At 34.8% G+C, this 72,089-nt stretch overlaps 1 long non-coding RNA gene across 1 annotated transcript; it reads right to left on the bottom strand.

The window, feature by feature from the left end:
• Nucleotides 1-13,757: 13,757 nt before the first annotated feature.
• On the bottom strand, nt 13,758-44,321 carry LOC103892347 (uncharacterized). Its single transcript, XR_656579.4, has 3 exons — nt 44,169-44,321; nt 27,200-27,296; nt 13,758-14,328 (listed from the first exon to the last, which is right to left on the bottom strand). It is a non-coding gene; the product is annotated as an uncharacterized LOC103892347 (long non-coding RNA).
• Nucleotides 44,322-72,089: the final 27,768 nt, after the last annotated feature.

Here is a 72,089-nt window from a genome sequence, read left to right as displayed (position 1 = left end):
TTTTTTCCAATTCTGTGAAGAAAGTCATTGGTAGCTTGATGGGGATGGCATTGAATCTGTAAATTACCTTGGGCAGTATGGCCATTTTCACGATATTGATTCTTCCTACCCATGAGCATGGAATGTTCTTCCATTTGTTTGTATCCTCTTTTATTTCACTAAGCAGTGGTTTGTAGTTCTCCTTGAAGAGGTCCTTCACATCCCTTGTAAGTTGGATTCCTAGGTATTTTATTCTCTTTGAAGCAATTGTGAATGGGAGTTCACTTATGATTTGGCTCTCTGTTTGTCTGTTATTGGTGTATAAGAATGCTTGTGATTTTTGTACATTGATTTTGTATCCTGAGACTTTGCTGAAGTTGCTTATCAGCTTAAGGAGATTTTGGGCTGAGACAATGGGGTTTTCTAGATATACAATCATGTCATCTACAAACAGGGACAATTTGACTTCCTCTTTTCCTAATTGAATACCCTTTATTTCCTTCTCCTGCCTAATTGCCCTGGCCAGAACTTCCAACACTATGTTGAATAGAAGTGGTGAGAGAGGGCATCCCTGTCTTGTGCCACTTTTCAAAGGGAATGCTTCCAGTTTTTTCCCATTCAGTATGATATTGGCTGTGGGTTTGTCATAGATAGCTCTTATTATTTTGAGATACATCCCATCAATACCTAATTGATTGAGAGTTCTTAACATGAAGGGTTGTTGAATTTTGTCAAAGGCCTTTTCTGCATCTATTGAGATAATCATGTGGTTTTTGTCTTTGGTTCTGTTTATATGCTGGATTACATTTATTGATTTGCGTATATTGAACCAGCCTTGCATCCCAGGGATGAAGCCCACTTGATCATGGTGGATAAGCTTTTTGATGTGCTGCTGGATTCTGTTTGCCAGTATTTTATTGAGGATTTTTGCATCAATGTTCATCTAGGATATTGCTCTAAAATTCTCTTTTTTGGTTGTGTCTCTGCCAGGCTTTGGTATCAGGATGATGCTGGCCTCATAAAATGAGTTAGGGAGGATTCCCTCTTTTTCTATTGATTGGAATAGTTTCAGAAAGAATGGTACCAGTTCCTCCTTGTACCTCTGGTAGAATTCGGCTGTGAACCCATCTGGTCCTGGCCTTTTTTTGGTTGGTAAGCTCTTGATTATTGCCACAATTTCAGAGCCTGTTATTGGTCTATTCAGAGATTCAACTTCTTCCTGGTTTAGTCTTGGGAGGGTGTATGTGTTGAGGAATTTATCCATTTCTTCTAGATTTTCTAGTTTATTTGTGTAGAGGTGTTTGTAGTATTCTCTGATGGTAGTTTGTATTTCTGTGGGATCGGTGGTGATATCCCCTTTATCATTTTTTATTGCATCTATTTGATTCTTCTTTCTTTTTTTCTTTATTAATCTTGCTAGTGGTCTATCAATTTTGTTGATCCTTTAAAAAAACGAGCTCCTGGATTCATTAATTTTTTGAAGGGTTTTTTGTGTCTCTATTTCCTTCAGTTCTGCTCTGATTTTAGTTATTTCTTGTCTTCTGCTAGCTTTTGAATGTGTTTGCTCTTGCTTTTCTAGTTCTTTTAATTGTGATGTTAGAGTGTCAATTTTGGATCTTTCCTGCTTTCTCTTATGGCCATTTAGTGCTATAAATTTCCCTCTACACACTGCTTTGAATGCATCCCAGAGATTCTGGTATGTTGTGTCTTGGTTCTCGTTGGTTTCAAAGAACATCTTTATTTCTGCCTTCATTTCTTTATGTACCCAGTAGTCATTCAGGAGCAGGTTGTTCAGTTTCCATGTAGTTGAGCAGTTTTGAGTGAGATTCTTAATCCTGAGTTCTAGCTTGATTGCACTGTGATCTGAGAGATAGTTTGTTATAATTTCTGTTCTTTTACATTTACTGAGGAGAGCTTTACTTCCAACTATGTGGTCAATTTTGGAATAGGTGTGGTGTGGTGCTGAAAACAATGTATATTCTGTTGATTTCGGGTGGACAGTTCTGTAGATGTCTATTAGGTCCGCTTGGTGCAGAGCTGAGTTCAATTCCTGGGTATCCTTGTTGACTTTCTGTCTTGTTGATCTGTCTAATGTTGACAGTGGGGTGTTAAAGTCTCCCATTATTATTGTGTGGGAGTCTAAGTCTCTTTGTATGTTACTCAGGACTTGCTTTATGAATCTGGGTGCTCCTGTATTGGGTGCATATATATTTAGGATAGTTAGCTCTTCTTGTTGAATTAATCCCTTTACCATTATGTAATGGCCTTCTTTGTCTCTTTTGATCTTTGTTGGTTTAAAGTCTGTTTTATCAGAGACTAGGATTGCAACCCCTGCCTTTTTTTGTTTTCCATTTGCTTGGTAGATCTTCCTCCATCCCTTCATTTTGAGCCTATGTGTGTCTCTGCACGTGAGATGGGTTTCCTGAATACAGCACACTGATGGGTCTTGACTCTTTATCCAATTTGCCAGTCTGTGTCTTTTAATTGGAGCATTTAGTCCATTTACATTTAAGGTTAATATTGTTATGTGTGAATTTGATCCTGTCATTATGATGTTAGCTGGTTATTTTGCTCATTAGTTGATGCAGTCTCTTCCTAGTCTCGATGGTCTTTACATTTTGGCATGATTTTGCAGTGGCTGGTACCGGTTGTGCCTTTCCATGTTTAGCGCTTCCTTCAGGAACTCTTTTAGGGCAGGTCTGGTGGTGACAAAATCTCTCAGCATTTGCTTGTCTGTAAAGGATTTTATTTCTCCTTCACTTATGAAGCTTAATTTAGCGGGATATGAAATTCTGGGTTGAAAATTCTTTTCTTTAAGAATGTTGAATATTGGCCCCCACTCTCTTCTGGCTTGTAGGGTTTCTGCCGAGAGATCCGCTGTTAGTCTGATGGGCTTCCCTTTGAGGGTAACCCGACCTTTCTCTCTGGCTGCCCTTAACATTTTTTCCTTCATTTCAACTTTGGTGAATCTGACAATTATGTGTCTTGGAGTTGCTCTTCTCGAGGAGTATCTTTGTGGCATTCTCTGTATTTCCTGCATCTGAATGTTGGCCTGCCATGCTAGATTGGGGAAGTTCTCTTGGATAATATCCTGCAGAGTGTTTTCCAACTTGGTTCCATTCTCCCCGTCACTTTCAGGTACACCAATCAGACGTAGATTTGGTCTTTTCACATAGTCCCACATTTCTTGGAGGCTTTGCTCATTTCTTTTTATTCTTTTTTCTCTAAACTTCCCTTCTTGCTTCATTTCATTCATTTCATCTTCCATGGCTGATACCCTTTCTTCCATTTGATTGCATCGGCTCCTGAGGCTTCTGCATTCTTCACGTAGTTCTCAAGCCTTGGTTTTCAGCTCCATCAGCTCCTTTAAGCATTTCTCTGTATTGGTTATTCTAGTTATGCATTCTTCTAAATTTTTTTCAAAGTTTTCCACTTCTTTGCCTTTGGTTTGAATATCCTCCTGTAGCTCGGAGTAATTTGATCGTCTGAAGCCTTCTTCTCTCAGCTCGTCAAAGTCATTCTCCAACCAGCTTTGTTCCATTGCTGGCGAGGAACTGCGTTCCTTTGGAGGAGGAGAGGTGCTCTGCTTTTTAGAGTTTCCAGTTTTTCTGCTCTGTTTTTTCCCCATCTTTGTGGTTTTATCTACTTTTGGTCTTTGATGATGGTGATGTACAGATGGGTTTTTGGTGTGGATGTCTTTTCTGTTTGTTAGTTTTCCTTCTAACAGACAGGACCCTCAGCTGCAGTTCTGTTGGAGTACCCAGCCGGCCGTGTGAGGTGTCAGTCTGCCCCTGCTGGGGGGTGCCTCCCAGTTAGGCTGCTCGGGGGTCAGGGGTCAGGGACCCACTTGAGGAGGCAGTCTGCCCATTCTCAGATCTCCAGCTGCATGCTGGGAGAACCACTGCTCTCCTCAAAGCTGTCAGACAGGGACATTTAAGTCTGCAGAGGTTACTGCTGTCTTTTTGTTTGTCTGTGCCCTGCCCCCAGAAGTGGAGCCTACAGAGGCAGGCAGGCCTCCTTGAGCTGTGGTGGGCTCCACCCAGTTCAAGCTTCCAGGCTGCTTTGTTTACCTAAGGGAGCCTGGGCAATGGTGGGCGCCCCTCCCCCAGCCTCGCTGCCACCTTGCTGTTTGATCTCAGACTGCTGTGCTAACAATCAGGGAGACTCCGTGTGCGTAGGACCCTCTGAGCCAGGTGCGGGCTATAATCTCCTGGTGCACCATTTCCTAAACCCGTCGGAAAAGCACAATATTCGGGTGGGAGTGGCCCGATTTTCCAGGTGCCATCTGTCACCCCTGGAAAGGGAACTCCCTGACCCCTTGCGCTTCCCGAGTGAGGCAATGCCTTGCCCCTGCTTCGGCTGGGGCACGGGGCACTCACCCACTGACCTGCGCCCACTGTCTGGCACTCCCTAGTGAGATGAACATGGTACCTGAGATGGAAATGCAGAAATCACCTGTCTTCTGCGTCGCTCATGCTGGGAGCTGTAGACCGGAGCTGTTCCTATTCCATAATTGTTTTCCTTATTGTTATATATGACATAACCATTTTTCTTTTATTTTATGCAAACAGTCAGGGTGACAGTTAATTTTGACTTCTCAACCTAGCCATTATTTGTGTTAATGAATATCTTAGAAAAATGATGACTGAACTATAAGAGATACTGACATTACCAAGATTGGTAATATTACATGTATATATAAATATATATTCAGCAACTGCAGACTACTGCAGAAATATATATCTATATCTATATCTATATATAGTTTTTTTTTTTCCTGAGGATATCTTGTAACCTGTTAGGTGGAATCATGACCTTTTGATTGTTATTGTATTATGTATAAAGGTTAAAAATGGGAATGGATATATATATATATTGCATTATGTTTACATATATGTGTGTGTGTGTGTGTGTCTGTGTGTATATCTCCAATATATGTTTAAATTGGATAGAAGTATAGATATGAACGCAAGTAGCCGAAGGTATTAATTGTGCTTTTGTACTGGTCCTTTTGCACTCTGAACTGCTATGGCTGTGAGCCTGAAAGTTACATTTCCCAGACTCCCTTAAACACTTGCTTTCTGTTATGATCAGACAATGTAAGTTCCTGAAAGGTAATTTGTTTTTGTTTTTTCTTTTAAATTTTAAAAGAATTTTAAATCTTTTGTTTTTCTCTTTTAAATTTTCATAATGCTAATTAAAAAGAAAATAATTAAAAACGCCTTTCTTGTCAGTATTAGAGTAGCTTTAATTCTTAAAATGAGATCTAGAAGAGAGAAATCAGCGTGTTCATGGTTGTTTCCTCTATAGAAAGCAGTAATATTTATGGCCAAAAAGTGACAGGGAAGTTTAGTCCACATAATTTTGTGTTGTTTGCACATTTGAAGACTGAGAATTTATTCATGTGTTACTTCAGTAAAAAAGTAAAACCCAAAGGACTGCATGAATTGCATTTTAGAAAAAGGTCTCCTAGTCTTCACATAACTGGCTGCAGTTATTACTAGAAATGGGAATAAATGGGGAAAGGGAGTGTTAGTATTTCACTTTTGTCTGCATGTTTTTGTATATATGCCAATTATTTGAATAATTTAAAATTTTAATGCGAAAGAGCAGTAATTTGTGTAAGATTTTGGATGGGACCAAAATGGTGGAGGGGACCCCATAAACTCAAAAACAGGCATTTCATAAAATTTTCTGCTTGATTTTCTTTTTCTTTTCTTTTTTTTTTTTTATTTTTGAGACAAGATTGTGCTCTGTTGCCCAGACATGAAGTGCGATCACAGCTCACTGCAGCTTCACTTCCAAAATGCGATTTTCCTGCCTCAGCCTTCTGAGTAGCTGGGATTACAGGCATGCCACGCCCAGCTAATTGTTTTATTTTTTATTTGTAGAGATGACATCTCGCTATGTTGCTCAGGCTGGTCTTGAACCTCTAGGCTCAAGCAATCCTCCTGCCTTAGCCTCCCAAAGTGTTGGGATTACAAGCATGAGTGACCCTGCCAGCTCTTATGCATGATTTTTAATGGCTATAAATAATTTCATCCTGTGAATGTGCTATAATTTGTTTAACAAATCCCCAAAGGCATATTTAGTCTACTTCCCCAGTTTTTCACTATTATAAACAACATATTGATAAATGCCTTGCCCTTTATCCATAATTACTTAATTTAAGATATATTATTAGAAAAGATGATGCACCCATTTACGAGTTTTGATATTCACTAGCAGAAAGTTTGTAAGGAGACACCCTAATTTTGCACATCTGGTTGACAAAGGTGAACACATTTGAAAACATAGCTGGTTTCTAAATGTGAAAAACTGGGCATCTTGGACACATCAATGGATTGGTATTAATTTGGTAATACCAAGCACAACAATTTTGGTCAGGCTTCTCTGAGACTTCTTCTCAACCAAGCCTTGACCTTGGCCTGTGATAAAGTTTGGATCTGTGTCCCCACCCAAATTGCATGTTGAACTATAATCCCCAGTGTTGGAGGTGGGGCCTAGTGGGTGGTGATTAGATTATGGGGGGTGGTTTCTCATGAATGGTTTAGTATCATCCTGTTGGTACTGTCCTTGTGATAGTGAGATCTGCTTGTTTAAAAGTGTGTGGCACCTCTCTCCTCTCTCTTGCTCTTGCTTTCACCATGCTGCCTCTTGCCTCTGGAAGGTAATTTGAAGGCTGTTAGAACTGAGAAGCTCTTAGTATAGACAGCAGTGGCAATTGCTGGTAGCTGCTGGAAATTGCTGATGTTGCTATAGCTCAGATGAGATTAGGTGAATGAGAATTCCAACAATTCCATCAGTGGCTAAACTTCCTTAGTGTTTGTTTGGTAAGCAAGTACTGGCATAGCTCTGGTATCCATTTTTAGCAGTTTCAGCCTCTGAACAGCTGCCCTACTGCAGACCAGCAGTAGGCACTAGGTACTAGATTCTAGTCCAGCGGCATTTGTAGTTTTCTGGAAAACACACTTATTCTCTGTGTCCTGCTAACAATTCTCCCTTTTGCTACACCAGTCCTTCTAACACTTTTAAATCAATTCCCTGTTTGATATCGCCTTTGAAAAGTTAGCATATTTCTATTTTCTTTATTTTTATTTTTTGATTTTATCATTATTATACTTTAAGTTTTAGGGTACATGTGCACAATGTGCAGGTTAGTTACATATGTATACATGTGCCATGCTGGTGTGCTGCACCCATTAACTCGTCATGTAGCGTTAGGTATATCTCCTAATGCTATCCCTTCCCCCTCCCCCCACCCCACAACAGTCCCCAGAGTGTGATGTTCCCCTTCCTATGTCCATGTATTCTCATTGTTCAAGTCCCACCTATGAGTGAGAACATGCGGTGTTTGGTTTTTTGTTCTTGCGATAGTTTACTGAGAATGATGATTTCCAATTTCATCCATGTCCCTACAAAGGACATGAACTCATCATTTTTTATGGCTGCATAGTATTCCATGGTGTATATGTACCACATTTTCTTAATCCAGTCTATCATTGTTGGACATTTGGGTTGGTTCCAAGTCTTTGCTATTGTGAATAGAGCCGCAATAAACATACGTGTGCATGTGTCTTTATAGCAGCATGATTTATAGTCCTTTGGGTATATACCCAGTAATGGGATGGTTGGGTCAAATGGTATTTCTAGTTCTAGATCCCTGAGGAATGGCCACACTGACTTCCACAATGGTTGAACTAGTTTACAGTCCCACCAACAGTGTAAAAGTGTTCCTATTTCTCCACATCCTCTCCAGCACCTGTTGTTTCCTGACTTTTTAATGATTGCCATTCTAACTGGTGTGAGATGGTATCTCATTGTGGTTTTGATTTGCATTTCTCTGATGGCCAGTGATGGTGAGCATTTTTTCATGTGTTTTTTGGCCACATAAATGTCTTCTTCTGAGAAGTGTCTGTTCATGTCCTTCGCCCACTTTTGGATGGGGTTGTTTGTTTTTTTCTTGTAAATTTGTTGGAGTTCATTGTAGATTCTGGATATTAGCCCTTTGCTTGTGAAAATTTTCTCCCATTTTATAGGTTGCCTGTTCACTCTGATGGTAGTTTCTTTTGCTGTGCAGAAGCTCTTTAGTTTAATTAGATCCCATTTGTCAATTTTGGCTTTTGTTGCCATTGCTTTTGGTGTTTTAGACATGAAGTCCTTGCCCATGCCTATGTCCTGAATGGTAATGCCTAGGTTTTCTTCTAGGGTTTTTATGGTTTTAGGTCCAACATTTAAATCTTTAATCCATCTTGAATTAATTTTTGTATAAGGTGTAAGGAAGGGATCCAGTTTCAGCTTTCTACATAGGGCTAGCCAGTTTTCCCAGCACCATTTATTAAATAGGGAATCCTTTCCCCATCACTTGTTTTTCTCAGGTTTGTCAAAGATTAGATAGTTGTAGATACGCAGTGTTACTTCTGAGGGCTCAGTTCTGTTCCATTGATCTATATCTCTGTTTTGGTACCAGTACCATGCTGTTTTGCTTACTGTGGTCTTGTAGTATAGTTTGAAGTCAGGTAGTGTGATGCCTCCAGCTTTGTTCTTTTGGCTTAGGATTGACTTGGCAATGCGGGCTCTTTTTTGGTTCCATATGAACTTTAAAGTAGTTTTTTCCAATTCTGTGAAGAAAGTTATTGGTAGCTTGATGGGGATGGCATTGAATCTATAAATTACCTTGGGCAGTATGGCCATTTTCACGATATTGATTCTTCCTACCCATGAGCATGGAATGTTCTTTCATTTCTTTGTATCCTCTTTTATTTCACTAAGCAGTGATTTGTAGTTCTCCTTGAAGAGGTCCTTCACATCCCTTGTAAGTTGGATTCCTAGGTATTTTATTCTCTTTGAAGCAATTGTGAATGGGAGTTCACTTATGATTTGGCTCTCTGTTTGTCTGTTATTGGTGTATAAGAATGTTTGTGATTTTTGTACATTGATTTTGTATCCTGAGACTTTGCTGAAGTTGCTTATCAGCTTAAGGAGATTTTGGGCTGAGACAGTGGGGTTTTCTAGATACACAATCATGTCATCTGCAAACAGGGACAATTTGACTTCCTCTTTTCCTAATTGAATACCCTTTATTTCCTTCTCCTGCCTAATTGCCCTGGCCAGAACTTCCAACACTATGTTGAATAGGAGTGGTGACAGAGGGCATCCCTGTCTTGTGCCAGTTTTCAAAGCAAATGTTTTCAGTTTTTGCCCATTCAGTATGATATTGGCTGTGGGTTTGTCATACATAGCTCTTAGTATTTTGAGATACGTCCCATCAATAGCTAATTTATTGAGAGTTTTTAGCATGAAGGGTTGTTGAATTTTGTCAAAGGCCTTTTCTGCATCTATTGAGATAATCGTGTGGTTTTTGTCTTTGGTTCTGTTTATATGCTGGATTACATTTATTGATTTGTGTATATTGAACCAGCCTTGCATCCCAGGGATGAAGCCCACTTGATCATGGTGAATAAGCTTTTTGATGAGCTGCTGGATTCTGTTTGCCAGTATTTTATTGAGGATTTTTGCATCAGTGTTCATCAGGGATATTGGTCTAAAATTCTCTTTTTTCGTTGTGTCTCTGCCCGGCTTTTGTATCAGGATGATGCTGGCCTCATAAAATGAGTTAGGGAGGGTTCCCTCTTTTTCTATTTTTTGGAATACTTTCAGAAGGAATGGTACCAGTTCCTCCTTGTACCTCTGGTAGAATTCAGCTGTGAATCCATCTGATCCTGGACTCTTTTTGGTTGGTAAGCTATTGATTACTGCCACAATTTCAGAGCCTGTTATTGGTCTATTCAGAGATTCAACTTCTTCCTGGTTTAGTCTTGGGAGGGTGTATGTGTGAAGGAATTTATCCATTTCTTCTACATTTTCTAGTTTATTTGCATAGAGGTGTTTGTAGTATTCACTGGTGGTAGTTTGTATTTCTGTGGGATCGGTGGTGATATCACCTTTATCATTTTTTATTGTGTCTATTTGATTCTGCTCTGTTTTCGTCTTTATTAGTCTTGCCAGTGGTCTCTTTATTAGTCTTGCCAGCGGTCTATCTAATTTTTTGAAGGGTTTTTTGTGTCTCTATTTCCTTCAGTTCTGCTCTGATTTTAGTTATTTCTTGTCTTCTGCTAGCTTTTGAATGTGTTTGCTCTTGCTTTTCTAGTTCTTTTAATTGTGATGTTAGGGTGTCAATTTTGGATCTTTCCTGCTGTCTCTTGTGGGCATTTAGTGCTATAAATTTCCCTCTACACACTGCTTTGAATGTGTCCCAGAGATTCTAGTATGTTGTGTCTTTGTTCCCCTTGGTTTCAAAGAACATCTTTATTTCTGCCTTCATTTCATTATGTACCCAGTAGTCATTCAGGAGCAGGTTGTTCAGTTTCCATGTAGTTGAGCGGCTTTGAGTGAGTGTCATAATCCTGAGTTCTAGTTTGATTGCACTGCGGTCTGAGAGACAGTTTGTTATAATTTCTGTGCTTTTACATTTGCTGAGAGCTTTACTTCCAACTATGTGGTCAGTTTTGGAATAGGTGTGGTGTGGTGCTGAAAAGAATGTGTATTCTGTTGATTTGGGGTGGAGAGTTCTGTAGATGTCTATTAGGTCCACTTGGTGCAGAGCTGAGTTCAATTCCTGGGTATCCTTGTCAACTTTCTGTCTCATTGATCTGTCTAATGTTGACAGTGGGGTGTTAAAGTTTCCCATTATTATTGTGTGGGAGTCTAAGTCTCTTTGTATGTCACTCAGGACTTGCTTTATGAATCTGGGTGCTCCTGTATTGGGTGCATATATATTTAGGATAGTTAGTTCTTCTTGTTGAATTGATCCCTTTACCATTATGTAATGGCCTTCTTTGTCTTTTGATCTTTGTTGGTTTAAGGTCTGTTTTATCAGAGACTAGGATTGCAACCCCTGCCTTTTTTTGTTTTCCATTTGCTTGGTAGCTCTTCCTCCATCCTTTTATTTTGAGCCTATGTGTGTCTCTGCACGTGAGATGGGTTTCCTGAATACAGCACACTGATGGGTCTTGACTCTTTATCCAATTTTCCAGTCTGTGTCTTTTAATTGGAGCATTTAGTCCATTTACATTTAAGGTTAATATTGTCATGTGTGAATTTGATCCTGTCATTATGATGTTAGCTGGTTATTTTGCTTTTTAGTTGATGCAGTTTCTTCCTAGCCTCGATGGTCTTTACAATTTGGCATGCTTTTGCAGTGGCTGGTACCAGTTGTTCCTTTCCATGTTTAGTGCTTCCTTCAGGAGCTCTTTTAGGGCAGGTCTGGTGGTGACAAAAATCTCTCAGCATTTGCTTGTCTGTAAAGGATTTTATTTCTCCTTCACTTATGAAGCTTAGTTTGGCTGGATATGAAATTCTGGGTTGAAAATTCTTTTCTTTAAGAATGTTGAATATTGGCCCCCACTCTCTTCTGGCTTGTAGAGTTTCTGCCGAGAGATCCGCTGTTAGTCTGATGGGCTTCCCCTTGTGGGTAATCCGACCTTTCTCTCTGGCTGCCCTTAACATTTTTTCCTGTATTTCAACTTTGGTGAATCTGACAATTATGTGTCTTGGAGTTGCTCTTCTCGAGGAGTATCTTTGTGGCATTTTCTGTATTTCCTGAATCTGAATGTTTGCCTGCCTTGCTAGGTTGGGAAAGTTCTCCTGGATAATATCCTGCAGAGTGTTTTCCAACTTGGTTCCATTCTCCCCGTCACTTTCAGGTACACCAATGAGACGCAGATTTGGTCTTTTCACATAGTCCTATATTTCTTGGAGGCTTTGTTCATTTCTTTTCTTTTTTCCCTAAACTTCCCTTCTCGCTTCATTTCATTCATTTCATCTTCCATCAATCACTGATACCCTTTCTTCCAGTTGATTAGATCGGCTTCTGAGGCTTCTGTATTCTTCACGTAGTTCTCCAGCCTTGGCTTTCAGCTCCATCAGCCCCTTTAAGCACTTCTCTGTATTGGTTATTCTAGTTATACATTTGTCTAAATTTTTTTCAAAGTTTTTAACTTCTTTGTCTTTGGTTTGAATTTCCTCCTGTAGCTCAGAGTAGTTTGATCATCTGAAGCCTTCTTCTCTCAACTTGTCAAAGTCATTCTCCATCCAGCTTTGTTCCGTTGCTGGTGAGGAACTGCGTTCCTTTGGAGGAGGAGAGGCGCTCTGCTTTTTAGAGTTTCCAGTTTTTCTGCTCTGTTTTTTCCCCATCTTTGTGGTTTTATCTACTTTTGGTCTTTGGTGATGGTGATGTACAGATGGGTTTTTGGTGTGGATGACCTTTCTGTTTGTTAGTTTTCCTTCTAACAGACAGGACCCTCAGCTGCAGGTCTGTTGGAGTTTGCTAGAGGTCCACTCCAGACCCTGTTTGCCTGGGTATCAGCAGCGGTGGCTGCAGAACAGTGGATTTTTGTGAACCGCGAATGCTGCTGTCTGATCGTTCCTCTGGAACTTTTGTCTCAGAGGAGTACCCGGCCATGTGAGGTGTCAGGCTGCCCCTACTCGGGGGTGCCTCCCAGTTAGGCTGCTCAGGGGTCAGGGACCCACTTGAGGAGGCAGTCTGCCCATTCTCAGATCTCCAGCTGCTTGCTGGGAGAACCATTGCTCTCTTCAAAGCTGTCAGACAGGGACATTTAAGTCTGCAGAGGTTACTGCTGTCTTTTTGTTTGTCTGTGCCCTGCCGCTAGAGGTGGAGCCTACAGAGGCAGGCAGGCCTCCTTGAGCTGTGATGGGCTCCACCCAGTTCGAGCTTCCCTGCTGCTTTGTTTACCTAAACAAGCCTGGGCAATGGTGGGTGCCCCTCCCCCAGCCTCGCTGCCACCTTGCAGTTTGATCTCAGACTGCTGTGCTAGCAATCAGTGAGACTCCGTGGGTGTAGGACCCTCTGAACCAGGTGCAGGATATAATCTCCTGGAGCGCCGTTTTTTAAGCCCATTGGAAAAGCGCAGTATTAGGGTGGGAGTGACCCGATTTTCCAGGTGCTGTCTGTCACCCCTTTCTTTGACTAGGAAAGGGAACTCCCTGATCCCTTGTGCTTCCCAAGTGAGGCGATGCCTCGCCCTGCTTTGGCTCATGCATGGTGCGCTGCACCCACTGTCTGGCACTCCCTAGTGAGATGAACCCAGTACCTCAGTTGGAAATGCAGAAATCACCCCTCTTTTGTGTCACTCATGCTGGGAGCTGTAGACCGGAGCTGTTCCTATTCAGCCATCTTGGCTGCTCTCCCAGCATATTTCTGTTTTCTAGGCTGTATCCTGAAGATACAATTTCTCAACCATAAAGCCATGTTTATTTCTATGAAAGAAAAGAACACTTTTATAATCAGTACACTTGTAGTTGACAAAATCAACACATTTTGTAATTTTAAGAATGCCAAAAAATACCCACAGAAAGTAAATTTATAATTTTTTCTATAGGCACAGGCAATATAAAGTTTTTTCTCACATACATGGGTTTAAAGAGAGTATTAGAATTCTCTATAGCAATGTTATAGACCTCAAAATGGGGTCTGTGAACCAGTGCCAGCCTACAGACTGTTACCAGTCTTTTAGGTGATAGAGAGCTTATTCTAGAATGGAAATAAATACACTGTATCTTTCATAGAAAATGTCTTTCTACAAAAAAAAACATAATTAATTTACATATTTTTGTGAGCGCCTTACGTCCCATACCAGTTACAATCAATCAGTTCACAAACTCATGTATAAACCACTATATAAAAAGGGATTATAGATTATAAGAATTAGACTAAAAGTAATTCCTCTGAAATATCAAAATGTAGCACATTAGGCAGGTTTTCTTTTAGATGAAATTTCTTTTAGGTCAATATGTATTTTATTTTTGGAAAAAAATATGTTCACAATGATATATGAAATAACAATCACATGAAAGTAAACTAATACCTAAAAGTTATAATGCTGATGTAAAGGGACCAATCAATACACTACGAACAGTCACATTCACTATTCTATAAGGAACAGAAATGACTTGGTAAAGAAGTTAGATTTTAAGGAAAGATTGAGAAAAATGGCATCTCCTTTTAAGGATAATGAAATACTGATTCCAAAGGAAAGGAAGCAAAAATATACAGAGCATTAAAAACAGAGAACAGGGCTATACACTTCCCCTTTCTGTGCTCAACACAGAATGTTGTAAATAAAATAATAAGTAGGAAAAAGAATGAAACACCTAATTTATGTGAGAGAAAAGTGGGAAAAAAAGTAGAAAATTTTAAATATTAGGGTGAGAGCAAATCTTTATAGTGGCCTGTGAAGCAATCAAAAGAAATCAGAATGATGTAAACAGATGATCATTTTTTCATCCATTAGAGTGGAAGTCTTCTTTTCCAACATCCTATTGAACTACCTGATGAAAAATGATAAAGGTTTATATTAGTTTCACATATGCTAATAATAATTTCAATATTATAGTACTCAATTTCAACCAATATTCTTGAGCTCGTATTGGAATAATTTTTTGGAAAAAAGTACAAATATTATACTTCATATAAGTTAAGTTCTTGGAAATTTAATATCAAGGTAGTGAATAAGCCAAATGTATCATCATATTTGATGTCTGTGTTGTCCCTTTGTACTCATGACTTCTTTTTCTCAAAATCTGTACCAGCTGCTGAGTACAGAAGAAGCCTGTGATTTTTAAATAATTGCAGCACATTCTATAGCTCAAACAAATAAAGCTTTGATTTAAGATTGTTTAATCTCAAAGAGATCAGTATAGAAAACAGATTAGAAACATAGATGAAGTGGAATTCAAAAAGAATCTCTATTCAGCTCCAAAGCTAAGCAATAGCATTTCTCAAAAGATGGCTTCATGATGTGAACTGGAATCAAATAAATTACTACATTCCTTTGAATTTCAGTGAGCTTTTAAATCAGAGGGTGAGTGTATCAATAATTGTTCTTTGTGAAAGATTGAATATGAGCCAATGCTAATTTTATATCTCTACCCTCTCAGAAAACTTACTAATGTTTAGAGTAAAAAGAAAATGAAACTTTCCTTATATTTTTAAATCCAGATCTATACTGGCAAAAATGTTTTATTGTTAAACCTATGTTTCACCACCAAGCCATCTTCATTCACAAGAATAACAACTACAATAATCACAGCAACAATTGTCAACATTTACTGGGTGCATACCATGTGCCAGGTACTCTTTTTAACTATTTTGCATATATTAATTTAATCCTCAAAACAACACTGAACAGTTATCTCCATTTTACACAAAAGAGATAGAGCAATGGACATTTATCCTAGAAATTTCTGAGCTATAATCTTTTGGTAAGTTACTGCCAAAAATTCCATTCTTCAGAATTAGAATGTTATGATATGTAACACATAATTCAATATGCCTCTAAAAGCCTTTCACACAATGGGGATGTTAAACAATAAAAAAATCTAAATCATAAAAAGAAGTATATACATTTTGGAAGTAATACCAGAAAATATTTTCTTCATATAATCTGGCCTTCCACAGATAAATAGATTTGTTATGTGCATGAAAATATAAAAAAGGCTTTCAATGACACTGTTAGACTAGAAATAGAAATTTAATATACATTATAAATAGTAATTTAACTTATTCCCAGTGCAAAACCATTAAGTGGTGAAAATTACTTAAAAAACACAAAGAAACATTCAAAGTCCCTGAAAATTGCCACAAGGGAATAGAGCAAACCAAGAAACATTTAGTCATGGAAATTTACTAAATCTCTGTAAGAACAGCTAGTCTGTCAGACTTGAGTTACAGCCTAATCCTTCTGCCCCCACCCCTCCACCTCAGCATGATAGACTTTCCACTAGGCAGGTGTGGACAAGAAGACAGGAATTCTTTTTGTCCAAGCTCCCCATCAATGGCTACTATATCTCACCAGAAAATGCAGATTGCCATCATTTTTCATCTCTTTGAGCTCCATTTTGCAGAGGCTAAATTCCAAATGAGTTTAGCCAAGATATCTCAAGCCCCAATCTTCCACCTGGCACCCATCCTTAGAGCAGAGGCTCTAACTCCAGGCATCACAGACCAAGAACACCAATACTGCAATAGCCATTGACCCAACTCTGTCATAATATGGAGGTTCCACAGAGGAGAGGCAAGCTGGGAATATGAGAGGATTATGCTCAAAACTCTGCTCATAAAACAGGTATGTAACTCCAAGAGGATCTGGTCATTGTCTTGATCATAACTCTGAAGCAATAAATCAGAATTTTTCCTTGGGGAAGGAATACAGGAACAGAATGCACTGCAGCTCACCCCAAAGGAACTGACTTTATTTAGGACAGAGAATGAGGAAGTTCAACCCTAAGTGTATGCTCCAACAAAATGGGATGCAGGGCTGGTTCAACATATGCAATCAATAAATGTAATCCATCACATAAACAGAACCAATCACAAAAACCACATGATTATCTCAATAGATGGAGAAAAGCCCTTTGACAAAATTCAACACCCCTTCATGCTAACAATTCTCAATAAACTAGGTATTGATGGAACATATCTTAAAATAATAAGAGTTATTTATGACAAACCCACAGCCAATATCATACTGAATGGGCAAAAGCTGGAAGCATTCCCTTGGAAAACCGGCACAAGACAAGGATGCCCTCTCTCACCACTCGTATTCAACATAGTATTGGAAGTTCTGGCCAGGGCAATCAGGCAAGAGAAATAAATAAAAGGTATTCAAATAGGAAGAGAGGAAGTCAAATTGTCTCTGCAGATGACATGATTGTGTATTTAGAAAATCACATCATCTCAGCCCAAAATCTCCTTAAGCTGATAAGCAACTTCAGTAGAGTCTCAGGATACAAAATCAACGTGCAGAAATCACAAGCATTCCTATACACTAATAATAGACAGAGAGCCAAATCATGAGTGAACTCCCATTCACAATTGCTACTAAGAGAATAAAATACCTAGGAATACAACTTACAAAGGATGTGAAGGACCTCTACAAGGAGAACTACAAACCACTGCTCAAAGAAATAAGAGAGGAAACAAACAAATGGAAAAATATTCCATGCTCATGGATAGGAAGAATCAATATCTTGAAAATGGCCATACTGCTCAAAGTAATTCATAGATTCAATATAATCCCCATCAAGCTACCAATGACTTTCTTCACAGAATTGGAAAAACTACTTTAAACTTCATATGGAACCAAAAAAGAGCCCGCATAGCCAAGACAATCCTGGGCAAGAAGAACAAAGCTGGAGGCATCACGCTACCTGACTTCAAACTATACTACAAGGCTACAGAAACAAAACAGCACGCTACTAGTACCAAAACAGATATATAGACCAGTGGAACCAAGCAGAGGCCTCAGAAATAACACCACACATCTACAACCATCTGATCTTTGACAAACCTGACACAAAAAAGCAATGGGGAAAAGATTCCCTATTTAATAAATGTTGGGTAAACTGGCTAGCCATATGCAGAAAACTGAAACTGGACACCTTCCTTACACCTTATGCAAAAATCAACTCAAGATGGATCAAAGACTTAAACGTAAGACCTAGGACCATAAAAATCCTAGAAGAAAACCTGGGCCATACCATTCAGTTTGTAGGCCTAGGCAAAGACTTCATTTCTAAAGTACCAATTTTGGCAACAAAAGCCAAAATTGACAAATGGGGTCTAATTATACTAAAGAACTTCTGCACAGCAAAATAAACTATCAGCAGAGTGAAAAGGCAACCTACAGAATTGGAGAAAATGTTTGCAATCTATCACCTGACAAAGGGCTAATATCCAGAATCTACAAAGAACTTAAACAAATTTATACGAAAAAAACCATCAAAAATTGGGCAAAGGATATGAACAGACACTTCTCAAAAGTAGACATTTATGCAGCCAACAGACATATGAAAAAATGCTCATCATCACTGGTCATTAGAGAAATGCAAATCGAAACCACAATGAGATACCATCTCATGCCAGTTAGAATGGCCATCATTCAAAAGTCAGGAAACAACAGATGCTGGAGATGATGTGGAGAAATAGGAATGCTTTTACACCGTTGGTAGGAGTGTAAACTAGTTCAACCATTGTGGAAGACAGTGTGGCGATTCCTCAAGGATCTAGAACTAGAAATACCATTTGATCCAGCAATCCCATTACTGGGTATATACCCAAAGGATTATAAATAATTCTACTATAAAGACACATGCACATGTGTGTATACTGCAGCACTATTCACAATAGCAAAGACTTGCAACCTACCCAAACGTCCATCAATAATAGACTGGATAAAGAAAATGTGGCACATATACACAATGAAATACTATGTAGCCATAAAAAAGAATGAGTTCATGACTTTTGCAGGGACATGGATGAAGCTATAAACCATATTTCTCAGCAAACTTTCACAAGAACAGAAAACCAAACACCACATGTTTCTCACTCATAAGTAGAAGTTGATCAGTGAGAACACATAGACATTGGGAGGGGAACATCACACACCAGGGCCTGTCGGGGGGTGGGGGGCTAGGGGAGGGATAACATTAGGAGAAATACCTAATGTAGGTTATGGGTTGATGGGTGCAACAAAGCACTGTAGCACATATATACCTATGTAACAAAACTCCACGTTCTGCACATGTACTCTACCCCAGAACTTAAAATATCATAAAAAAAAGAAGCAATAAAAACAATCTAAATATCTAAAAAAAGAAAAAGAATGAGGAGCAAATATGAATATATGGAAAGAATTTTGTGTAAGAGAACTTAATTTTTTTTAGATTTAAGATTTAAATACAGAAAATTGAAAACTAAAAACCACGATTTGGCAGTAATCCACAGCTGCTAGCATTGAGCACCATTGGTGGTGGATACCACACTGCTTAGGCCAGCCACTGTGAGTGCATATTTGCTCCGTTATTCTTTCCTCCACTCAGGCCAGATTCAGCATCCCAACTCCCATGCTTATGCCCTAGGTGTCATATGGTGGGAACAGGGCATAAGTGGCTCCTCTCAGTGGATGTACTTGGAGTCATGTCCTAAACTATGACTCACAGATATAGAAAGCAGGGGTGGATGCTGAGTAGGCAAATATGGGACAAACATCCATGGCAGAGTGAAATGGTTAGATGGTAACATGCCTTACCTGGCTGAAATCGTGATTGAGAGATAATGTACAGCACCATCAATTCCTTCAATATTTAACTAATGGGAGAATTTACTGTGAGTTTGAATCCAAACAAAAACTATCTCCAGCCTAGGATCATTTAAAGTCACCATAAAAACAGAATATTTGTATTTGAAGATGTATTTGATTATGAAAATGAAGTTCACAAATTAGAGAGAAAGATCAAGAGAGAGGAGCTGAAAGGTTTTACAGCCGTTCTTGCGCTATCAGTGAAAGCAGATAGTATTTTGAATATTATGCTGGATGGGACAGTCTGCTTAACAAGACAGTACTAAGATTCTAATTAAAAGTACAGGCTGGGGATAAAGATATGTTGGCAAATGTGAGCACTGGGTCAAAACCTGTGAGACAAAGGATAGGAATAACTAAAGTGGAAGAAGAGGAATCTACAGTGAACCAAGAAAGATACTAGTTTCTAAATATCTTTATTGGACTAAATAATGTTACCTGCTACTTACTGACAAATAATTGAAAGTTCATTTTTCTAATACCTCATGTAGTCTTTATGTTTTATTATGTAAAATTTAGTATTAAAGTTTATAGAAAATAAAAATAAGCGGAGCAAGCAGTATTTTAGATCTTAAATTAATTTATTTGACATCCTCATCTATCTCTACCTGTTGTAGACATCCTCATCTACCTGTACCTATTGCCCTGCCCTGGTGCCAATCTTAACTAGATAATATCAAAATGGGCATGGAGGATTCCAAGAACAGCGGGCTAGTGGCCTGCTTCTTCTGGCCTTGCCTGAGGGAGACAGCAGGATGCTAAGAGGAGGCTGCATCCACATGGGTGTCCTACTCATTACTGAGGGAGGAGGATAGCACTACATTGGCAGAAGGAACGTCCCAGTTAGATTAACCCAAGAAAGACTCCCATGAGTAGTGAGTTATCTAGATTGTGTCCAAAAATTCATGTGTGCCTTGTCAGTGCTGCAAAGAAGATGAAATCATAGCAACTGGGTTTCAGTGATATGTAGGTACTTTTTAACCGAATAAAAGGACCAAGACTACAGTGTTGTGTGCCAGTACAGTGATTCAAAAGGGCAACTGAGTCTGTTCACACCCCCGGGTATTGGGTATTATCAATTGGATGACTGAACAACATATGTTACTGCCATAAAAATCACCTATATGCTCAGACAAATTTTTGGAAAGGAATGAAGAAGTGAAGGAAAGCTGAAGGGCAAGGATGTAAAAAAGAACATGACTAAGAAGTATCTAAAAAGCCATTTAAATTAGATTATTTATACCCAAGACTCTGATACCAGTAATTGGCAAATTTAAAATATTTTTCTCTTATTTGTCCTAGTAATTAAAATGGAATATTTGAAGGAAAAGTTTAGTTCCATCATAGGAAATAAAAGAAAGTATATTTTATTTGTACTTACGAGTATAGATGCCATAAATTTGCCATGTCATTACATTTAAATGTTTTGTATTCCTTAGTCAGATTAAAAGATAATAAATCCTATGGTAGCTTTAGAAGGAATCAGATAAACCCTGTGGTTATTTCCAGATACCTGGACTGGGGATATCCTCTCTGATTATTGAAACCCCTAGCAGTGCTGAGCTGAATTTTCATACTTGCCAAGTCAAATTGTTTCTTTCTCCCATTCTCAAGAATCTTTTTTTTCAACCTCACAATATCCAGTACCTACAATAGCCTGATAATTCTCAGAGAAAAGATCCATTCATAAGGAGCATCAGAATTCCAGATCTACCAAATTTATTGCATTTACATAAATGCTTGCCTTCCTCTCAAATACTAAAATGGCAACACCTTTATCCTAACATTATACATATAATCATATTGAATCTCATTCACTTGGAATCTCATTACATCAAATTTCTCTTATTTCCTCTCACAAAAATGACCTTGTCATTAAGTTTCTCACGAATGTTTTAACATACTCAAGTATCTGTCATCTGCAATGTAAAACCGCTTCCAAAAATTTAAATAAACAAAAAAATAACATTTATACTATAATGACTATCTTCTCCCTTCACAGTAAAATTCTTTAAAAAAAATCCTCCAGAAACAAAAAACAGTAAAACTGATTATATTTTCTCTCATTCACCTCATTTACCCCTCAACAATGATAATCAATTTTCTGTTCTCACCACGATAGCTGAAATTGCTTTCATCCAAACCATTGACAGCTTACGTGTTCTTAAATAAAATAGAAACTTTGACCTCTCTACAGCATTTGACATTATTTACACTGACTCTTTGGAAAGCTTCTCTCCTGCACTTTTTCTCCCTCTCTTATGACCTTTTCAAGTTTTGGATTTCTCTATTCCTTTTGGCTCCTGCCTTGCATTTTATTTTAAGATTTTCATTGATCATCTCGCTCCATAAAGAGATTGTAACTATTTAGTATTAATGATGATGTAGAGGGGGAAATGAGCAGTCACAAGCATTTCTTCTCAGACTTTTTTTTTTTTTTTCTTTTATTATTATTATTATTATTATTATACTTTAGGTTTTATGGTACATGTGCACAATGTGCAGGTAAGTTACATATGTATACATGTGCCATGCTGGTGCGCTGCACCCACCAACTCGTCATCTAGCATTAGGTATATCTCCCAATGCTATCCCTCCCCCCTCCCCCCACCCCACAACAGTCCCCAGAGTGTGATGTTCCCCTTCCTGTGTCCATGTGTTCTCATTGTTCAATTCCCACCTATGAGTGAGAATATGCGGTGTTTGGTTTTTTGTTCTTGCGATAGTTTACTGAGAATGATGATTTCCAATTTCATCCATGTCCCTACAAAGGACGTGAACTCATCATTTTTTATGGCTGCATAGTATTCCATGGTGTATATGTGCCACATTTTCTTAATCCAGTCTATCATTGTTGGACATTTGGGTTGGTTCCAAGTCTTTGCTATTGTGAATAATGCCGCAATAAACATACGTGTGCATGTGTCTTTATAGCAGCCTGATTTATAGTCCTTTGGGTATATACCCAGTAATGGGATGGCTGGGTCGAATGGAATTTCTAGTTCTAGATCCCTGAGGAATCGCCACACTGACTTCCACAAGGGTTGAACTAGTTTACAGTCCCACCAACAGTGTAAAAGTGTTCCTATTTCTCCACATCCTCTCCAGCACCTGTTGTTTCCTGACTTTTTAATGATTGCCATTCTAACTGGTGTGAGATGGTATCTCATAGACAAACAGAGAGCCAAATCATGAGTGAACTCCCATTCACAATTGCTTCAAAGAGAATAAAATACCTAGGAATCCAACTTACAAGGGATATGAAAGACCTCTTCAAGGAGAACTACAAACCACTGCTCAAGGAAATAAAAGCGGATACAAACAAATGGAAGAACATTCCATGCTCATGGGTAGGAAGAATCAATATCATGAAAATGGCCATCCTTCCCAAGGTAATTTACAGATTCAATGCCATCCCCATCAAACTACCAATGACTTTCTTCACAGAATTGGAAAAAACTACTTTAAAGTTCATATGGAACCAAAAAAGAGCCCGCATCGCCAAGTCAATCCTAAGCCAAAAGAACAAAGCTGGAGGCATCACACTACCTGACTTCAAACTATACTACAAGGCTACAGTAACCAAAACAGCATGGTACTGGTACCAAAACAGAGATATAGATCAATGGAACAGAACAGAGCCGTCAGAAATAATGCCACATATCTACAACTATCTGATCTTTGACAAACCTGACAAAAACAAGAAATGGGGAAAGGATTCCCTATTTAATAAATGGTGCTGGGAAAACTAGCTATCCATATGTAGAAAGCTGAAACTGGATCCCTTCCTTACACCTTATACAAAAATCAATTCAAGATGGATTAAAGACTTAAATGTTAGACCTAAAACCATAAAAACCCTAGAAGAAAACCTAGGCATTACCATTCAGGACATAGGCATGGGCAAGGACTTCATGTCTAAAACACTAAAAGCAATGGCAACAAAAGCCAAAATTGACAAATGGGATCTAATTAAACTCAAGAGCTTCTGCACAGCAAAAGAAACTACCATCAGAGTGAACAGGCAACCTACAAAATGGGAGAAAATTTTCGCAACCTACTCATCTGACAAAGGGGTAATATCCAGAATCTACAATGAACTCCAACAAATTTACAAGAAAAAAACAAACAACCCCATCAAAAAGTGGGCAAAGGACATGAACAGACACTTCTCAAAAGAAGACATTGATGCCGCCAAAAAACACATGAAAAAATGCTCACCATCACTGGCTATCAGAGAAATGCAAATCTTCTCAGACTTTAAAATTAGTTTAACTGTTTGGAAGGGCTATTTGGCAGTATTATCAAGATATAACATGAGTGAAGGTCATGAGTGAAGTATCTGGATACCTAGCGCATGTAGCAGTTTGAACTGTGTGTGCTACAACCGTCAGACAGTATTATTTTTCTTTGCTACTTCTAATCACACTGCACTCAATTTCTTTCGCCAGCTGAGTAGCCGTCCCTTTCATTACAACCGGGACATGTCCAGAACTTTCCAGTTAATTACAGTCTAAATTTTATCTCAGATCTACATTTTTATATTACTTGATTGAACTATATTTTATGTACAATAAACTATATATGTCAAGTACATAATTGGGTAAGTTTTGGAATATGTGATACACTTGTGAAATAACTGCAATCAAGACAGTGCACACTTCTTTCACTCCCCCGAATTTTCCATGTTCTTCTTTGCAATCAATCTGATCTTCCCACCACTCCTGTACCCTGCCAATTACTGATCTACATAGGTCAGATTGCATTTTCTAGAAATTCTTGTAAATGCGATCATATATTATGTGCACTTTCTGTATCTGACTTAATTCATTTAGCGTCATTATTTTGTGATTCATCCATGTTGTTACATGTGTTGAGAATTCACTTTTTATTGCCAAATAGTATTTCATTCTATGGAAAACATTTTGATACATTTATTTGTGGATAGATGTTTGGGCTATTTCCAGTTTTGAGCTTTTACAAATAATGTAGCTGTAAACATTTATCTACAAAAATTGATTGATAGAGGCGTATGATTTCATCTCTCTTGGATAAATTCCTAGTAGTGGAATGCTTGGGTTTCATATAAACATATAATAAGCATATGTTTAAATTTTTATAAAATTGCCAAGCTGTTTTTCAAAGTAGCTGGGCTCTTTTACATTCCCACCGGCAATATATGAGAGTTCCAGTTGCTCTACATCTTTACCAACACTTGGCACAGACAGACTTTTTCATTATTCTATTGAACATACTTTGATTTTATGTTCTTACGTTGACAGATGTTTGGGTTATCTCCAATTTTTTTGGTATTGTAAATGAAAGGGCTATAAACACTTGTTTCCAAATCTTTGTCATGACATATACTTTCATTTTGTTTTAATGTTGATAATTTTGGACTATGGCACTGTGGCTAGTATGTTGTGTTCAATCCAGGATCTTTTATATTCCTCTATGTTGATGCTTTTGTTTTAGCTAATAATTCATCTTTTCAAGTCATTCTGTTAGCTCATTCTCATCTTCTGTGGATGCTTGTTCAAATCTCCATCCTATCATTTAAGCCTTTGCTGAAGTGATTTGAGTTTGTCCCCAGTGACGTGGTTTATGGATCAATTTAAGATTGTGTGCATACGCAGAATCATGGGATCTCATCCTCCATTTTTTCTCTCCTGCGAGAATTCCCCTCACTTTCTGACAGCTGGCCATGGTTGTCCAGGATCCTTTTCCTTTTTTCTATATCCAGAAAGAAAGTTAGGTTTTTAGCAAAATTAGCTGCCTGTGATGAGCTGCTCTGTGTCTGTGGTCAGCCTGCAGGGAAAAACTGCAAGAAAATGGGAAATTGACAACTTTTTTGTCGTTTATCTAAGTTTGACTCCACTGAATCACTGAATACTTAGCTAGTTGTTTTTGTTTTGTTTTGTCTGGAGTTTGTAGTTGCTCTCAGTGGGAAAGATGAGCTGAATGAGGGGTTATATTATCGCATTGAATGCTAGTATCTCAAATCCAATTATAAGACTATGTCCTACCCTCTCTCAGAACAGGTTAAAGTATGGCTTGAGGTACTCAGATGGTGGAGGGGCATGATCTACTCTTTAAGTCCCCTTTGCATTCTTCTTTTCTGGTAATGGGGCAGGGTAGAGTATTGAAAAAGACAAAATATTGATAGAATATTTGTATCTTATTGGCATTTACTTATCCCTCTTTATTGGTTACTTTCTTTCTTATCCTGGATGGCCCATTGGCATCTTTAAATCAACCACTGTTGACAGGTATGTTTGTCAGGGCAAACTCTTTTTACCATCCTGGTTTATAAAGAAGGCTGGTGCTGGCAAGGAGTGGGCTTGAGGATCTGAATGTTTGCAGATGGACAGCTGTGAATGGGATGCTGATTTTCCCTTCCTCAGGCATCTTCAAATTCAGAGAATCATTCTGGATTTTTGGACTTTTCTCACTCAACTTGGATTGAATGTTGACATAGAGATCTAACAGCAAGTGAACTAATGCTGATTCAAAGACACCAAGAGAGGGGGCGAAATGGAAGGTGTGAAATCACAGAAACCATGGGTAAGCAAAAGCATATGAGCATACTCCCAATTTATGAAGGACAAGTTTCAGTATTCTTTGGCAGGCTGACAACTCACAATTACAATGTTCTTTCTTTCTCCTCCTATTTAGTACTCATTCTAAGGAAGGATTGGGCCACCTCTAAATCATTTTAAGAGAACGACTAGTCCCAGATTTCTATAGTTTTCCATAGATTGTGACTTACTTAGCTCTGTTGTCCTCAGATTTGTATCTAGGCATGAGCAAAGTCTCACTTGATATCATGCTACATTTCTAGGAATGAAAAACTGCAAATAAATAAGCCATCACTTGATATCCTGCTACATCACCAGGAATAAAAAGCTGGAAATAAATAAGCCATAAATAGAGAAGTGGTTAAACAAATTCCAGTGTTTCAATGCTGTGAAATAGTATTCAACAGTTAACAAGTCTGAGGAAGGAACATGTATACTTACATGCAAGTATAACTATGTAACATAATTGGTAAAATAGCAATTTATAGAACAAATTGTGGAGTATGTTCTCATTTTTTGCAAAAATCATATGCACTTACATGCATGCATTTATCCTCCTTCTCCATTTACTTGCCAGAGATATTTGGGCAAGGTATTCAACCTCTCTATATCTGTTATCTCATCTATGAAAGAAATATAAAAATTTTCACAAGACAGAATAATAATAAAACAATTGAAACAACACAAATGTTCTGACTTGTTATAATCAAGAATGAATGAGTATAATTAGTTATTTATCATGAAATAAAAAACGACTACTCAAAAGCATTCTAGCCATTTGTGTTAGAATTGTCAGATGGGTTCTGAGTAAAAGAGATATGTGTACATAATTGCAGCTAATGAGGCATTGTTTTAAAGCCACCTCCACATCACCAGAGAAGTAAGAAAGAACTTTAGAGTCTCAATGGCTGCATGACTTCATTCGTAATGAAGTTATATAATCCTTTCCAGGTTGTATTCAGTTCTAGCTACCTAGTAATCATGTTCTCACCTCACCAGCAGGTGTTCAATGCTCAGAGCTCTATAGTTTCCATTACGGTGATTCAATTATTCTGTTTCTGCTTTTATGTCTACTGATACTTTCAGTGATCACCTACTGTCTCTCCCCTATTGCTCCCCTTTGTGGCTTTTGCTTACCCATGGTTTCTGTGGTTTCACAGCTTCCATTTTTACCCTCTCTTGGTTTCTTTACGTCTGTGTTAGTTCACTTCTGGTTAGATCTCCGTGTCAACATTCAATCCCTGACCCTCAACAGAGACAATTTAGTTCATTCAGTCACTAGGTAGTATAGAATCTAGTTCATTCAGTCACTAGGTAGTATAGAATCTTTGTTCACCTGTCAGAGCAGGTTTGGCTGCCCATACCAATGAGATGTGGCAATGTCACATTGTGAAATACCAGGCAATTTATATATAAGAACTCCTTCCAAACAGAAAATGGAAGTGACAGAGATTATGTGGTTTCTAGGGAGAACCCCGTTACCTGAACTTTTTTTTTTCCTTGCATTACATGGTAAGAAGTGTCTTGTACACCAGAAGGTCATTCTTGTGACTGATGCGGAAAATTCATTCTGATAGTTCTATAATTTTTATCAGCAAGACAATAAGAATTTTGAAAATACAAATTGTTAATATTTAACTTAGCTTTAAACTGTTGATAAAGTTATGTTCACTTCTTGTTAAATCTCTGACCCCCAACCAAGAGTTATAATTGTTCAGTCAGTATGTCAGTAGTACAGAATCTCTATTTTAATCCAAGGACTCTCCCATAACTCACAAATGTATTCCTACAATTAACTGAATGACAATCTACTAGGCTAAATTTGGATTCAAATAAAAATTCTTGTAGTTTCCACATCAAACAAAATAAATTATTTTAAAGTAAATTTCTTAATTTTTAAAAACAGTTTACTTACAAAATCATCATCAGAGATTGGCTGAAGTTCAAATATTGCTAATGTACCTATTTTTAAGTGTCACTTTCAAATTTTAAAGTTATTATTCCAAAATTATATTTTATGCCACCCTTGGTTTTTTAACATTATATAAATCTCTTAAATAAATGTCTTTTTTTTTTTCACTTTAGTTTAAAAAAACTCTACATTTATTTTACTTGGCCAATTATTTTTACATTTTATTGTTAGAATATTCTCTTAACTATAATGATTTGTAATTCACAGTGCCAATATATCGCAATATATTCCTGCTTATTTATAAGAATTCCAGGAAACGAAGTTTACTGAGAAGCAGTGCAAAGGTAAATTGATGCAAAAGTGTTGCTTTCTTCATTTGGAGATCTCTGTTGATTTAGGGTTGGGTTATTTTCAAATACAAAAAAAAATATTATCATTCAGTAAGACAGAGCCAAAAACTGTGTTATGCAGCCTGGGCATGCGCCATAGCAAAAGCTTTGACTTCTAACAACACCTGGAATAAATGTTTCTTCCCCTCAGAGCCAAGAGGATTGATACATGACTGGAGCCTGAATGGTAGAACTTTTTCAGAAGTGAGGAGTCTGTTGGCCCAGAAGATCTGAGGTAAAATCTGCCTCAAGATACCTTACAGTAAATGGTCAAATCTGAAGCCCTCCAATCAGACCCTGCCAAGCCAACATTCCTAAATCCTTTCTCTTGCCCTCTGATCTCTTAAAATGTGGCCCACACTTCAAATTGGGTAGACATATTTAAGCTCAACAATGGCCTTTCAACTGGCTGTTTTAGCAATACAGCTTTTCTTTTCTGGAAAGCCAGAACCATAGGTATTAATTTCTGTGCGCATTGGGCTATGAGCCTATTTGCTCTGTAACAGGAGCCTGCTATAAAAAGGTAAAAAAAAAAAAAGTTCTACTATCCTCAACACAAAGTCATCTAATACAGCTTTAAGCTTGGAACTCTAACATGAATGGAGAAAACAAGACAGTAGAGATCATCGAGGAGGTTTTTATGGGACAGATTGCCTACGTTCTGTTACCCACGCCTTACTCCCATGGCTGTATCTACCTGTTAAAGAGGCTCAAAAGTAATTTTGTTCCGGATCAGAAGAAAAGAGAAATAGCCTACATTTCCGTTTCATTCTCCCAACTATACTTAAATACCACTCATTTCCTTCCCAAGTGAGCCAATGCAGAGAACCAGCAGTCACTGGCCCAGCTCAGTCAATGCTCAGGAACTTCAGATTGTAGACATATCCTCTTTAACAGGTCAAGGCATGGCTCCATGCAGCCCAGCAATTACGAACTAGAAAGAAGTGATCTGATCCCCATATACCAAACCCAATAATACTATTCAATTATTTAAATATTTCCATTTTGGATGAATATTTAGCAATGTGGAGAAATGCCCATGACCTCATAAGCAACAATGAGTAACAACAAATGATATATATAACCTTACCTACAATATGAATTCAATTTTGTTTGTATTAAAGGAGAGAAAAAAAATGAAAAATAAGTAACATTTGTATTTGGATAGTAATTTTTGTGTTATTCTTTATGCAATTGGATACTAAATGTGAATTTTCTTCTTTGTTCAGCATTTTCAAAGAGACTCTAGAGTCTAAAATGAACAACCAATCAATTCTACAAACCTTGCATCGTGAGGAGTTGCTGCACCTCTTCTCCAGGATTTGCAAAAGGTGTAGTCCAAATCGAGTTCGGCTAGAACTGGTCTGTCATCGAGATATGGCTCATGAAAGAGACTGGTGTTTAGGAGGCTGGGAAAAGGAAATATTTTGAGAGACTTCGTGTGCTCCGCACATGGAGGTGGCTTCCTTTTGCCTCAGGTGAAGGGAACTTCAACAAGAACACTCAGAGAGTTTGATCAGTGATCTTAGAATTTGCAGGACATAGGGACTGCCATTTGACTCACCTGTTAGGAGTCAGGAGGAAAGGTTACGTGGCTGGCACTTCTCATGTCTGGGAAGGAAAAACTGTGAAGTGCTGACCTAGATGAATGTTGCACTTCCGCTGATGAGTACGCAATGGCCAATGTTTTCCAGGGTCCAAATGTGGACCCAGCAACAGAGAGGCTGTCTGTAATCACTTTATAAGAGACACTAACAACAATGACCACTGGGACTAAAGAGAGCACAACGGAAGTAGTTCTGCCAGAAGGGCTGAGGAGACGGCTGAGCAACCACCCTCAGGGGAGACAGACCTACATCAAAGACATCTCAGCAGTCCCTTTCCCATGAAAGAAAAAGCTAGAAATTGTCCATTTGACAAACACACAAACCAGATCCCAGATTGCAATTGATTCAGATAATGAAAAGCTTGTTCTTTTCACTTGCTCTTCTAGCCTAACTTTGTAGGTGTTAGAAGCAGTTGCAGGCTAGGAGAGAAGTCGGAGCAATACAGAATCCAGTTCTGCCTTTGCTTCAAGATCCACTGTCCACTCAGAGGCAGGCTGGCACATGGGGGATGAGAACATTCCAAGAAAGATGTGAATTTGGAATTTTCATTTATGCAGTAGATGGGGATTTACTTACTGAAAGGAACATGTTTTCGCAACTAATAGTGACCAAAAGAATTTGTACTTACTAAAAATTATCTTAAGAGCATGGGATTACCCTAGCATTTTGTTTCAGAAACTGAAATTAACAGAAAACTATAAAATTACTTTCTGCCTGAAACCTAAGAAGGCAAACTCATGCCAGAAACCAGTTACATTCACAATTATCTGGATTTTGTAATTTCCTACAATGAATAAAACTTATTATAAAGCAGAAAAGCCATCACTGTTTGTTACGTGTTTGTGCATGTGTGCACATGCATGTGTGTATCTGACGTGTATCAGTGTAACCACCTGATCAATTCTGGCAATTCAGTACAAAATGTCAGACTAGATGTTTGGCATGAGGTAGGTATAAATAACTTCAGCATTGACTGAATTTTTAACATTTCAACCAGTTATCTGAATGTCATGGAGATCAAAATATGGAATGTGGTGACCTAAAATCTTTAGCCAAAAGGTTGAGCTTTGCAGAAGCTTGCATTTTAGGCATTATACATTAATTTGCTAACTAAACAATTTTGCCCTGCTTAGCCTTTTAATATTTCATAGGAATCTCACCGAGTACAGATAAAAAGTTCACAACAATTAGTTTCCAACTAGTATTTTAGCACACTGTAGCACAATGATTATTTTGCAATAATCAGTATCAAGATTAGAATACATAATTTATCCAGACAAAGCTACAAATTAACTATCTCACATTTTTTTTTTCTCCCAACAAAGTATACAGTAATCCTGAATTCCCTATTGAACTACTTAAAAGTTCTGCAATTATACCAACAGAGGTGAAGGAAAAAGTATCAACATCTATACATACTTTTGCTGTGTAGTAAGAGCTGTTTTTATTCCCTAACCTTTGTCTCATACTTCACAGCAAATATGTGAAAATATTACCATTAATAAGCTTCTTGGATCTTTCTTTATTTGCTTTAAATTTTTTCTTTTATCTGTCTCTTTCAATACACATTTTTCTGAACACCTGGTAAACGTGTGGTATCTTTTAAGGTGATAAGGATACATAAATAAATGCAAAGTTATGAAAAATGCTGGACATCACTAATCATTAGAGAATTGCAAATCAAAACCACAATGAGATACCATCTCATAACAGTTAGAATGACTGCTATTAAAAAGTTAAAAAATAGCAGATGCTGGCAAGGTTGCAGAGAAAAGGGAACCCTTATACATTGCTGGTGGGACTGTAAATTAGTCCAGCTACTCTGAAAAGCAGTGTGACAATTTCTCAAAGAACCTGAAACAGAATTACCATTTGACCCAGCAATCACATTACAGGATGTATACCCAAAAGAATATATATTGCTCTGCCATAAAGATGCATGCATGCATATGTCCATTGTAGCACTATTCACAACAGCAAAGACATGGAATCAACCTAAATACCCATCAATGGTAGACTAGATTTAAAAAAAGGTAGTGTATATATATATATACCATAGAATACTGCACCACCAGAAAAAATGAATGAGATCATGTTCTTTGCTGTAACATGGATGGAACTGGAGGCCATTATCTCAAGCAAACTAATGCAGAAACAGAAAATCAAATATCTCATGTTCTCACTTATAAGTGGAAGCCAAACAAGAAAACATGGACACAAAGAGCAGAACAATACACAACAAGGCCTACTTGAGGGTGGAGGTGGGTAAGAGGGAGAGGGTTAGAAAAATACCTACTGGCTACCATTCTTACTATCTGAATGATGGAATAATCTGTACATCAAACCCCTAGGACATGCAGTTTACCTATATGACAAACCTGCACATACACCTCTGAACCTAAAATAAAAGTTATAATGAAAAAAAAAAAAGAAATGCAGAGTTGGCTCCTCTCACAAAATATCCATAGTCTTAGAAGGAAAAAAAGGAAAAAAGAAAGACTTGAAAACAGTTATAATTCAAGCTAGTATATGCTAAAATGGGGGTACATATAAGTTTGTATGTATCAAAATAAGAAAAAGCTCTTCATGTTTTCTAGGAAAATTTAGGATGTCTTTATAAGGTAGATTATGTACTGACCCCACATCTTACCCCTTTTGAATAAGTATAATCAAATTGCTCCCAATTGTGGGAAAAGCCAGACTTTTATTTTTTTTTATTTTATCATTAATTTATTTACATAGTCAAACATTTATTTAATAGTCTACTCCACATTTATTCATTCTGAATAATATTCTGAATATTATTTAGTTGTATGCTAAGGGGTTGCCCAGAGTTTACTTTTAACTTGAGGCTAGACTAAGATAATAATCTGGATTTGTATAGTCAGTTTCAGTATTAATGGGTTCTTGAAATTTTTCTTGAAAGAATAGTTAACATTGAACAACTGAATTGGAAGCTATGAACATGGTTTTGTTTTAAAAGAGCTTAAAATGTTACAACCTCCTTAATTAAACTTAACTTTAGACACAATTATTGATAATAGTTCTTTAGTATAATACTTCACATACGTTTAACAATTCGTTTCTTTTCCTTCACAGATGGAGGAATTCAATCCCAAGCACCTTCTAACTAGGGCTAGCCATTTTGAGAAACACAGTGTTATTATTTTTGTTTAATTTGCATTCAGTTTATGACATCTACTTCTTGTCACTACTGTTAATCATTTTTATTAAGAAAATGCAGCAAAATGCACAAATAATTATACAGATACTGTTTCTTAGATAAACATGTTGACAGATTGGAACTAAACTTTTTGCTGGCAGGCAGTGTTGGTATATGTGAGGAAATCAGTTTGCCCCCTCTAGATGGGTGCTGTGTTTAGACTGGCATAAAATTATTTTTTCTAGTCAGGAGAAAAATTTCATTATCTTACATTTACTAGTAGTAAGACATAGAAAGTTGAATTTAGAGTAGAATTTATCCCCCAAAAAAGAGAAAAAATTATATACATTCAGATGATTTTTACTGCATAAAATAAGGAATAATGAGGTTAACAAAAAGTCCATGTGTTAGAAAATAACTATTTTCATCACTCCATGATAACATCATATGATCTTAGAATATTTCTTGTTAATGTAAAAGCAGATAATAAAAAAATTAAGCAGAAAATTTCTGTAACTTTAGAATCCACTTAACAGACATTAATTCATTGAATGCTATATAGGGATTGCACTGAACAGCAAGAACATTTCTCTGTCCTCATTCTCAAAGAAATTTCAGAGTATTGAGAGACACATTTAAGTGCTAGGATTATGCATTCTTTGCCATAAGAACAAATGGAGAAACTTCTCACAGTGGCTGAGATGAAAAGGGGCAGAGGTTTTCACAGAGGCCTATCTAATGATATTTATTTAACTAAATTTACTGCCCACAAGCAGTATATGAGAGTGACAATTTCCCCACACCATTGTATATTATTGAGAAATAATTTTCTGTTTTGGGAAACTTCCCAAGACATTAAATATTTATTGAGCTTTTGTTGGAGAAAATAAAAATAAATGTAATAAATAATAATATAAATTGTAATAAAGGAATATGGGTCACAGTATTTGCTCTCAATTTCAAAGTCTATTAAGAAATTAGAGATAATTACCCCAAAAGTTAAATAATTATACAAAAGGAAGCTAATGCAATATAAATAATGAGAAGGACTGTGGCAGCTTTTAGGTGAAAAAAATTTACAGAAAATGAAGACCCTATGAACAAACAGATGACAAAACTTCAGAAAGAAAAGCTCTGTCTGCAAAAATATGATGGGTGTGGCTGTAATATATGGGACATACATTGATAAGGTCACGGGAAAGATGGAGGAAAGCCAGTAAGACACCATGGTATTAAGTGTATATGAAGAATATTAAGATACCTAAAGGAAACGTGCCTCTTTAGAACACTGCATTCATTTTCAAATTCAATCCATAAATATAGATAGAGCATGTTACTATGTGCCAGGCACTTGGGACAGAGAGAGCATAGAGCAAATGATTGCAGCCCTTGATATTTAGAACCTAAATATTTTCCTACAAAGAAATTCGACACAAAATATATATGCAACAGAATTATTCAGTGCCCTTTCACAGGTTCAAATTAAAATAATCTACATATGTGTGTCTACACATGTACATATATGTATATATTTACATTATATGTGCTTTGAATATATGTAAATTGTGTATTGATAAGTAGATGAATGAATACAATGAGGCTAATATTAAATAATGTATTTAATAACCAATCATTAAATAATTATGCTATACCAAGTACTGTACCAGTTACTTTACATATGATACTTTATTTGTAGTTTCTACAACTTTAAGAAATAACATTGTTAGAGTTATTTTATTAACAAGGCTATCATTATACTCCTGCTATCAAGAAGAATGAAAAAAATCACTTGAATAATATTGTCTACTTTTCTACATATTGAAATGAATGTTTTGTTGATAACTAAAATCTTAATTTTTTTCACAGAAAATGCTTCCAGAATATGCTCAGAACAATTTAAATTTCATAAAGATGTAGATGAGTTCTTACAATACTGAAGTTTGTCATACCACCATATTTCATGTGCATCTGAGTTGGAATTTAGAAATTATAACATCAAATTATATTCTTTAATTAATTGGGATATAAAATAATTTTAGAAGTTAAAATACTTAAAAATCAACAAATTCAAGTAATATAACCTATTTGGATTCTTTTTATTAAAATTTGGTCCAGTTTCAAATGATTTGTAACAGGTATTCCTAACAGACATTCTGTGATTTAGTTAAGTATTTTCTGAACTTTGATAGTTTACAGTTTGGTGTTAGGCATGGGTCACTGCCCTCACTATTACTATTAGGCAGAAGTGTGAAATTTGATTATTTAACAGCAGCACCAGAAGGAACAGTTATGAGAAGATTCCTGAAGTCATGTCTCCTTTATTTTCACTCCTGAAAATATGAATGTGTTTTTTAAAATTGATATTAAAACCACTGAAATTACTTTTCTGCCTTTCTTTTCACTCTTCCCTCTTCTCTCCTTTTCAGAGACAATAATAATTCTTGTTCATTTCATCATGCCCATCATTCTTACTGCCTAGCTCTTTTTCCTTCATTATCCAATTATCTTCAAGTTGTATTACAATCACTTCCAAACATGTCTACCTCTCCATATTTTCAAACAAACAGAAACAAAACAGTATCAATGACTATACATTTTCTCCTATCTAAATTTTGTCCTATCTGTCATCATGACAGTTTCAAATCCCTCCTATGCTACCCTTTTGTATTCTCTCCTTGATCCTTTCCTGAAAAGATCCTTTCCTGGAAAGATAATTCTCACATGTACTGTCATTTTTATTCTAAGCCTTTATTCAGTAAACAATTCTAAAGAAGATGAATTGTCTGAAAAAATTGTTTTCAATTATTTAAAATCTAATGCCTTTCTCTTCAGAAGCACTTTAGATATTCTATTCCTGAAGACAGGAGGCATTTTACATGATTGATTTTTCTATCAAGAGCATTCAATGCTGTGAAATTTAGTATAAAAATAAAATTAGCTACCTCTCTGCTATTCATTAATCAGAATCAAATTCATTCTTTGAGGAAGATACAAGTTTTTTTTTTTTTATTATTTGGGCTGGCTGAATACCTGACTGCTTTAAAAACATTTTGAATAAATGAAACCAGTAACTTCAATGGGAAGTGATAGCCATATAAACCTTATTCTGTCATAGTTAGCATTTAGCTTTGTTCTGCAATGCTATGAACCAGCACTGTCTCTCCAGCTCCCTTTTTTCCTATCCCTCTCTCTCTCTTCCCCTCCCCTCTTATTACTTCCTTAATTCCCATTAACATTTTTTTTTCTGATAGCAAAAGCAAAGGATCTCAATTTAGAAGTAAGGTATTTTCTATTCAAGTCAAGAGAAAATTTTGTAAATATCTGAATGGCACATTGGCAACACTTTTAGAATTCATGGTGAGCATTTTATTGAATTTAACAATCTTAGAGTGCCAAGGTGTTGCCTTTTAAAAGTCTCTGACTAGGAAAGTTTGAGATTCAGTGAGAATATTCACAGCAACTTAAGTGCATAAATTTTCTAACTGGAAAGAATTTTAGAGAACTGCTATAATAATCACATTAGAGATGAGATACTGGAGGGGCAGGAGTGAGGGGTAACTCCCTCCTTGTTATCTCACTCACCAGTGTCAACATCTACTGGCAGACAAGATCTGGTTTTGTGTCCATACACAGAAGGGAAAGGTTTACACAGCCTCTGTCTGTCACAGATACTCCTGTTCTTCAGGTCACAGTTCTTCCATGCACAGAAGCTGCTCAGTGAAGAGGTTCCAGAAATGCACTCTGAGCACCTTGATTTTCAAATTGTCCTACATTCTGGGTTAAGTATACACAAAAGAGGGTGCTGTACTGGCAACACTTTGCCTTCTATAAAATCTCCAGTATAAAGCAGCTAAAGGAAATTAGCTTATTTATGGAAACTATGAAGATTTTAAAATAGTGATTCATCAACTGTTCTTATAATCAACCAGATAATAAATTTTACAAAATCTTTACTTAAAAATAAATGCCAAATTAACTGCAGTTGGATAGATGTGCACATAACTTCACTGAAATGAAGTCAGATATCAGTATATTAAACAAAGTTTTTGGATTTGAATCCTGCTCTGTCACTTAAGATCTGGGTGAACTTGGGCAAGCAAAACTCCCTGTAACTCAATCTTCTTAGCTTTAAAATAAGGATAATAAATGTACCTTTATCTTTGTGGCGTTGTGAAGATAAAACAAGTCAATACATATTGAACTCCTTGAATAGATCCTGAAACTTATTAAGGCTTCAAAGATGGAGTTCTTAATGATTGAATGTCATATTAAAAGTATCCTTATTGTACATGCCTTGTCACGTATGGTCTCACAGTCATTCCAGTCAGTGCTCTGCTTACACCATTTTTCTTGCAGTCCCAGGATAGAGATAAGTATATAAGAAATTTGAGCATCTGTAAATTTTGCTATCTTCAAGCAGTCCTGGAGCCAATCTTCTCAAGGATCCCAAAGGATGATTGTATGCTAATATATCTAAATTCTTATATAAACATGTACAATATTTTTTCTTTTGGGAGATGAAACCCTTAAGAAATGAGGGATCCACGTATTCTAGGAATGCCCACAGAGAGGCCTAACACTTGATATAAGAAAGCTTGTTTTAACCATGTAAATATTTCCTGTGGCATAAAAGTTGCTAGTTACTTCTACAGTCACCTAAAGTTAAATCTGCTGCCTTATTTCATGTTTCCCATAGGCATGCCCTTGGCAAACACCACAAGTATAGTAATTCCAGAAGAAATTATCTCTAAGGAAGAATTATAATACTGTGTGTTAAGACTCAAATACTTTAATTTCTCTAGCTAAAATCATGTTTGATATTTGGTTATGAGAACGTGCTATGTGCTACAATGAGTTGATCAGAACAGAAGAAAGGAGAAACAAGCTAAGAGAGCAAGAATAAGAGAAGTCATTAAGAAAATTAATTATTCTCTAGAGCACACTCTCAAAAACCTAGACATTTAGACATGGCCTCCAATTGTCCCAAAGAATCCAAACTGCAATGTGTGAGTGCGTGTGCATGCACACCCTGTGTGTGTATTCTACTTAGAGAACTAGTTTCTTACCTCTCATTCATCATTATCACCACCAAAGACAGAGAGGGAGACGGAGAGGGAGATTAGGTAAGATTTGTTGCTAGACTTATTCTGAAAGTAGCTTGGTGATAACTTCACAGGTACTAGTACCAACAAAATATTAGTAATACAAATTTGCATGTTTAATATTGCTCTTTATTTTTTGTATCTTTTGGAATGACTGCCTGAGATTGCAACTGTTTTTCTTGCAGGACATAGAATTCACTTTTCTTTTCCTTATAAAGAATGGATCAACAAAATTAAGTAAATATCAACAAATTGCTTCTTAAAAAGTTTGTTATTTTACTTTCCAACTAGTATAAGACTTTACCTGTCTCATTCAATCTTTAAATATTAATATCGTTGTTAATTATTTCTAATTTGACAGTTAAGACATTTCATTTTTGTGTTGTGTTTATTTTACTACTACCTTGGGCACATTTTTATAATTTTATTAATCCTATATATTTCCTCCTTTGTGAATTGTCTCTTTATGGTCTTTGTCTATTAATAGTGGGTTTTGACTTTTTATTTTTGTTTTTTTTGGAGACAGGGTCTCGCTCTGTTGCCCAGGCTGGAGTGCTGTGGTGTAATCTCGGCTCACTGCAATCTCCACTTTCCAGGTTCAAGTGATTCTCATGCGTCAGCCTCCCAGTTAGTTGACACTACAGGTGCCTGCCACCACACCTGGCTAATTTTTGTATTTTTATTAGAGACAGGGTTTCACCATGTTTGCCAGGCTGGTCTTGAACTCTTGACCTCAAGTGATCCTCCCACCTCGGCCTTCCAAAGTGCTGGGATTACAGCCTGAGCCACAGTGCCTGGCCTGACATTTTCTTTTGAATGTTCATTTGCTATAGATACTATCTATCTTATTTCCTTAGTTTTTAATAGTTAATGTTTTTCTTCAGCTGTAGTTTTAACTTTTTGATATTTAGATAAAATTGTAATGTGTTGAGGTAAAATCTATTAACTTTTTTATACTTTATTATTATTATTATTTTTGATACAGGGTTTCACTTTTGTCACCCAGACTGGAGTGCAGTGGCGGGATCTTGGTGCACTGCAACCTCTGCCTCCCCAGGCTCAGGTGATTCTTCCACCTCAGCCTCCTGAGTAGCTGGGACTACAGCCATGCACCACCATGCCCAGCTAATTTCTTGTATTTTTAATAGAGACAGGGTTTCACTATGTTGTCCAGGCTGTCTCAAACTCCTAAGATCAAGTGATCTGCCTGCCTTGCCCTCCTAAAGTGCTGGGATTACAGGCGTGAGCTACCGCGCTTAACCTTATTTTATTACTTTTATGCGCAGAAAGTGATTTTCATCCAGAGATGAGGCAAATTTTCACCTGCATTTTCATCTAGCTAGTTTATTTTCACATTTAAGCACTTCAGAGCAATTAAGTTTCTTGAATGTAGGAGAAATAGACATATTAATTTATTGCTGAATACCATAATTTCTCAATATATTTTATTGCACAAATCAAAATTTCACCATTCTATCATAATATTTATTAAATATCAAATGTGAAATCACAGAAGAAAAGTCATGTGCACCCAGCAGTCAAGTCAGATATCACCAGGAGAAGGCTATCATGTTGCCTCCCAAGACTCTTCCTAGAAAGGCGATTCCATGATAAATTTACTGTAATACAGGGACTGGCTTTCTGACTGCCATAGTCTGAATCATGATTTGTCAATACATCAGAAATAGACTTTTCTAGTTTACACTCCCACCAACAGTGTCGCTTCTCCACAACCTCGCCAGCATCTTTTTTTTTTTTTGACTTTTAATAATAGGCATTCTGATGGTGTTAGATGGTATCTCATTGTGGTTTTGATTTGTATTTCTCTAATAATCAGTGATATTGCTCTTTTTTTCTCATATGATTGTTGGCTACATGAATGTCTTCTTCAGCCATTGTGGAAGACAGTGTGGTGATTCCTCAATGACCAAAAGACAGAAATACTATTTGACCCAGTAATCCTATTACAGGAATATACCCAAAAGAATATAAATCATTCTATTATAAAGACACATGCATGCACATATTTACTGCAGCACTACTCACAATAGCAAAGACATGGAATCAACCTACATGCCCATCAATTATGGACTGGAAAAGAAATCGCGGTACATACATATCATGGAATACTACGCAGCCATAAAAAAATGAATGAGATCATGTCCTTTCAGGAATATGGATGGAGCTGGAGGCCATTATCCTTAGCAAACTAATGCAGGAACAGAAAGCCAAATACCACATGTTCTCACTTATAAGTGAGAACTCTTACTTTTAATGACAAAAACTGCAATTGCTTTTGCACCAACCTAACAAATGATGAGAGCTCATGGACATATAGAGGGAAACAGCAAACACGGTAACCTATTGGAAAGTGGAAGGTAGCAGGAGGGAAAGGATCAGAATAGTAACTAATGGGCACTAGGCTTAATACCTGAGTGATGAAATAATCTGTATAACAAACCCCCATGATATCTATGTAAAAAACCTGCACTTGTACCCACCCTTCAACTTAAGTTTTTAAAAAAGAAAGAGTCCAGAAATAAACAACTCACAAGTTTCCAAAACAAAATAAAGAAAATAATATATGTATATTGCATAAATATACAAACATTAAATACTGTACACAATAAAATAAGAAAATTCTAACACACCCTTCTCTCTTGCCAATCTCGGTGTATATTCTAGAGGTAGCCAGTTTTTGGTACTTTCTCCCGCTCTGATTTTTTATTCCTGTCACACACACACAAACCCACAAATATATGTGTATGCACATACAGACACGCACAGGCACATAGCCACACAAACACATCTACCTTGGAAATTTAAAAATCAATATTATACTTTTAAAAATATATAGTTAAAAAAGAAAACAGAGTAAGTGCAAATACACAAAACATATAAAAGTATATTTGCTACAATTTTTCAGCAGATAATATATCTCATCTACCCCTAATTCACCAAGATTTTTGTTTTGCCTGTCTTTTTCTTCTTAAATTAATAAGAGTTGTTGCATTTGGTAAAATATTTTTTATGTTCATGAGGTGAATTACATTGATAAATTTATGTGATGGTGAATGACATTATATTCATGGTATTTGTGCTACTTTATCCTGATATATAGATTCTAGTACTCTGCTTCATTTTGTCTGAAAATATTTTGTATTCAAATTTTTAATTGAAAAAATGTTTGCAAATTTCTTGTATTTTTTCCAATTTTGGTATAAAAATAAGTTAGATATCTTTCCCACTTTATGTGAAATATTTTGTGTAAAACAGAAACTAACTGCCTCTTGGATTGGTAAACATACCAATAAAAAGTGTCCTTTATAAAACTGTTTTACTACAGATTCAATTTATTTAATGGCTATATTTTATTTGTTTGCTATAAATTCATGAGTTAAAATTATTAATTAATATATTCCTGTAAAACTATCAGTTACATTTAAGTCTTTGAATGTACTGGCATGCAATTCATCCTGGTTATTGTTTTACATATATTACAGTTTCTACTACATTACAATTTTGTTTCCTTTTTTATTCCTAATTTTATTTATGTTTTCTTTTTTTAATTCCCTGTGATTTTTATTACTAGACATTTGTGCAATATTTTATTTTATTTTTTTGGAAAGAACAAGCACCAAAAATTAACCTCTGTTTTTGGATCAATTTAAGCAATATTTCGTTTTATCAACATTAATTGCTTTATTAAATTTACTTTTGTTTTAGTGTACACTACTTTTTTTAAATTGCTGTTAATTTTCAAAATGTATTTTTTGATAGTATTTGTTGCTATATATTTACCTATAATTTCTATCAGTTTGACAAGATTTCTCCTAAATACTAATTTAATTGGTATTATTGTTGCTGAACTTGATAAATTTTGATATATATTTTTCTGAAATTGCATATTTTCAGTTCTTCTGGGATCGTTTTACTTAGATAAATGTCTCTTTAAGTAAAGAGCAAATATTAAGAACTTTATTAGTAATAAAGTACAGTCAAAAGAATAAGGCTGAAGACAAGTAAAAATTGAGTGATAAATGAATTGGTAAGTAATGGTGCAATCTTAGTGAGGCAAACTGATACATTTTCTAGATACTTTAAAAAGTTAGTGTATACAAAATCACAGAGTTCAATTTAAACTTTAAAAATATAAATACTTCAAGAACAAAAAAGAAAGAATGCAGTCTTAGATGCTCCTGACGTACCTACTATGCGCCAACCATGTTCAATTATTCTTTAAATTTTCTGCAAGGAATATGGAATTATCATAAATTATCAGGCCATCATCTTACCATTCTCCTAATTTCTATCCAAATTGTTAAATCAGAAAGCAGATCACTGAAAACAAATTCAAAAAGAAAACAAATCTAGTAAGGGAAGTATCATAATTGCACAAGAACACTATAGGTAGAAAATATAAAACTCAAATGAAAGAAAAAAATTGCTTTAAGTAAGAATCTCATTCATTTCCCAAACATTTATTTACAGACACTGTAAATATAGGACTAATGTGGTACTTAATAACATTCACCAAACAAAAGAATTTAAGCATATATTATAAAGAATAATGACCAGATATTCTACATTCAGAAACAAAAAAGACTAGTTTCATCTGAAGCAGAAAATCTTTTTTACGTTGTATAATAATGATCTTCGCTTAGGATATTTTAAGGCATTAGAATAAGTTACAAAGAGAATTCATAATGGAAAATTGGAAAAAATATAAATTATAGTTTAATATGAGTCATCACTGTTTGCAAATATCTATTCAGCATAGAATTCAAAACGCAATGCTTATAGAAACATAATCTTGTATAAGAATTCTAAATACTCAATATAATCCCTTTTGTAAGTATGAATAAAATATAAATACTATATGACTTAAAGCTTATGGAATCCTTTCTCTTTATGTTATTGAAAATCAAGAATCTCTCTGTAGAATAGTTTTAGGTGGCAGAAGTGGTTTTCCTACCATTATATTCCTATTATGTGTGCATCTGTTTCACAGTATTTTTTATAAAAATATTCGCTGTGATGGCCACAGAGAACCAGCATAGTTGATTGACAAGCATTATGGGTATCTGTGGCTAAGCTAGTAAGCAAAATAAATCCAGACATGAATAAACCTATTTATTCTTCAATAAATGAAATAACTCAAAAGTGAAATCTTTAACATTATAATTCACATGCTGCTCAGATGTCTTTCTAATTTGTGTTTTTGCCTTGGTACTGGGCTTTATAGTAACATTGTGATTGAATGTGTTTGCATTACACACGGGGTTATACTAGTTAAGCCAAGTGGAGTCAGCCATTCATACATTGTCATTGCATCAATCTTACAATCAAGCAACAAACAATCTGTCTCCCACTGTTCCAAGAACCATGCTAGATGTCTTATTAGTCTTAACATTCCATTTCTCTATCTCAGAACTGCATGTGCTCTCCAATTGTGTTATAGTCTCCTATACCTTGTCTTGATTTGTTGTCAGTTGCTTTGCTAGATAATTGAGGAGCTGCATAAAGTATTTGGACATCAAATCTGGAAGAGCATGGAAGCCATAGTTTTGTTAAAATGTAAACATGATTAGATTTTTAGCGAATGTGTTTGGAACTACTAATTAGTTACTTTAATGTTTTAATATCAAATAAAATGAGGTTGGAGCTTTGAGTCGAGAAGATTCTATTTGCCTGATCTAAATCAAATACTTTCTTTGGTTTTCGTTTAATAATTCCATTACAACTAACCTCAAATGTCTTGTAGTTACTTTTCTGTAATCATTCTCTATGTGGTCTTAATTTTTTATATCAATAATACTATAATTGGTGGTAAGCTAGTGTGATAATTTCCCTAAATATACGGCAGATAATACAAAGACTGTTAGGAAAATGACTATTCCTTTGAAGTATGAGATAATCTTGTTGGCTTATTCATAATTAAATTGCCAGTCAAAAAATAAATTAGTCATGGGCAAGTCTTATTAGTATTAAATAGGAACATAGAGAAAAATATACATGATACTTCAAGTACTTTCTACATTAAAAAATAAAAGGTAAATTATCGTTGTTGACTTAGGTCTCCTCATTCAACTTCCAGCTTAGTGCCTAAAAACAATTTGGGATTGCATTGTATAATCACATATAGAAAGGTCATTGCAAAGTCTTTATTCCTTTACAATATTTACTTGAATTCTGCCCTATGAAAGAGTTATCATCAACTTGGATTTTAAAGACATGGAAAACACTTTGGAAAGAGTAAGCACAGTATAGGTACTTACTGGGCTAAAGAGGATCATTTAGATATGCTGATGTAATGGAATGCAAACTCAACAGCATTTACTGCTTGCAGCACTTTTCCTTTCATACATGTCATCACCAGCTTGAAATTTTATATAAAAACAAGATTGTTCCATCAAGATCAATTGTTTCTGCATTAAGAAAATAGAAACATTTTAAAAGGAGAATAGAGCAACATAAAAATACTATAATAAAGATTAAAAGACAGAGGAAAAGCAAGATTTGAAATCAGCTTGTCTTACAAAACAATAACAATGCATACTTATAAAGCTAGAATGATGGTAATTATTTTGAGGGAAAGAATAACCTCTATTTCTGGAGGTGAAAACCATTACGGATTTACACATTAGTTTAGTTTGACCTCTAAGAATCTGTTTTTACATGGCTGACTTTGTAAATTTACTCAGGTTCATGTATTCCTCATTTACCGTATGTTCACAATTATACTTAAAGTTTAAGTATAAATAGAGCTCCAGGGTCAATTCAGGGTGAGATGAAAATCGAGCTAATGAAAATGATTACTTCAGCAGTTTAGTTTGTATACTGTTTATTCTTTTCTGAATCAGGAGGTACTGTGGCAGGGTTCTAGTCAGCAAAATTTGGACTCTGCAATGGTAAAACTTTCCCTTGTATCTTACCACACATTCCAAAGTTTGATTCAAATGGGGCTCAGCTTATTTTCTTAGAAGGCAATTTCTACATGTAAGAAAGCCATATGAATTCAAACATCAGTCTTTGGTTATGTTCACCTTGCCATTAGAAAAATCTATTTAGAGTCTATGTTTCTGCTACAGTGGCATAGCATAATATATTGTCTACTACTCATAAATTAATCATAATTCATGAGATCACATAATCATAGAAAATAAAATGAAAGTAGAAGAGCTAAAATAATTTATTTCAACAATCTTAAAATTTTATTTGAACTCTGATCCTTATATAAGCCCAAGGATATGATTATTCATTATGGTAAATGTAACAATCACCACTTCACTTCTATAATTCTTGTTCTACAATATTCAGTAGCCATTAAACATGACTATGTGACAATATCAAAATATTTTTGCATTGATTATTTAGTCCAACCATTCTGTTGTGTAAAGGAAGAAACTGAAAACCAGAAGAACTCATTTTCCTAGTGTCACACATGTAATCCTGATGTTAAAATATGATAAGAAACTGTGTTTCTTGATTTCTAGATGAAAATTCATTTCCCTGTTGTCTCTCAACAGTGTTTTGAGTTCTTAGTATGTTTGTAGATTTGACATTTGAATTTTTCCCCGGGTAACACAAATAAGTAATTCTTTAAAAACAATAAAGTGAATTATTGGTCTTGGAGCTAATTAGGTCTATGCCAGATAGCCAGATAGTTGATCACAAAAAAACATCTGTAAGGCTAATATTGCTCCAAAATATAATGCTTGATTGAAGGCCCATTAGGTTTTGTGCCTGTGATTTCACTTCATAGTTAAAACTGTTATTTGATAATAATTGATACACTACAAAAACATATCTGTGTATAATTTTCCCAAATTTTATATTTTCTCATATAATTCATATGCAAACATATTCTTAGAAATTTTAAAACAAAATAGTAAATAAATGTATACGATGTTCCTCTGTGCCAGAAAATTTAAAAATATATATTAGCCATATATCCAAAAGCTGCCCCAGTGACAACATAATTCCCTTTTCTTTTCAAATTAGAAGCACAACAGCACCAATAACATAGTGAAGAAGTACAGCCCCAGCAAGCCAGAGGCTGTAACTTTACTAACGGCTCTGTGATACTCCAGAAATAATTCCCCATGTCTTTTTGGATTTTTTTCTGTATTTTCATACAATTGTGACTTGTTGCTGAAATAAGGGAGCAATAGGGCAAACAATACTGCTCTGTTACCCCATCAGACACATATTGCCATACTGTTTACCCAAGACTAGAAAAAAATATGAAAACAGCCGAATATACATTGTTTAGAGGTTCTAACTTATAAATATATTGAGTGTATATATAGTATATATACACACATATATACTATATATACACATATATATACTATATATACGTTTATATATGTATATATATCATATATACTATATATAGTATATATGATATATATACACACACATATATATATAAAAACATATAAAAAGAGATATTGCAGACAAGAAGTGCAATGAAGCCTGAAAATTTCCTAGGCTCGGGGTTAAAAAGGTGAATGCCAATTAAATCAATAGATTTTGGCGTTATTTTATTTGGAAGAGATCAATGCCTCTTCAAAACAGATATGTTCTATGTGGAAATAGTGTTAACTCTGTTTAGATAAATACTAGTATTTGTAGCACCTGGATATAAAAAATATATTTTTACTATCCAACAAAGTTTTGGGGCTCACAGCTCATGGCTTCCCATGGCATGTACTGCTTTCTTATACTATACATTTTCAACATCCTCACCCCAAAATAATCATCACTTGAAATTTTCTGAAAGTAGAAAGAAAGGCTTTTATACTACTATAGTCCAAATGAATATCTATGATTTTTATAGGATCTATCTATAGTCACAGATCGATTCTTTGCCCCAAAATTCAAAAATCTCTGAACAGTGATGCCTAGAGACAAGTCTTTTTGGCATGGTAATTTTTAAGAATAATATAGTATCTGTTGAAAGTAGTAAGGCAAGACTTTATTATATATACTGTCTGGAAAGGGTAAGGGGATAGCGAGAGTTTGGTTAATATATATAAAATTACAGCTAGATTGGAGGAATAAGTTCTAGCATTTGATAGCACTGTAGAGTGACTATAGTTAACAATAAGAGTGTATATTTTCAAATAGCTAGAAAAGAGGAGTTTGACTTTTTTCAACATAAAAAAATAATAAATGTTTGAGGTAATGGATATACTAATTACCTTGATTTGATCATTACACATTGTACACATATACTGAAATATCACACTGTAACCCATTAATATGTATAATTATGTGGCAATAAAGCATCTTTAAGATGTTCAACACTTTATGAATCAAATGAGATAGAGCCGTTTCACATATTGGCAAGGAAAAACACAGCCAAGCACAAATCCATAATTGAAGGTAAGCAAAGTGGTTTGAGGCAAGTCTATAAAGCATTGCATGGTAATGTACCGATTCTCTAGGCTGGATATTTGTTCTTTTTTTCAATGCCACCTTTAATATCCACTTTTTTGTTTTTCTTTTCATCCTTCCCCATTCACTAGAACAAATTGCCTTCATGCACGGGTTATAAAAGTTCTTTATCTCTGTATCTTTCCAGGTTCACACAATGCCTGCTATAAGGTCATAAATCTTCCCTCAATGAATAAAATCATTTGGATAAAACTGGATCTGGTGGATATAAATGGATAAGAATAATGAGATCATTCAACAAATGGCCTTGATATAAGACCATTTCAAATGGAGATAAATAACTTTTCCAATATTCCAATATTCCAGTTCTCCAATAAAGATGTTTTCTGAATACCTGCAATAATACATTATAATGAAAAAAAATTTTGGTCTTAATTCTACTTAAATACAAAATAGAAGAACATTATGTAAGGCCTGAATGAAGAAAGTAAAAATTTATTAATATAAAAACCTTGAGTCAATGAAGAAGCAAATCGTGTTTGTGAATGATACGGCCTGAAGGTCTAAACATTTCAGTTATTCTAATATTTATGTAATTCATTTAACTACAATAATAATCTTTTTTTTTTTTTTTTTTTTTTTTTGAGACGGAGTCTCACTCTGTCACCCAGGCTGGAGTGCAGTGATGCAATCTCGGCTCACTGCCAGCTCGGCCTCCTGGATTCATGACATTCTTCTGCCTCAGCCTCCCGAGTAGCTGGGACTACAGGCACCCGCCACCACGCCCGGCTAATTTTTTGTATTTTTAATAGAGACAGGGTTTCACCGTGTTAGCGAGGATGGTCTCAATCTCCTGACCTCGTGATCCGCCCGCCTCAGCCTCCAGAAGTGCTGGGATTACAGGTGTGAGACACCGCACCTGGCCTTACAATAATAATTTTAAAATGTCCCTTTTGAAAATTTAAAAACACAAGTACTTCTGAAATTATTGTTGAATAAGAAAGAGGCAAAAATAACTAAATAGTTTTGAATAGAAGAGTAAAAATTAAAATTTTCTGTAGATATTAAAATATATTCAACTACTGTCATAGTTAAAGGAGAGTGGAAATGATGAGAATTAGCAAGGCAGAATAAAACAAAAAGAGTAAACAGAAACACTGTTATCCTTATCTTGATGTTAACGTGAGCTATAGTCCTAAGAATTTAGGAATATGAATGTTGCTCTCAGAGACTGAATTGTGAAATCAACACATTAATGCATTATGCATTAAAAATCACCGTAAAGAAATCACACAATTGCGTACATTTTAAAGCATCAGTAGCCTAATTTGAAAAAATCATTTTTAAAACTAACTCAGGAAGTCATACTCTCCCCAGCAATCTTCATTTGTTATTCTAAACTATGTGCCAGTCTGCCTTATAGAAACAGTATGCACTGATCCCAGACGACACTGAGTGTGTGGTCATCAGGGCGGTATTGATTCTCATTGTAAATGAATCCATTGGCTTAGATACATCATTGCTAAGAGAAAAATCTATTTTTTTAACTTTTATTTTAAGTTCAGGGATACAAGGGCAGGCTAGTTACACAGGTAAACATGTGTCATGGGGGTTTGTTGTATAGATTATTTCATCACCCAGGTGTTATTAGTTATTTTCCCTGATCCTCTTCCACTTCCCAGTTGCCAGCTTCCACCTTCCAATAGGCCCTAGTGTGTGTGGTTCCCCTCTGTGTGTCCATGTGTTCTCGTCATTTAGCTCCGCCTTATAATTGAGAACATGTGGTATTTGGCTTTCTGTTCCTGCATTAGTTTGCTAAGGATTATGGCCTCCAGCTCTATTCATGTACCTAAATGGACATAATATCATTTTTTATGGCTGCATAGTATTTCACGACATATATGTACCACATTTATTTATCCAGTCTATAATTGATGGGCATTTAGTTGATTGTCTGTCTTTGCTATTGTGACTAGTGTTGCAATGAACACACACATGCATGTATCTCTATCACAGAATGATTTATATTCCTTACAACCTACATACATTATTTTTATTTTAAAAATAAAGTCTTAATGTTACAATATGACAAGAATACACTGAATTCAATTTTTATTTATCTTATCTTTTATATCTAGTTGCTTATAAGACTTTTAATGTCTTTATGCACATCTACATTTGTAAAACTAAAATACCTAAGGTCAAATTATTAAAATGCAGGGGAGATATTTAAAAAATTATTTAAATATTTAAGGAAAAGGTCATGCACTGTATTGTCTACAGTCTGGTAAGTAATTTTTATTCTATGAGTTGTGTGGGTTTTTTTGGTACACTACATGAAACATTATAACTTATGATCATTGATATCCTAAGACTTTGAAATGAGTGTTTTAATTAACTATGGATAATATCTTTATGTAGAGCTTTGACAATCTAAAAATGGTGTGAAAATGTTGAAGTAAAAAAATAGCAAAAATATGTTAAGGCCTTAGTATTTAATTTAGATTGATAGAATATACTTATAATTAAGTATCAATTTATTGTTAAAAATAATTGTGCTAAAATTTATAAAATTAAATATATTTCTATATAATATATGGACCATATAATCAAAGTTTAGTAAAAATTCAGAATTAAAATTTTAAAAGAGCTGATTAATAAATCAATTTTTAGATTACCTAATACCATGACTGATACACAGTGTTTATTAAATGTTAATTTAAAAATAAAAATAATGACTAGTATTTACTAAATGCCCATTCTATGCCTAGAACTATGATAATTATAATACATGTATTATCTTATTGTCCCAAGACAAACTTAGGAATTAACAACATGGACCAATAATCCCTGCCTAGGCTACCATCTAGTAGTGATCAATTTAACTTTTAATCAGAATTGTCACACTGGCACTCCAAGAAAGCTTTGCGAATTCTGTTATAGAGACAAAGTTATATTGCTCAATGCTTATTTAGAAAATAGCATGAAATCTTAAATTTTAATGGCATTTTAAACTATTTCTGCACATTTTAATATTTTCTCTTTTGAGAAGTTGTGTTAATGAATCTGACCACTATGAAAATATATCGTCCAGGTGCGGTGGCTCACGCTTGTAATCCCAGCAGTTTTGTAGGCCGAGGCAGGCAGATCACAAGGTCAGGAGTTCGAGACCAGCCTGGCCAATATGGTGAAACCTCATCTCTACTAAAAATACAAAAATTAGCCGGGCGTGGTGGCAGATGTCTGTACTCCCAGCTACTAAGGAGGCTAGGCAGGAGAATTGCTTGAACCCGGGAGGTGGAGGTTGCAGTGAGCCATCCAGTCTGGGAGACAGAGGGAGATTCTGTCTCAAAAAAAATGAAAAAAAAAATACATATATATCAAATTTTGTAGACAATGAGGAAAGTAATTTGCAAATGTTGCTTGCTATTTTTGAAAGAAAATATTATTTTTATTAAATTATTATGTAATTATCACCTAGAATTAAACACTGTTCAACTCAATGGTCATTATATTACAGAAGATTGAAATAATTTTCTTTTATAGATAGATAGGTGAGAGTAAGAAGAAGAGAAAAATTTGAAATACCTATTCGGATAAATAAGCAAAGAAAGAAGTTAAAACTGCCTGTTTACACAGAAAACTCTCAGTGTTCTCAAACCATGACTCATGAGCACAAACCTGTTGGTATTTGGAAGTTTGGGCAACACACATATAACTTGTTTATAAATGGTTTCTATAGCACAACCCACATACCATCCAAAACCTCCATGCACTTGGAATTGAGGAAGAGATCTCATGAGACTTCACACTCAATTACAGAGTACTCTGAAGGGTGCATTTATGCTGGTTTTCTCAATTAATTATAGCAAGTGTCACCATTGACAGCTTACAGCAGTTAATTGAATTTGACAGGTTTACTTGAGAGCCCTTTTCACTGAATGCAGTAGGGAGTTAGGAAAGGAAAAGGGCTACCCAAAACAGAAACAGAAGACTCTGAAACAACAAAATAGTAATGAAATCAGCATTAGGTAGTTTGGGAATCTCTATTTCCAAAAAGAGAGAATGATCAGACAATCGGTGAGATGCCATTTCATTATTTTTATATTCTATTAGACTGTCCTATTTGCTTCTATTTTATAAATTTCTGTACTGAGATGTATAATTTTAGAGACTTTGATGTTATTTTAATAACTGCACAAAATTAAAATATTGCTCTTCCATCCTTCCTATTGGACACATTCAAAAGCCATAGGCACACAATTTTAAGTTCAAAATTAATTTCATTTTTTTTATTCACCTCACTTTAAAATTGTCTCCTCCTTCTGTATTTCTGATGCTTGTCAAAACATTAAAAAAAGAACAGTTGATCTAATTACAAATCTCATCTCTGACATTGTTTTCTTTCACAAGCCTTTCACTAACAGCATTCAGTAATTCCCATTGCTTCTATTGCTAAGTAGCTCTAGAATCCATTCTAAACTCATTGCCATTTCTCTAATTCAGACCCTCATTATATTAGTTTATTTAATAATAATATATTTTTCTAAAATCCTCTCATTCTATATTCCTGTTTTCATTTTCATATCCTCTGTGTGTTCCTGCCTTGAGTCCAATCTTTATAACATTCTTAATGTGAATTATTTTCTAAAACGCAAATTTGATTGTTATTTCTATCTCTAGGAAAGTGATAGACCAATTATTATATTAAGTTTAATTAATTAAATTTGAAATTTAAATAGATACATATAGGTACATATAAGCTACTGTATTGAACAGTACAGTTCACAGAGGATCCTCTAAAAATGCAAAATAAAATATAAACATTAAACTTGAATCTTAAAAGAAGCATTCCACTTACCCAAGGTAAAGCAGAAAAAGAGAAACAGAGGAATTCAAAGTACACAGAGATAAATACTAAACAAATAACAGAATGGTAGAAACAAATTCAACAATATCAACAACTACGTTTAATGTAAATGGGCTAAACATGCTACTAAATGTTAGACATTTTGAGACCGGATTTTTAAAAAAGAGCTCAACAGTTATATGGTGACTATAATCCATGTACTTTAAAGATAAAGTCTTAGGTGGAAAGTAAAATGATGAATAAAAGATATATAATGTAAACAATAATCACATGAAAGCTGGACTGTTTCAACAAAAAACAAGTGAATTTTCAAGACAGGAAGATAATTAGCGATAAAGAAAACAATTTTATAAAGAGTAATTTTAAAAAAAAGAAGACACAATAACCATAAATGTGCATACTTCCAATAGCAAAGCTTCAAAATACATCAAGAGAACACCAACAGAACTGATAAGATACATAGACAATCTGTAGTCATACCTAGATATTTTAATACCCATATTTTAGTAATTAATAGGATAGAAAATAAAATTAATAAGTTTATAGAAGTTTTGAATAACACCATCACCCACCTTGGCCTAATAAATATTTTAAAAATTTTTAAATAAATATTTTTAAAGTGACACATAATTGTGCATATTGATGGGGTACAATGTGATATTTTGATACATGTATACAATAAGTAATGGTGAAATTAGGGTAATTAGCATACCTATCACCTCAAAACTTTCTTTGTGTTGGGAACATCCAAAATCCTCTCTTCTAGCTATTTGAAAAAATGAAATAATTATTGTGTACTATATTCACTCTACAGTGCTATAGAACACTTGAACTAGTCCTCCAACTTAGCTATAATTTTGTATCCATAACCAACCTTCCTAAACACTCTTCTCAGCCACTAGTAACCACTATTCTGCTCTCTACTTCTATGAGATCAACTTTTAAGTTTCTACGTAGGACTTAGAACATGTGGTATTGATCTTTCCATACTTAACTTATTTCACTTAACATAATGTCCTGCAGGCCCATCCATGTTGCTGCAAATGACAAGACTTCATTCTTTTTATGGCTGAATGGTATATATGCCACATTTTTTAATCCATTCATGTGTTGATGAACATTAGGTTGACTGCATATCTTGGCTAAAGTGGATAGTGCTGTAATAAACATGGGAGTGCAGATATCTCTTTGACAAACAAATTTCTTTTCCTTTGTATATATACCCAATAATAGGATTGCAGGATCATATGGCAATTCTATTTTTATCTTTTTGAGGAACATCCATACGAATTTGTATTCCCATCTATCATGTATAAGAGTTCCTTTTTCTCTGCATCCTCATCACCATTTTTTAAACTAATAGCCATTCTAACCAGAGTGAGATGATATCTCATTGTGGTTTTGATTTGTTTTCTTTCAATAATTAGTGATTAAACATGTTTTCATGTAGTTGGCCATTTGTATGTTTTCCTCTGAGAAACGTCTATTCAGATCATTGGAACATTTTTGATCAATTTTTCTTTTTACTTTCTTGCTGTTGAGTTGTTTGAGTTACCTATAGGGTATATTAACCAATTATCAGATGAATAGTTTGCAAATATTTTCTCCCATCCTTCAGGTTGTCTCTTAGCTCTATTGATTGTTCTTTTGTTCCGTAGAACATTTTTAGTTTGATATAATCCCACTATTTTTGCTTTTGTTACCTGTGGTTTTGAGGTCTTAACCATAAAATCCTTGCTAAGATCAATATTTTAAAGCAGTTCACTTATGTTTTATTCTAGTAGTTCCATAGTTTCCAAGTCTTTCATCTAGGTATTTAATTTATTTTGAATTGGTTTTGTGTATGGTAAGAAATGGAGGAATAGATTTGTTCTTCTGCATATGGATATCCAGGTTTCTCAACACCATTTATTCAAGAGACTGTCCTTTCCCCAATGTTTTTGGCACCTTTATTGAAAAGCAGCTGGCTATAATATGTGGAACTGTTTCTGGGTTCTCTTTTCTGTTCCGTTGGTCTACACATCTGTTTTCATGCCAATACCATGCTGTTTTGACTACTATAGCTTTGTAGCATAATTTGAAGTCAGGTAATGTGATGCCTCTAACCATGTTTTTTTTTTTTTTTTTTTTTTGCTCAATATTGCTTTGGCTACTTATGGTATTTTCTGGTTCCATATACACTTTAGGATTTTTTTTTTCTTTTTCGGTGAAGAATGTCTTTGGTATTTTTACAGAGATTGCTTTGAATCTGTAGATCATCTTGGGTAGTACGGTCATTTTAACAAAATTTATGCTTTCAATCTATAAACATAGGATGTCTTTCCATTTGTGTGTGTGTGTGCTCTTCAACTTTTAAAATCAATATTTTACAGTTTTCACTGTAGAGATCTCTCATCTCCTTGGAAAATTTCTTCCTACATTTTTAAATTTATTTTGTTGCTATTATAAATGGCATTGCTTTCCTGATACTTTTGTCCACTAGTTCATTGTTGGTATACAGAAATGGTACTGATTTTTATATATTGATTTCGCATCCTGCAAATTTACTGAATTCATTTGTCAGACCCAAGAGATTTTTGATGGCTCCTTTAGATTTTTCTATTATATGATCATGTCATCTGCAAACAGAGACAATTTACTTTCTTTTTTCCAATTTCAATATGTTCTATTTCTTTCTCTTTCCTAATTGCTCTGGTTGGGACTTTCAGTATTATGTTGACTAAGAGTGGTAAAAGTAGGCATCCTTGTTTTGTTCTAGTTCTTAGAGCAAAAGCTTTCAACTTTTCCCCATTCATGATGATGTTGGCTGTGAACTTGTCATATATGGCCTTTATTGCATTTAGGTATGTTTCTTCTAAAGCTAATTTGTTGAGTGTTTTTATCATGAAGAAATGTTGAATTTTATCAAATGCTTTTTCTGCATCTATTGAAATGATTACATGAGTTTTATTCCTTATTCTGTTGATATGACATATCACATTATTGATTTGTGTATACTGGATCATTCTTGCATCCCTAGGAAAGTCCAGCTTGATCACAGTGTATAATCTTTTTTATGTGCTTATGGATTTGGTTTGTTGGTATTTCCTTGAGGATATTTGCACCTATATTCTTCAGAAATATTGACCTCTAGGTTTTTTCTCATTGTTATTGTTGTTGCTATTGGAGTGTCCTTTCCTGGTTTTGGTATCAGGCTAATGCTTGTCACATGGAATGAGTTAGAAAGAATTCTCCATCATTCAATATTTTGAAATAATTTCAAAAATGTTATTAATTTTTCTCTAAATGTTAGGTAGAATTTGCCAATAATGTCATCTCGTCCCAGGCTTTTCTTTGTCAGAATCCTCTTTTCTTTTTTACTGATTCAATCTTATCAGTCATTATCGATCGGTCTGTTCAAGTTGTCTATTTCTTCCAGGTTCAATCTTGGTACAATGTATGTGTCCAGAAATTTATAAATTCCATCTAGGTTTTCCATTTTTATTTAGCATATAGTTGTTCATAATTGTCTGTAATGATCCCTTGTAGTTCTGTGGTATCTGCTGTAATGTCTCATATTTCATTTTAGATTTTATTTATTTGGTTTTGCTTTTGTTATTCTTTCCTTAGGTAGTCTAACAGCTTGTTGATTTTATCTTTTCAAAAAACAAATTTATTTAATTGATTGCATTATTTTTGTCTTTATCGTACTTATTTCTGCTCCGACTTTTATTATTTCTTTCCTTTTACTAATTTGGAGTTGGGTCTGTTTTCACTTTTCTAGTGTCTTGAGTTGCATCATCAGGTTGTTCAAAACCTCTCTAAGTTTTTGATGTAGGTCTTTATTGGTATAAACTTCACTCTTAGTACTACCTTTGTTGTATTCCATAGGTTTTAGCATGTTGTATTTCTGTTTTTATTTGTTTCAATAAATTTATTTACTTCCTTCTTAATTTCTTCCTTGACACATTGTTGTTCAGGAGATGTTGTTTAATTTTTATGTATTTGTGCAGTATTCAAAGTTTTTGTTATTGATTTCCAGGTTTATTTTATTATGGTCACAAAAATACTTGATATAATTTTAATTTTTCTTAAATATATTAATAAATACTTTTTTTTATTTTGGGCTAGTATGTGGTTTATCCTGAGAGATGTTCCAGGCACCAATGAGAAGAATGTGTATTCTGCTGTTGCTGGATGGAATGTTCTGTACATGTTTTTTAGGTCCTTTTTTTATACTGCAGATTAAATCTTATGTTTTTTTGTTGGTTTTCTGCCTAGATGATCTGTCGAATCCTGAGAGAAATCTTCTGTGAGAAGATTCTTCTAATGGGCACACCCGTGTATGCAACTTGATGCTATTCTTTACTATTTTTAGAATTCCCTGTCTTTGACTTTTCACAGTTTGACTATTATATGCCTCAGAAAGGATCATTTTAGTTTGAAACTATTTGGAATCTTTGAGCTTCCTGAATTTAGATGTCCATATGTCTTCCAAGACCTGTGAAGTTTTCAGATATTATTTCATTAAATAGGTTTTCCAAGCCTTTTCCCATCTCTTGTCTTGAAACTCTAATTAAAACATTTTTTCACTTAATGGTGTCCCATAGTCCAATAGACTTTCTTTATTCTATTGTGTTCTTTTTTATATATGACTGGATTATTTTATTTTGTTTTATTTTATTTTTTATTATTATACTTTAAGTTTTAGGGTACATGTGCACAATGTGCAGGTTAGTTACATATGTATACATGTGCCATGCTGGTGTGCTGCACCCATTAACTCGTCATTTAGCATTAGGTATATCTCCTAATGCTATCCCTCCCCCCTACCCCCACCCCACAACAGTCCCCAGAGTGTGATGTTCCCCTTCCTGTGTCCATGTGTTCTCATTGTTCAATTCCCATCTATGAGTGAGAACATGTGGTGTTTGGTTTTTTGTCCTTGCGATAGTTTACTGAGAATGATGATTTCCAATTTCATCCATGTCCCTACAAAGGACATGAACTCATCATTTTTTCTGGCTGCATAGTATTCCATGGTGTATATGTGCCACATTTTCTTAATCCAGTCTATCATTGTTGGACATTTGGGTTGGTTCCAAGTCTTTGCTATTGTGAATAGTGCTGCAATAAACATACATGTGCATGTCTCTTTATACTGGATTATTTTAAAGAATTTTATTCATTGAGTTCTTCAGCTTCAAGATTTCATTTGGTTCTTTTTAAATATCTATCTCATCGTTGAATTGTTTATTCAGATGATAAGTTGTTTTCCAGAATTTGTTAAATTGTCCATCTGCATACTCTTATATTTTTCTGAGTTTTCTTAATACTATTATTTTGAATTCCTTTTCAGGCAATTCATAAATTTTCATTTCTTCCCAAAGAAGAACTGGTATAATTGTCAGTTAATAGAGAATTATTGTGCTTCTTTAGTGGTGTCATGCTTCCTTGCATTTTTATGTTTCTTGTATCCGTATATTTGGCAGAATAGTCATATCTTCCAATTTTGTAGAGTAGTTTTTGTGGGAAAAGACTTTTACCTTCAGATGTGTCCTAGATTGTTGGTCGGGTAGGGTAAAACCAATGGTTGACTTCATTTTGGGTCAATGCCATAGTGCAGTTTTGTGCTGTTTCTTCAGCTATAGTTACTGTCAGTGATACATGTGCATGCTTCGGTAGCTTAGGCTGCAGAGGTTTTTGTGGCTGGTCCATCTATTTTGGTTATACTCTTCTGGAGGTGGAGTGGCAGTCCAGCCCATACTTCAGGGAAGCATGAGGCTGGTCAGCCTGTTGCTTGGCTAAGGTACTCCCCCGGTGGTAAGTGGGCACCAGGCTTTTACGTGGTCAGTGGAATCATGAGTTGGTTACTTGGTAGCTTGTCTTGGGTGCTCTAATAGACATATAGAGTACTTCATCAAACATGAAGAATACACATTTGTTTCAAGTGCATATGAAAATGTTAATGAAGATACAGCCATAAAATGTTTCTGAACAATTTCAAAACATTGAAATATTATAGTATATATTTTCTTGCCACAGTAATATTAAATTAAAAATAAATTACTACATCTATGGACACAAAATTTATTAAGCATAAAATAAAATTAATAACAATTTGTACAAAATAAAAGGAACTCATTAAAAGATACAGTTAAAAAATGAAGTCACAAATTCGTAGAAATTTGTGAGACACATCTGATAAAATGTGAATCAAGAATTAAAGTTATTATAAATTTATGAAAATAAAAAATAAAAACAGGCAAAACCTTTGAACGAGTATTCCATAAAGATGATATACAAATCATCATAAATAAACACACTTTATGGTCGTTAGATATGAAATCTTCTCCATATAATTACACCATTACTGGTTAGGAAAATATAATTTAAAATCTCATTGAGATACCAGAATATCTAAAATGACTAACATAAAAAAAGATAGCACTAAATGTTGGAAAGGATGTAGAAGAACATCTCTTACATTACTAATAGCATTGCACATCATACAATCAATTTGAAAAAGAGTTTTCAATTTCTAATAAAATAAGACCCAGCAATATGACTGCTCAGTATTTATCCAAAGAAACTAAAATGTATATATTCACAAAAAAGTGTATAAAATGTTTGTATACTTTTTTCGAAACAGAATAAAACTGGAATCAGTGCAATTATTTACCAACCAGAGATAGATAAACTAACATTTTAGTCATACAATTAAATACCAATAATAGATATAAATTAATAAATAAAAATGCATTACCGATACATGCAACATTTACACCACGGAAAGACTCAAAAATATTTTGTTGAATAAAGAAAGCTAGACACTAAAAATAGACATGAACCCATTTATATAAAGTCTGAGTGGAGGCTAACCTAATCTGTTGTGATACAATTTAAAAGAGTGGTTTCTGTGGTTGTTGGAAAGGAGACACAAGAGAACTTTCTGAGGTAATGGAAATATTTTATGCCTTGATTTTGATGGTGTTTCAGTATATACATATATTAAAACTCAATATTTTATGCATTTAATTCTATGCAGATTTTACCTCGATGCAAAAATATTGAATTTTTAACACCCTGATATTAAAGAAAAAACTGTAATTAGCCCATAAAAATTTTCATATTTACTTGGAATAAAAGAAATAAATGCAAAATCCAAAGAAATATATTATTTTTACATACTTAATAGATTAATTTACATTAAATTAGTGGAATATTAAATTTATATACTCTTTATGAAAAACATGTACCCTGATTCAGTAATTCAACCTTTACAAATAATAAATTATTCTGGAAAATTTTGATATCATGTATATCAATGTGGCATTTTTTATAATAGTAAATTGTAAGCAACTGACATTTCCCAAAATAGAATAACTGCATTGATTAAATAAGGTGGCAAACCATTTGTCTAGTCTTTGAAGACTAGGCTTTTTTAAAGTATATTTTATTATTATGAAAAAATATTCCTAGTACAATGTAAAAGAGAAAAAAGTTCATAACTATCGCAAGAACAAAAAACCAAACACCGCATATTCTCACTCATAGGTGGGAATTGAACAATGAGAACACATGGACACAGGAAGGGGAACATCACACTCTGGGGACTGTTGTGGGGTGGGGGGAGGGGGGAGGGGGGAGGGATAGCATTAGGAGATATACCTAATGCTAGATGACGAGTTGGTGGGTGCAGCGCACCAGCATGGCACATGTATACATATGTAACTTACCTGCACATTGCGCACATGTACCATAAAACCTAAAGTACAATAATAATAATAATAGTAATAATAATAAAAGAAAAAAAATATATATATATATATTCAGTAATGTTGCTACTTTAAAAAATACACATTCAGATATGTTACAAATAAAAAGCAACTGTAGCAACACATTCGTCATGTCTCTTGGGTAATAGAATTACAGTGAATTTTGTATAATTTTCTATATACTTTTGTGTTTTGTGATTTTTTCAATATATTATCTTTATAAATGCTTAATATATAGACTATCTTAAATTTTTACATTTTAAAATGGCTTTAGTTTACTATCTCTTGCTGAGATTCTCTTTAGAGCAAATACTCTTTAGAAATTTGTCACTGACCATTTTTTAGGCAACCTGTTGTGATAATACATTGCATTAGTTTCCTGGCAGTTAAAAAGATACATACATATATGTGTGTGTGTGTATATATATATATATATATATATATATGATCTCTTAATCATCTATCTGTATATATATCTCATCACACACACACACATATATATACACATACGAATATATATGTGTGTATATATGTGTATATATGTGTGTGTGTATATATGTATATATACACATATATACGTATGTGTGTATATATGTATACGTGTATATACGTGTGTATATACGTGTGTATATACATATACGTGTGTATATACGTGTGTATATACATATACGTGTGTATATACGTGTGTATATACATATACGTGTGTATATACGTGTGTATATACATATACGTGTGTATATACGTGTGTATATACATATACGTGTGTATATACGTGTGTATATACATATACGTGTGTATATACGTGTGTATACGTATATATACGTGTATATGGGTATGGTATACATATGTGTGTATACATACATATATATATATTTTTAGGATCTCTTTATATATATATATATATATATATAGCCTGATTTTAAAAGGGCAAATGACCTAAATAGACATCTTTTCAATGAAGTCATTAAAATGGCTAACAGGTATATGAAAAAGGGCTAACATCACTATCGGGAAATGCAAATCTAAACCACAATGAGATGTTGCCTCTATCTATCTATTATCTATTAGATATCTATTATCTAGCTATTATTGAAAAGACAAGAAAACAAATGTTAAGGACGTGGAAAAAAGGGACCCCTCACACACCATTGCTGGAAATGTAAATTGGTAAAGTCATTGTGTAAAACATTATGGAGGTACCTAAAAATTAAAAATAGAATGACCATATCTAGCAATTCCAATTCTGAATACATATTCAAAGGACAGGAAATCAGTATCTCAAAGACATACTTGCACCCCTAGTTTGTTGTAGCATTATTCACAATAGCCAAGACTGGGAACAACCTAAGTGTCTGCCAATGAATAATGGAAAAAGAAAATGTGGTGTGTATATACAGTGGAATATTATTAAACTATAAAAAGAAGGAAATCCTGCCATTTGCAACAATCTGGATCATTATACTAAGTAAAATGAGCCAGCCACAAAAAGATACTGTATGACCTCACTTATATGTGAAAACTAAAAAAATTAAACTTATAGAATTCGAGTAGAATGGTATTTGTCAGAGGCTGGGAGTTAGGGAAAATGGGGAGATACTGGTCAAAAGGGTACAAAAATTCAGTTATAAGAGGAATAAAATATAATATTCTAATGTCTAGCATGGTGACTTTAGCTAATAATAATGTATTCTTTATTTGAAATTTCTGCAGTAGTAAATCTTCGGGAAAGATCCTTGCTATACACACTCAGACAGACACACACACACAAGGATAATTGTGTGAGTATATATGTTAATTTAATTGTGGTAATCACTTCAGTGTATACATATATCAACTCATGTTGTATAACTTGAATATATACAATTTTTATTTGCCAGTTATACCTCAATAAAACTGAAAAATAGTCAAATGTCTGTGTTTATATATAAAGCAATAGGCATTCAACGAAAAATTTTTCTAACAGTTACTTGTAATTTAAGTTTTCCTATTATGAAGTTGGCCTCCTTTTGACATCTGAATATTCTGTATACAGATATAAAATATTTTATTTTTAATGCAGATTTTAGTATTGTATTCAAGAGCAATTATTTATGACAAATAACCTCCAGTCATTATTTAGAATTTTTCTTCTACTCACAGTAACATTTCTAGGTAGAGCACAGAAAATAGTTGACCTTGAGTTGGTCTTTCCATTAGTGAATTAGTTACTTAGCATTTATTCTATTTGAACTGACAGCAAGAACCTTTTTTCTGGAATTATAAGAAAACTATTTTTTAAAAAACTTTCTATAACATATGCAGGATCCATAAAACTTATTGACTGCCACGAAGACCAAATATTTATATGATGTTCTATGAAAGGAATGTGAAGAGGCAGATATTAAGATATTAGTTATTTGTTATGAACTGCAGATGGAGAGTGTTGCAAATGAGAAGAATTAGATGTAGAAATTGTATAAACAAATAATAGTTTAAATTTAATGATCTTGGTAAAGATGTTATATAATCATAGTAATCTATGGTATTTAATAGAATTATTTGCATTAATATGGATGTGTTTTCAAATGCAAAACCTCAGTATTGACTGATTTAAAAAATAAGTGAACTTATAAATGAGAAATCCTAAGATGCATTTTCAATATAAAATTATCTGTTAGTGAAAAGAGATGAAGACAATGGATCACTAGTGCTATAATACAACAGCTAATTTAATAGGGAAAAAAGCAATCAATATGAATTTATTTTATTTAATATAAACTGGAAGACGTTATTTGTATTCTTTTATGTCAAATTTTTATGGCAGATTGCACATACTGAAATTGTTTTTACTAAAAAAGTTCTGATGAAATATATCATCTATTTTATTTTATTAGCACATGACTGAGCTAGTAAAGAAATAAATAGACATTTCCAAGATCAGAAGTAAAAACATTTCTAAGTCTGAGGCTACCAAGGAGCTTCAGCTAATCCCCAGTACTTCTGTATTAATGACTTCACACAGCACAGAAGGTAAATACTAGGCTTTGAACAGCATGGAAAATTTGAACAAAACCTCACATACAAGCTCTGGTAGATTTCATGTTGAACCTAAAATTCATACATTAAGCCATAATATTTAAACAAATCATTCATGGGGATAAATGTGCTCCAAATGAAGCAGGACATTTAAAAAACTCAATACTCTTCTCACATCTAGGTGCAGCACAAGTTAAACAAAATGGAAGAAACATGGCTGGAAATACAGTTTACCAAAATTGACCCATAGCCATTAAAAGTTCAGAGAGGTAAACTTTCAGAGGAGAGGTAAATTATTATTAAATGGTATCTCTCTCTCTCGCATGTGCACACACACACACACACACACACACACACACAATTCACCAATTTACCAGGTCCAGATGTTTTTACAATGCCAAATTTCAAACACCAGTGAATCTCAATGTTACATAAATTGTTCCAGAAAATAAAAATGGTGAAAAACCTCAAATTTACATATTAAACCTCAAATTTACATTTAAAATGTAGCATTGATACCCATACTTGATAAATTTTACCAAAAATGATACAAGAAAATGGAAAGAAAACTAACCTATCGCACTTAACAAATATCAGTGTAAAAACCCTAAATAAAATATCAGCACATATATTAGAGCAGTACATTGAGAATTTCTTACAGCAAAACCATCTAGGATTTTACCCTAGCAATACAAGAGTGAAAGGACAATTCTATATTATGATATAAATTAATATATTTCATCATATTCATTGATATAAAAACAATCATAAAATGCAACTCTCATCCTTGATTGAAAAAAATAATAAAAATAGGAATTCATAGATACTTTATATGTGTGTCTATTCAATTTATCCAATACAATTAGAAAAGAGATAAGAATTTGAGGCAGAAATTTGGAAAAAATAAAACTATCCCTATTTCCACAAGAACTAATAATATACCTGAAAAATATTTGATAATCATAGAACTAACTCAAGGCAAATAATTCCCAAAGTAACCAAATATACAATTAGCATAGTAGCCTACATATACTCAAACAAAAATTAGTTAGGAGATAAGACAGAAGGGAAAACTCTTCTAACACTAGCAGTATTCCAAAAATAAAGAAAAAAAAATTTAGGAATAAAATTAGAAAAAAAAGTGCAAAGTCTATATAAGAAAAGCCATAAAAAACTCAAATCATATAAAAATAGCTTTAAGCAACTGAAAATGCATTCTTTGGATGAAATGCATTGTCATATTGTGAGGTTAGAAAACAGTCCACATGATCACTCTAATTCAGACACCAACTGAAGAGTTAGGGGTCCTCAAGACCACCCTTACTTCACACATCAATTGCAAGTATTGGGGTACTCAAGACTACCTTCAGCTTTGATAATTGAATAGAAGGACTCACAAAACTCACAGAAAGCTGTCAATACTCATAGTTATCATTTATTACAGTGAAAGGGCATGCACTGAAATCAGCTAAGGGAAGAGACCCACAAAGCAGAGTCCAGGCAAGCTCCAAATACAGAGTTTTCAGTTGTCCTTTTCCAGTAAAGTCATGTACAACATTAACACTATGTTACAATAGGCATTAAATATTGGCAGCCAAGGAAATTCACCTGAGTCTTGGTGTCCATAATTTTTATTGAAGATTGGCCTCAGTCTCTATCCCCTCTGCAGTTCAACCTGATATTGCATGACCCAATGCCCCCTCCCTAAGTCATGTCCTAGAATTTGAAGGCAAAGGTCAGACCTCTTTTTGGACAAGGTTGAATTGTTTACTATGGAAACATATATGCTAATTTTTTCTAAGTTAATTTATATATTTTGATATAATGCCAATAAAATATCAACATTCTTTTTCTGTGATTAGGGAACAGTCAGTTCTAAATTATATAGGGAAAATGGACATTCGATAAATTCTAGAAAAACTATCAAAATGAAAGCAATGAGGACAGTTGACCCCTGACAAATATAGAACACCCTTGATAGTATACTCTCTGGTATTAGTCACAAATGTCTTTGTAAGTCAAAATTTAAATTAACTAAAAGTAAATAAAATAAAAATTCAGTTTATCAGTCATATTGGCCATATTTAAAGTGGCTATCATTTTGCACAATGCAGCTATGAAACATTTCCATTATCTCCTTAAGTCTACTGGATTGTATTGCCTTAGAGCTTCTATATTAAGCAATATTGCTTCAAGAGTAGAGAGAGGCACAAAACAGAAGTCAAAATAGACTGACCCACCCAGTAATATGGATATTTAATTTGTGATAAAGATGAAATATCAAGCCAAAGCTATAATATTTAATAAACGGCATAAATCAATTGAGCAGCCATTTAAGAAAATGTATAATTGGATCTGTACCTCAAATCATAAAGAATCAAAAGAATGCTTATATACACAGCATGGGTAGATTCACCTGGGACCTGGATATGGGTAATGAATTTCTTGCTGTGATTAAAAATCAAGGTGTACTAAAAAAAATAATAAAATCAGACACCACTTAAACCCAATGGTCGAAATTAGCATAATCAATTTTGTACCAATTTCAGTATAAACTGAAATCCTGTGCCTTTTAATGTAATACACTGGGAAGCAGATGGCATCATATAGGTCTTATCTATCAAAAATGCTTTACTTACATCCAATCGTAACTACATAATTTGAAAAATCTATATTGAGAAATATTCTGCAAAAAAATTGGCAAGGATTGTAAAAAATGAAAACACCATAAGAATAAGGGTATGCTTTTAGATTAAAGGATATTAAAGAGGCATGACTAATAAATTTATGTTTGATCCTTGATTATACCAAATAAAAGCTTAAAATGATATAACTAACATTACTGAACTAAGAAAACTTCAGTACATATAGTAGATAATATTAATCAGTTAACTTACTTGAGTATGAAAATTACACTGAAATTATATATTCTTGGAAGTTACATGCTGAAGTATTTAACAATGAAGAATTTTTAGGTCTGTTACTCACTGAGTAATGGCTAAAGCAGTCATTTATCGATTGTATCGCTTAAACTTTTCTATTCCAAGTGACCCCAAACTTAATGGCTTAGTGTAACGATCAATTATTAACTCATAAATTTCTGGCTGCCAATAAGGAAAAGGCTCAGAAGAATGATTCTGCTCATTTTCCTGAGCTCAATCATAATGGAGTCAGTCACCTGACATTTCTTCTGGGAGTGGATGATCTGGGATCACTGTATTCACATGCCTAGTGCTTTGTAGGCTATTGGTTTGAGCACCTTAATTATGCTCTACTTGGACTTTGTGAAGGTTAGCTGGAGTATATTCCTATCATAGCAGATTTCCAATAGGAGGAGAGTGGTAGCTTCTAGGAGTTCATGCCCTAGATTGAAGACTCACATGATGACACTTCTACTGCATTCCATGGATCAAAGCAAGACAAAAGACCACCCCAGATTCAAGCCGTTGGGATACCAAATTTGCCATTGATATGAGGAGCTGGAAAGTCTTTTAAACACACTTTATCTGTATCTATCCATCCATCCATCCATCCATCCATCCATCCATCCATCCATCCATGTACATATTCATCCATCTATCTATTTACAGACAAAACAACTGCACACTCTTAGCAATTTGTCAACCTGAGTAAAAAGTGTATGGTTGTTTACTATAAAGTTCTGCAGGATTAAAATCTTAAAAAAATGTATTGTTGGGAAAAAAAGATGAAACAAGATAAAAATATCTTATCACCTCTTATTTTTTTTCTGCTTACCTTCTTTTGCTCCCTGTTCCCACATAAGACAAAACTGTCCTGAAATTCTGATTTTGAGGTTCCAGTGAATTCCCATACAGGAAGGTCCATCCATGCAAAAGAAGATGTGATTTGCATGGATGAAATCTTCATATTACTCTCATTCATTTTCCATTCAGAATGACCTCACTAAGTTTATGTAAGATGTTTTTGGAGAGATTTCTATAACAATTTTGCTAACAATTTAAAACATTTCTATTTTCTATTAACCATAATATTTTTCCATATCAAAAACAATCAGACCATCAATGAGCTTGTTCTTTTCATCCTCAAAGTAAATTTATTCATGTTTACCTACCATTATCTGAGCTTTTTCTCAGACGCTATGAAATTTAGTCCAAAAGTCTCTGCAATTTTAATTTATTACCATTATACACATTTCTACCTTCTATAACTTACACTTTCTATAATGGTAAAAGCAGAATTGATGTGGTTGTTACTAGATTAATTTCTGTGCACTTGTCTCAATTATTTTTCTTAGCCATTACTTGGAAGTCTATATAGTTTATATTCCACTGTGTAGCAGTATGTACTCTGTCAACTTAGTTATGTTAAAACTGTTGCCTGGAATTTCATATTTTATATCCTGCAGCCTAGTGATGCAGGATTTTTCTCAGCCACTTTGCCAACCAGGGACCTCCACAATTAGCAACACCCCCTTGCTACCCAGGCCTCACTCAGGCCGGGCCTGCCACTGGAGGCACCCCGCCCACTTGGCCTGTGGTATAACTTGTACTTGCATTTGGTGGCTCTCACACTCTTGTCCCTCATCCAAGCAGAATGAGGATACACTGACAGTTCAAAGAGTGAGGAGAGCAGGGAAGAATTTTATTGAGTGACAGAACAGCTCTCAGTGGAAAGGGGCCACAGGCGTGTTTCCTCACCCATCTACTCAGGTGGGTTTCTCCTCCAGTGTGGCTGCATCCAGGAATTTTATGGACTCAGAATGGGGAGTGCATGCTGATTGGCTTTGGGTATGCAAAAAAGGTTAAAGAGAAGACATGGTGCAAAGGTGGGCACAACTATAGAAAACCAATTAGGAAAGGGTAGGTATCTGTAAAAGAGGCGAAGGGTGGGGATCACTCAGAGGAAAGCCTGCCAAATGGGAAGACAGGTTCTTAATCCAGTCTGTGGATTTGACTTGTAGTTTGGCTTTCAGGCTTTAAACTGTCTTCCTTGGAGGTGGGATTTCACTGAGGACCTGTCCCTATCTACCTAGGCATATGACTGCCTCCTGTCACTGTGATTAGAGTTAGCCAAAATAAGAAATTGTCTCACATTTAGAAGACAGAAGTGAAGCAGCTACCATTACTCTTTGAACGTGATTAAATTGAATGCTGTGACAGACAAAAAGAGTTGGTTCTGTCTTGTGTTACTCTGTGTTCAGCTCTTCTCACTGCCAGCCCTGTGGCTGAAAAGAAACTGAAGCCCACAGTCAGATGTTCTGCTGAAGACCTTTAAAAGCAGGATTTATGCAATGTGAACAATTTCCCCTAATATTTTCCCTTTACTTCTCTGATGTTTCCATTTTATTTGGCAGCTCTACGTTACCGGCTTCCCAGAATCCCCTGCAACTCCTGACATTTTTGCATAAATCGTTATTTTAGTAGGACTGATTTGTGACTTTTTCCTGATCTCCCAAATCTCCCTTAGATTTTTTTCTCCCCAGTCTCTCCCACAATTACATAAAACCTTATTCTTATAATAAATCTATAATTTGTAATTCTCATGGCAGATATATTTTAACGTTTAAACTCTATCATTGCAATTATTTTATAAACAATAATGAAATGTCTCAGAGTCTTACATGTTGGTTTGCAAGATTCTGTACGATGTAAAATTAAGGCAGTTGTTCTATTTTTACATTTATCAGATTCCTTCGAAGTATGGTTATTCACACTGTATGCTATTTATTTATGGGAATAGTTGTGAAAATTTCCTTTCCATAAATCTAAGATGTAGTTTCAGCATAAAATTATGTAATTTAATGAATCTTATTCCAAGTGCAATATGGGTTTGGAAACTTATCTTTGTAAAACAAATAATTAGTTACAGAAATTTTCACTTGATAATTAGAAAAGGAGTCAAAGTTCATTTTACAAAGGCTTAATAATTCTTTTTACTTTAGATAATTTAAACAAAAGAAAGTCTTTTGGTGTTAAGCCTAATTAATTTTTTCTCTTTTGCAGTACACATTTCTTTGTAATTTTTCAAGATCGTAGTTAAAACACATTGAATAATACCTTTATCTCAACAGAGGATATAATAAATGGTAGATTTACACTTAAAAGCAAAAGCTCTATTTTCAGTAAGGTAAGATTCAGCTCCCTTCTTTGTATTTCAATTCCCAGTTCTTTGCAGTTTCCTCTCCTATACAAGTATTCATTATCACAGGGAGGAAGTCTTGTCACATGCAGTGACAAATTGTTTCATTTATTTAAGATAGAACCTTTGTATTTCACTCCGTATGCTAATTCAAACACATCTTTAATGATTAGGAAAAGATAAAATCCTTACTTACTGGGAGCAGAAATTTCTGTGTTCACAGGTTTATAAGCAAACCACATACTGAGTTGCCAGTCCTGCTACCTGAACAACAGTCTCCTTTTAATCAGTAAATCATTATGCCAATAACAGCATCAACAACAAAAAGTTGTATGGTATTTTGAGATTAGTTTCAAATCTTGCTTTGCACACTCACAAAGATAATACCAGAGAAAAGCCTACCACTCAACTGACTCAAAAAAATGAGACTTTAGGGAGTCAAAGAAGAAGAGTCTCATCTTTTATCTAAACCAAGACTCAAGCCACTTGGCTTATGAACCTGCCAAACTATGATTATCAACTCTTCCTTCACCAGTTTGTTACTAGTGGAAGGTATTTGAGATTCTAGTGGTGAATCCATCTGGGTCTGCAGCAACCTCAATTCTTGCCTACTTCAGAAGAAAGAATTCGACTTAGGGGCATAAGGCAGAAAAAGAGACTGAGGCCAAGTTTCAGAGCAGGAGTGGAAGTTTATTAAAAAGCTTTAGCACAGGAAAGAAAGGAAAGTGCACTTGGGAGAGAGCCAAGTGGTCCACCTGAAAAGCAAGTGCTCTGTTTAACCTTAATCCTACAACTTTATAGGCTGGCCCACCTCCAGTGTCTTGCCTGTCTTTCCTGTGATTCTTACTTTAGAATAGGCTCCCTGTATGTGCAGTGCACTCCTTATCCTTGGGAACCGAACCTGAGCAGTGTGTTTAGGAAATCGTATGCATGCCCATCTGAGGCTTTCTTCCTTTTTCCAGTGGAGTGCCCCTGGAAGCTCATACTCCAACATTCTGTCTCTTAATGAACATGCTTGGGCTTACTTACCCAATACCTGAGATTTTATTGGAAGCCCTTCTTGCTTATCCCTGAGGCCTGCATTCAATTAACACTTTAATGTTAACAGCTGTGGATCAGCAGGAGATTGTCTCTCCCTGGTGCTAGCTACCAAATATTATTATTTTTAGAGAGGCAATGTGACAATCCTTGAATCATCACCTGATTGCCTGACATTCCTGGTGGGTGGGTGGGGACAGCCCTCTCCTGCCCTGATCGTGCCTGTCTAACTACCTGTAACAAGCTTAATCAATCTTGTCAAATGGTTGCTTCTCAAATATCAGAAATACAATCTATTAATATGACAAAACTAAGTTCATTGCTTACCCTGTTAAGGGAGAAAACCACCTGAAGAAGTTGGGGCAGTGTCTTGAAGAGTGATGCGTAAGGCGAGATGCACAAAAGAATGGAAAAGAAGCAAAAATGATCATAATTAGTTTTGGTGTATCTTAGTTTATAAGTTACCTACTTCAGTCTAAATCACAGTGTCATAAACATCACTTGAGATTTTTTAAAAAAATGAAACTATAGGAATAATGGCCTTCACATACCAAGATACATGATAAAAGAGGTAAAGCCTTACTGAGGTGTCTCTTCACTTGCCCTAAAGTATCTTCTCTCTATTACCTAGCAGCTCCTTTATTTAGCTTCTGGAGCTATCCATGCTGCCCTATGTCTGTTCCAAAGTCCATACCAGATATTAGTAGAAAAAGCTGAGGTGCCAATGTTATCTCTTTTTTATCAAATATAATAAACATTCCTTTAGAGTGATAGATAGTGGCAAAGGAGAATTCAGCAGTGAATGGATTCCTAATTTTCCTTCCATACCTACCTCAAGAAGTCACCTCCCCTAGGAAATATTGGATCCTTCGCTTGAATTAGATATGCCTCCTATGTTCTCTCATGACATTTATAATTATCCAGTATCAAATTTTCTTATAACTATGTGTGTTTTTCTTTATATTCATTATCAGTCTGTTAATTCTTAAGAGTAAAATATGCGTAAGGAGGCTCTGTATCGACAATGTCAAGAAATGCTGGCTTAATGAATGAATGAAGTAATTCCTACTGAAATGTGAAATACAAACCCTTTCCTGAGAAACCTGCTAATAAAAAATATCTAATATTTGAAAGGGGGGAGCTTATAGCCAAATGTTGCCAGATAATCTTAAACAATTTTATTCATATTAAAAGGAATATAAAAAGCATGATTTTCAAATTGTTAAAAGTCATTCTAATAAAAATAATCACATGTTAAAATTTTAGTTTTATTTAAGAATCAACAGAAAGACAAGATGGGGGTTGATGATTTGGGATGACAGATCCAAAGGGGAAAGGAATACTGAATTAAAAATGTCAAGTTAGGTATAACTGATCAAATTTTTTTTATGGTAAAATCAAAGCCTTCAGGGTGTATATGTTCCCAACAAGTAAAAATTAAATCACAACTTATAATTTTTCTACAAATTAACCTCAAAAGTTAAATGTCTGTAAAAGATGTGGAATTTCAATCACATTTACTCAAAACATTAAGTTGCGATCTCTCAGACAATAGGAAAACTAGAAAGAAGCCTAATATGAAAACCCTCTAGAACAAAGGTATACAAACTTCTGCTCTGTAAATCATTACTAGCCTGCTAAAAGGTAGGAAACTCATTCCGGAATGTAAATTACTTAATCTCTAAACACTCTATTTTGTTTGGCTGACATTTTCTTCCTAGAAAGACTTTGTCAATTAAAGTTTATATCCTGGTACAAGTTTCTTGTCTCGTTTGAAACTAAATTCATCAGGTACCAGGAGACCAGAGGACAGAGGGAGCAGTGTTTCTCAAGCATCTTTTGCCTACTCCATGTATGAGCATGCTATCGTAAGTAGAATCAAACTAAAACCAAATTGTATCATAATCTTCTTGTCCCTAAGAACCACCTCAGATCCTTCAAGGGAAATCCAGGATACTACTGTAATGGGTTTACTGGTATCTCTGAAAAAACTA

This window comes from Pongo abelii, chromosome 15, assembly GCF_028885655.2.
Source record: "Pongo abelii isolate AG06213 chromosome 15, NHGRI_mPonAbe1-v2.0_pri, whole genome shotgun sequence".
Taxonomy (NCBI): Eukaryota; Metazoa; Chordata; class Mammalia; order Primates; family Hominidae; genus Pongo; species Pongo abelii.
Note: the sequence above shows the minus strand (reverse complement) of the source record. Positions and strands in the feature narration are given on the sequence as shown.